At 35.3% G+C, this 72,089-nt stretch overlaps 4 protein-coding genes and 1 pseudogene across 4 annotated transcripts in view; 3 read left to right on the forward strand and 2 right to left on the reverse strand.

Annotated features, from left to right (window-relative positions):
* Positions 1 to 13,312: 13,312 nt before the first annotated feature.
* Positions 13,313 to 15,092, reverse strand: LOC128244833 (multiple epidermal growth factor-like domains protein 11). The gene is made up of 3 exons (XM_052962926.1): positions 14,982 to 15,092; positions 14,174 to 14,362; positions 13,313 to 13,503 (listed from the first exon to the last, which is right to left on the reverse strand). Exons 1-3 carry the CDS (start codon positions 15,034 to 15,036, stop codon positions 13,490 to 13,492), a joined length of 258 nt encoding a protein of 85 aa, XP_052818886.1. The 5' UTR covers positions 15,037 to 15,092; the 3' UTR covers positions 13,313 to 13,489.
* A 12,003-nt stretch (positions 15,093 to 27,095) lies between these two features.
* LOC128244230 (bifunctional 3'-5' exonuclease/ATP-dependent helicase WRN-like) lies at positions 27,096 to 33,941 on the forward strand. The gene is made up of 5 exons (XM_052962247.1): positions 27,096 to 27,108; positions 28,753 to 29,135; positions 29,750 to 29,897; positions 30,269 to 30,526; positions 33,510 to 33,941. Exons 1-4 carry the CDS (start codon positions 27,096 to 27,098, stop codon positions 30,520 to 30,522), a joined length of 798 nt encoding a protein of 265 aa, XP_052818207.1. The 3' UTR covers positions 30,523 to 30,526; positions 33,510 to 33,941.
* Positions 33,279 to 36,699, reverse strand: LOC128244231 (uncharacterized; annotated as a pseudogene).
* A 31,010-nt stretch (positions 36,700 to 67,709) lies between these two features.
* LOC128244233 (heavy metal-binding protein HIP-like) lies at positions 67,710 to 70,829 on the forward strand. Its single transcript, XM_052962248.1, has 3 exons — positions 67,710 to 68,043; positions 68,993 to 69,373; positions 70,744 to 70,829. The coding sequence occupies exons 1-3, from the start codon at positions 67,710 to 67,712 to the stop codon at positions 70,827 to 70,829; spliced, it is 801 nt and encodes a 266-aa protein (XP_052818208.1).
* Positions 70,830 to 71,627: 798 nt separating this feature from the next.
* LOC128244234 (uncharacterized) overlaps positions 71,628 to 72,089 on the forward strand; it is a 717-nt gene continuing 255 nt past the window's right edge. The window contains exon 1 of the mRNA XM_052962249.1: positions 71,628 to 72,089. This exon is cut by the window's right edge and continues 255 nt beyond it. Within this exon, the coding sequence (XP_052818209.1) occupies positions 71,628 to 72,089 (462 nt within the window).

Raw genomic sequence — 72,089 nt, forward strand, 5'->3', positions numbered from 1 at the left:
TGTCTTAACCCTTTTGCTGTCTTTGTTAGCTTAACAAAATGATACACACCGCAAGCAGTTTATCAATGTAAAAGCATAATGTTATGTTAACCTGTTATATTGAACATTTTATTAAAATATCTTAATGTCATAAAACTTTCAAAAAAGAGTAAATTAGTTAATTGCAAAAGACACCAAAAAAGGTTTGAAATACAGAATGCATCGAGCCGGGATCCCCGAAATTTGCAGGTAAGACCGGACCCACAACACCATATAGACAGGTTATTGAAGAAGGTTTTATGAAATATATAAGCGATTAAAACAATTTGTAAATTTGGGAGAGTTTGTAAGTTTTTAAGCAAAAGTGTTTACATTCAGCACATTTGTGTAAGAAAGAGATCTCCCTTGTCAAAATGAACATATAACGAGATTTTACCGGAAAGAAAAATTGTTACTCGACTTTTACCAAAAAACAAAAAAATACGTAGTTACCGGAAGTATCATCAACAACATCGATTTTGGACAAACACTATCGATTGTCGCCGACATAGCGTTGTCAGCGACGATTAATCGATTGTTCTCGATAATCGTTTCATCACTATTCTAAAACGTTTGTTTTTTAATTTATCTTTGGAATACCTAAACTATTTTATTAGCTTAATGTTTAGACAACATGTTCATATTTTTACATGTACATATGTACCTGTGACATATTTTTATATGAACTTATGTACATGATTTATGTATATGAGTGTATGCTCACTTATAATGCATTTAGATTTTTTACGGTGGGGGTTTCTGTTGGTTGACAATGAGAGTTCTGTAATTTCTTTCAGGCAGGAATATGACTGAATATCACAAAGTCAACAACAGATTACAGACAATGCGAATGTCCGTCGGACAGTCGGACATGTCCGGTATATTTCCATTTTGACCGACGAAACTTTTGTTTTGGTCGGTCACAATGTCCGGTGAAAAATTAAAGTCAGCACCGTTTAATTTTCGGAAAATTTACTTTCAGTTTCTAAATAAATGTTCAGAGTTATTTTTAACTATTATATCATAATTATTCAGCGTGTTAATCCGTGTATCACTATTTGTAAACCCCGTTTCGACATGTTTCCGTAAAAGCCGATAAAACGCGTAAGGTTCCGATTTCAGCTCGTACTCTAATACTTTTATTTTACGGAAATGTTCGGAAATTACAAAATTCGAAGTGGTTCCCGGCAATCGTTTTAATTTAGATATGATGATTAATATACCGAGCTGACTTTCTTTCCGCTCTGTTTAACTTTGCCAATAACAAAAAATCTACTTTCGTTTTTGCATAAATGTTGTGCCTGAGTTTGATTTGTAGTACAATTCGTTACATTTTATAACCGTGCTGTATCTTTAATTTAAAGATGAATTAAAAGAGTAAGATCTAGCTGTTCCATGGGTAGACGAACCAGATATGAGTTTTTTTGGGGAGGCAAGGGAAGAAAAAAATTATGACATAAGATCCGAATATTGATTTTTTTTTACATGATATTTAGCTTTTTTTTGTAATTTATTATAGAACTGTAAGACAAATATAACCAAAGAGATCTAAACCTGTTATAACGGGGATTTTCAAAACTTATTTAAAAAAGAGGCTTAAAATCAAGGTTTAGGCTGATGTAACCGAATACTGTTTGTAACATTGTGACAGGTAAAAATTTGTTGCGACAGGTAAACTTAAGGTGTTTACCTGTCGCAATGTCCTGTGAAGAAGAAAAAGTTTTCGCGCTGTCTGAGATTATGGAGAATTCTAGCTTGCATTTATTACTATGTTGGATCCTTTAGAGCGGATATGACAGCCATGTCCGTCGGCTTCGTGTTCATTTTTCTTTACATATTTTAGTTTAAAAGTACACTATTTTTAAACACTGCATTCTGAGCTATTATCATAAGTAAAATGCATAAATTCATTTGAAAGAATACATTTTATAAATAAGTCCAACTGAGCTTTATTATTTTTTACAAGAATAAGGTTGATTTCTAAGCATTTTAATAGCTATCAAAATGTATAGTTACATGACATTATGTTTATTTTCTTCCAAACTGGACGGTAAACTATCATGAATTCTCTTTAAAATTGATCAATAGACATCATAGAAAATATGTAAAATAATTGCACCAGCTGGTCTTATATTTAACTATTTTTTATAAATTTAATAAAACTTCTGTATAGTTTCAAACATCGAACAATCTGCTGTGTTCCCAAAAGTCACATGATCAATCTAAATGTTTTTTTCCATTTCTTTCAATATTGTTTTCGTTTGAACTTTATCTTTTCGTTAATTGATGTTTATTTTACCAGAAACTTTTGTGTTTATTTCTTAATCTCTGATAATGCGATAATGTTTCAAATATAGAAAGAATATTTACATGTTGTTCTTTGTAGCCCTTGAAGTTCGGGGATGGGCGTAATGAAACACAAAATTTTAATTGACGGTAAAAAATCTTTAAAATTTGGATTAAAGTCCCGTAGTGCACCATCATTTTACTATGTTAATGGTTAAAGCTTTTATAAAAGTGAGTATTACACAGCTAATACTTTAATCACATCAATATAACAAACATCAATGTTGACTGATAAGCTTTCAACTTCTAATTAAATAATGCTTTGACGCAAAAATTAATTACTGATAACAAGGTTGTAACCGTGTATTTAAAAGCAGAAAGCGCAAACATATTTATTAAATGTTGAGTTAATGCAAAAAATATTACTGTGGTCTATTGTAAGGTAGAAACATATTTTATGCTCATTTCTTTCAATTTAAACTCGGTATCCTTCAAAACCATTGTTCTCGACATTTATTCGTTCTTTTGTGAATATTAAAACAGTATTATTAATTATGATAAAACTTATTTGGGAGTAAGAGTGCATCTTCAAAAATATGCCGTGGAATTGTAATGGACTTGATGATTTCTGTGTCAGTAAGTTAAACAAAACATGCCATGTCAAAGTACAGAACCTGTTTCAATACATACCTTTACTTATACCAAATCTGTCTGCTACGCTCCGATAACACCCCATATTGCCCAACATCCAAAGCAATTGATCTTTCCCTGGTCATTTCTGGGGCAACAGTTTTACACAGCTCCTTAAATATTGATAAAACACAGAGAATATACATGTTTATTATACTGTTAGGTCAGTAGAAACAATTCATCAACAAAATGTCTGTAAATGTTTGATTTCCCAATCTGATGCTGGTGAAGATGAACTTTAAGGAAGACGGACAAATGAGTTTTGTACAAACACCATTATGCAAACTATAACATTCACAGTAATCCCTGTGTTCACCATAATTATAAGGACATTCAGTTAGAGTCTGTATGCTATAATTGGTATCTAAGCACTTATTGCGAACCATCTTCATTGCTTTAAAGAGGTCCAAAGCTGTAAATGTGTGACATTTGTAGGTAAATTTAAATACCAGTTCTCTACTGTTCACATCCAGTGCCTCAAAAGTTGACCGATGAATCGAAAGTGGGACTGAAATTCCACATCAGAATACATTGACACTATGTCTGAACATAACCTTCAACTCGAACCGGAACAAGACTGCTACACGTCAGCATCAAGGGAGTATCTGTGGTTAAGAGAATTTTAATTACACCAGGACAAAAGATATATTTCTGGGGTGATTATCTTTGATATTGTATATAAATATGCGTTTTATTATAAAATGAATGTTGAATTTAACTGTATAATAATCTTAAATTAAAAGAAAATCCAATTCAACTGCATTTCTCTGTTTCTTTTGAATTTTGAAGAAATATGTATCAGGCGATAGGACTTTTATAGGTAAAATAATAATTACCAAAATATGAGCGGGGTATAATTGATCATACTAAAACATGAAAATACGTATAAAATATACGTAACACGTAACATAACTATCAACTTACATGAAAAATCAGACATTGACTGTCTTGCAACAGTAGTATTCCTTTCTACATGCTCAAGTACATTGTCGTGCAGATAATTCTCGCAGGATGTCAAGAACGCTATCTAAGTCCGCCATATTGAAACCGATAGTGACAAACAAGGCAGTCTATACACAAGTAAGCAGTGCGAGCGGTTCTCAGCTCTTGTTTGCGATAACTGAACGCACGGCAGTAAAAGGCACTCGGAATTCCATAGTTTCAAGTCCACCGACAACAGTCGGGCAACAAATGTAGCTAAAGTTCGGGATAGATCGTTTTTGTATGGCTTGCGTAATGAAGGAATGAAAGAAGAATGTCCAAACAAAGAATTCACTGGTGAATGGATCGATAACAACCTAAACAAAGGAACTCGATGTCAGAATGGAGACAAATCAACGGTTAGAGGGAGGATGGGAAGTACGAGGCACAGGTGGACAAGCAAGGATTAAAGACAGGACATGACAGAGCATAAACTGCAAAAAAAACAGATTAAGATAGAGGAAGGGGTAGAGTGGGAAGAGGATGAGGTAGAGGTGAAAGAGGTCGAGGTAGAGCGGGAAGAGGTCGAGTAACAGGCAGAAGAGGACGAGGTAGAGAAGTTACATCATATTCTGATAATTAAGATATACTTCCAGATGAAGCGCAAGAAACATATGAAGATGGAGGATGTGGTAGAGTGGGAAGAGGACGAGGTAGAGAGGGAAGAGGTCGAGTAAGAAGGGGACGAGGACGGGGTAAAGAAGTGACAGGTTCTGATAATGAAGTTATACTTTCAGAGGGGAAAGGGGTAGAGGGGAAGAGATCGAGTTAGATGGGAAAGAGGACAAGGTAGAGAAGTTACACTAAGTTCTGATAATGAAGATATACTGCCAGATGAAGCGAACGAAACAGATGAAGATAGAGGACAGGGTAGATGGGGAACATGACGAGGGGGGAGAGGACGAGTTAGAGTAGTGACAACAAGTTGTAATAATGAAGAATTATCTAGTACGGGTTCATCTGACACTGGCTCTGACAAGGATTCATCTTACACAGGTTCTAACGTCTAAGAATCATCTGGCAGCGGTTCTGACAATGATAAATCATCCGACTTGAGTTTTGACAATGAGGTGCTAGAAACAGACGGAGAGGATCTTTCACCAGTTGTGCCAAGGTATGTTTATTCATAATTCTGTTCATAATACTTTTATTTTTTTTCGCTCGTCGCTAGATATTTCTTTTGCTTAAGCCACATAGTCTTTCCATTCGATTGTAGAATTGTAAACTTTCTGTCGTCTATGTTATTCCTTGTATACTATCCGTCGACGTAGCTCTGAGACTATAATGATATTTTAAGTAAACATTAATTTAAGTTTCCAGGGAGCCACACGATAACATATAAAGTGAATTGGTCTTATGGGACAACAATGAAACAAAATAGTAAGACAGCAAATAAATGACTTTTACAGTATTGGTAGCCATCGAGAAGTAAAGATGTATTCTTATTCTCTGTTTAATTGTAGTCAGACATCCTGTTTGCAGAATCTTACTGATGGTTTTAACTTCCACAGCCTCGACGTTTCCAACTCATCGTTGGACATCTCTTTCATCATGCAGAATATATGGTAATTTAAAAGTTGTACAAATGACAAGCATTTAATTATATTTAAATGAAATGAAATGGTATGACAGGTCCCCTTGGTCCTGATGAGGAGAAGACAGTGTCCCTCGGTCAAGATGATGTTACTTAAGTGTCCCTCGGTCTAGATGATGGTACTTGATGGGGCTACATTGTACCTTGATCCAGGTGATGGGACAACAGTGCCCCTTGGTCCAGACGATGGGACTTCAGTGCCCCTTGGTCCAGATGATGGGGCTACATTGTACCTTGATCCAGATGATGGGGCTACATTGTACCTTGATCCAGGTGATGGGACTACAGTGCCCCTTGGTCCAGACGATGGGACTTCAGTGCCCCTTGGTCAGAGAGAAAATTATAATGGAAATATCTTTCAACGTGTTAATAATCATGTAGTATTTTCGTTTTTTACGAATTTATAATTTATGTTTTAACTGTAATTTTGTTACTTGTTTTCATTGTAAAAATCACAAAGTTCTCTTAGACACTTCCTTTCGAATTCATTTTATGCCTATGTCATTATTGTTGTAATTAAGGTTGTGCAGTGTTGCATTCTCTACCGGCGCTTCCTATTTTTTGAATAAAAGCAAAACATGTTTTATATACCAATAGTTTTGTTTTCACAATGTTTTTGCAATTAATTGAACAAGTTATGTTCTTAATAGGACTCCTGAAAACCGTGTTTGAATCTCAAGAAGAATTATTTGTCAAGTTTTAAAATGTTTTCAATATTGTCAACATCTTGGATGTGATTTGGACTTACTCAAATTGTTCGTATTGCCGATGCCTTTCTAGTTCTAGTATTTTCGTGTGTAAATGAAGAACAGACAGAATTTAAGTTTAATTCAAAACACAATTGAGGCACAACATCGCTCACCAATTCTCATGGCACTTATATATTTAATGAATACATATTTCTGAAATTACTTACTCCCAGGTTTCATTTTATAATGAAAAAGCAGTTTGTTCGCATTTGAGTTTGACTTATTTTTATGAATAACCATGTAAATGATGGATATGCACTAATAAAATGGATTCAGTTATGTAAGATAACAATCGTTTGTTTGATGCATTTAAATTAAATATATGAACTTGTGCTTTGTCAATGGGAAATTAATACTTTAAGAATAATTTAGTTTTAAAATATGTTGAAGTTTGGCTAACTGTTCAATGTCGTCGGATGTTGTGAATTAGCCTGCATGCCAAGTGTGAACAAAGAAATGACAAGTCGATGCTGCATTCTTCCTCGAGCTTTTGTAAACTCTGGTTTGTTTTCATGGTTTCATCTTTTGTAACATATGACAGAATTGATATGGATTTCATTCAAAATGTTAAAGAAGTAACACAGTGTTTAAGAATTAAATAACAACTGCTTTCATTTACCATGAAAATTTTACATCTTAGATTAATTAAGTATGTAGCAATTACAACTAGAAACTGTTAATTAGAAAAGTCATATAAAGGTTTGGATTTAGATACTTTGATAAGATGTTCCATTTACGTTTTACTCTAATCGGGATTGTTGTGAGATGTGCGAGGTTGTGCACACAAACTGGTTTAAATCTCCAGTAAATTTACATTTTACTGACCGTTCCAAGGCGGTACCTAACAATCCTTGATAAACACGCCACGTGTAGTAATGATGTACTGTATTGTTTGTGGAGTTTTGTGTTGTACCATGTTTCTGGTTGGTGATTGTTTGTTTGTGTGGTCTGTCTTTGGCGTTTACCCTGTACCATTAAACGGGGTTTATGTTTAAACTTCCGGCTATTGATCTCATTTCTGTAGTTTTTCATATTAAAAGTTTCAAACTAAGCCGATATTAATTGTTTTACCACTTTTATTAATTAATCTCTGTATTTATATGGAGGATTGGAAGCTTACAATCGTGCTGTCTACTTTTGCGTCCTTGTAGAAGTGTTCTCCAAATATCCTTCTGGATAATGTATACCTATATCCTATTCACTGAAGGTATTATTAATATATGATTGTAATTTGGCATGGATAAATTATCTTCTTTTAGCTCAAGAAGGATGAGATGAAATAATATTATGTAGGCATGAGGACTGCAGGCGTTTTCGCCCTTTGCAATTGGACTTGGGATATTTTTAAACGATAAATGCGATATCGCCTTTTGCTGGACTTGCACCTACCACATTGCAGGCATGTTGTAACGGTTGTGATAAAGCAAGCAATTGACACGAAAGCTGCCATTATAACTCATTAATTGAGGTCTAAATTACTCACCCAAGTCAAAAACACAGTGACTCCGTCTACAAGTATAGGATAGATCACGAGTAGCCGTTTGATATCGAATTTATCAGCGAGCGTAGCGAGTTGATAATCCATATCAAACGGCTACTCGTGATCTATCCGACTTAGACAACAGAAAGTGTACTGCTTGTTTCTCAGTCCGATACCATACATTTGTATGATAAAAATGTCAGGAAAGCACAGGAAACAAACATTTCTGTAGTATTAAGAACGTCCTTGTAACACAAGTAGGTGAACAATTTGCACGAGATTTACCAGTTGAAATATGCGACAGAAAAACAGTTTTGTGTGAGATTTATCAAACACTTTTGCAGGCCTATGATTGGCCGGCTGGAGGTAGCTGTTGTCTAACTAAGAACACATGTTTATTCCGAATGCACTCTTTTTAAACATATCCAAACAGTATTGTTTTGTAATACATCTTCTGGGTGGTCGATAATTTTTTTTTTACTTTGGCAACGGCTCAATTAAAACTACTAAGCAATTATCAATCATACATGGCAGTAAATCCTACACAAGGAATTTTCCATACAAAGTTTGCAGACAGCATAGGTAAATATTGACTGCTAAAAACAATTTTTTATCGTAAACATTCCTGGACGTATAAGCTACAATGGATCTGCTTTCGTCCAAAATATATTGAACATATACTTCTATGCTCACAACGCGGGCGCTGAAGACGCTCAATAGGAGCCCTGCTACGAACTGTCGACGCACTACCGCAGAAGTTTCAGATAGCTCTCTTACAAGAAGCTCATTATAACCTTAAGACTTAAGATATGTATATTAATGCAAAGGGAATTAACAAAACCGCAGAAATAGTATAGGGCGGTACTGGACTGCACGGGAAGTTGCTCCAAGTAGCTTACCACGATTCCGGGTGCGATGGACAAAACCAATCGTTGCTTTATATACTATTCTTTCAGTTGAATATTTAATTCAGTTTGTTCAACTGCTTACTACTCTTTATTATACGTAAATATTTTCAGCAAATTTGAAGAACAATATATGAATGCAAAGGTATTTATTGTTTAATAGCTTTCTTATTAAAATTGGAACACAAACGTGTGTATTATCTATTATTATTATTATAAGTAGTATTACTATTATTTATAGTTATTATCATTATTATTATTAATATCAACAATTACGTCGACCTTCAACGGAACATAAAGTCATTTACTTTGCAATTACGTGTTGTTTTCATTGTGAGGTTTAATGACGCAAAATGTAGCCCAAAACTTCCCCAAAAAGTTTATTTTACATTTCCAAAATTTTAAAGTGACACTCTTATTCAAAATCAATACATACATATATGTATAGCAAACATAAACTTTTACTGATTAACCTTAAACTACTTACTAAATAAGGCATTTATGGAAAATATGAATTACTGATAATAAGATATCAACTGTGTATTTGATAGCAGAAAGCGCAAAAATATTAAATGATTGGTGAATGCTAAAAGATTAACTGTGTCCTATTTTAGTCTCATAAGGTAGACATACTGTGTTTTATGCTCATTTCTTTCAAATTAAACTTGATATTTCCTTAATAAGAACTATTGATTTTTAAATTATTTATCCTTTTTGGAATATTAAAACAATATAATTAATTGTCGTATATTTTATTTGGGAGCAAGAGTGCATCTTTAACATTTGGCTATAACATAAAAAAATCGCCATAGGGACCGCCGTCGGCTAAAACACTTATTTTGCCATTGAAGACAGCAAGGATTCGAAATGCTAGTAATTCAATTCGTTCTTACTTTTGTGTGCAAATATCAAAATAACAAGAGATGTTAGTGAAACATTTATGCCCCCTTGGGAGCCAAATTGTTAGTAGGATTTGGACACTTAAATAAAATATGGACAATCAGAAAACCTTTTTTCAGCTTACAGTCACACTGACCTTGACCTTTGACCCACTGACCTCAAAATCAATAGGGTTCATCTGCTGGTCATGCCCAATAAGCCTACCTAGTATGAGGTCCCTGGGTCAAAGCGTTCTCAAGTTATTGATCGGAAACCGTTTTTCATGTTAAGGTCACACTGACCTTGACCTTTGACCCACTGACCTCAAAATCAATAGGGTTCATCTGCTGGTCATGACCAATACACCTACCAAGTATGAGGTTCCTGGGTCAAAGCGTTCTCAAGTTATTGATCGGAAACCGTTTTTCATGTAAAGGTCACACTGACCTTGACCTTTGACCCACTGACCTCAAAATCAATAGGGTTCATCTGCTGGTGATGACCAATACACATACCAAGTATGAGGTCCCTCGGTCAAAGCGTTCTCAAGTTATTGATCGGAAACCATTTGGTATTCCGACCGACCGACAGACAGACCGACCGACCGACATGTGCAAAACAATATACCCCACTTTTTTCAAAAGGGGGCATAAAAACATTGTTTTTCGATGAAGTTTAAATATTTTATGACGCGTGAGTGAAATAAAAGAAATGATTGCGCATTATAAGGTAGCGGTGTTTTGCACAACCTTCATTGGAAAGGCGATTTTTAAGTAATTATTAAAAGCACGCCTTACACTTTATACTGACCAATTTTCAGTACATTTAAAAAGTATTCAATATTTGGTTGAACTGCGAACCCTACTACGTTAAATACCTTGTTTACTTTAACTCGTTCAAAAGAGTTTGGAAAAAGTTAAATTTACGTCACTAAAACTAGTGATTGACAAGCTCCTAGTAAAATCCTGTCAATATCTTCACGGTTACTGATAAAGTAAGTGAATTAAGAAACACTTTCTGAATGGTCAACTGCGATTGGGGTCAATTGGGAAGTATCAAAACATTTATCCGGAGCTTGTTAGTTAGTAAGTGAATTACAAAGTGTTGAGTCAAGTCATTCAAAATAAACAAATAAACAATACTTAAACAAAACTTCATGTAATCAACACTTTAAACATAATTTAGTGTCTTAAATCACCCTACTTTATAAAACATGAACACAAGTTCAACACTTTCAAAGTAATTTTATGTCCAAATCACCACTTCATACAACATCGTTACTCAATAATTGCTACATTCTCCTTTTTGGCATCAGTTTCTGACAATTCTGTTACAGGAACATAGACCTTCTGCTTCCGTTCTCCATCCTTCTCCATAAAGGCACTCGACTCCTTGTTCATTTCTCTGTATTTCCACTTGATTCAAGCCCATGACTGTGGTATTCCGAAGAAAGAAAAACGTAGTGACTTGTTGACTTCCGTTACCAAAAGTGTTTTAATTAACCCTATTGTTCATGATGCAAAAAGGTTAAGCTTAAAAATAAATATTCTCTATTTTACAACACATGTGTAAATATCTTTGCAAGCTGCGCCATGGTATGTAACAATGATAAAAGGAATAAAAAATTTCACTTCCGTTACCATCGCTTAAGAATAGCTTTAATAGGTTAGTTGAATTATTATTCTACTGTTATGCTATAACATGAGTTTAACATTTTATAATAAAGTATTAAACACATTTAAAAAGTATTAAACACATAAATATTAAAAATTCTTGGTTAGGCTGTTCATAAGCACCAAGAAAATATTGCAAGTATCAAAAATAACTTCCGTTACTGTGAGTTTTTATCTGAACTAATAGTAATGTCTGAATTAGTGAACACTTTAAGCCGAATTGAATTACCCTGGCATATTATACGTACATCAATAATTAAGCAGTTTATCAAATACCCATCCAGATATACTACAATGCGTGTTTAAAAATAGACCAATAAAAAGCAATACTTATGTGAAAGGTGCCCTTTTCTTAACTTTGACGGACTTTGTTTACCACATTTCAAAAAGGCGGGTTCAAACTTCAAGGCAGGCGGTTAATTATTAAGTTTTTTTCGTTAAAATTTTCAATTAAAGGTAAAAATCGTGGAAAAGTATCGAAGTTCATGGCCATGGAAGTTAAACAAAATCTCACTTTAATGTCAATGGTTTATGATTAAATTTTTTGTTATTTTTCATATGAATTTTATGATTACTGGACTTGACCCTGTATTTTTGTATCGTATATTTGAGAACACAATAACCCCGTCATCTATAATCCGATGTTCACTAAGCTTGTACCGGGATACGATAGCATTGAGATCTAGGCTACTTTATTTGGCAATACTTGAGTGAAAAACTAAAGAAACAAACTCAGTAGCCTAAAGTTTAAACATAAACCCCTGTGTAATGGCATAGGGTAAAGTAGGAATCATTATCAAGAACTGTAAGGTACCGCCGTGGAACGGTCAGTAAAATGTAAATTTACTGAGGGTTTAAAGAAGCTGACGTGCCTAAACCTCACTTTGACGCAAAAGGTTAATCTTATCAAAGACAAAATATGCATTAACTTGAGGAAACTTAATAAAACACAAATAATAATAAACTAATAGGTTAAACCCAAATACTTCAATGATTAGAGATCCCAACTCTATCTGCAGACGGAGGAATTTAATTCAGAGTACCTAATGCAAAATCTTTCCAAAAATACGATGCATTTATAGTTTGAAAATATGAGAATCACACACAGTCTTCTTAGAAAAAAATGGTTGAAGACTGTGAGATCACAGAACAAATCAAGTAAACACTATTCAAAATAAAAACGACATGTATAAGCTAACATTTACTTCCAAATGGTTACCTTTATAAAATATTTGGAGAAAAAGACGTGCACATGTCGGAACATTTCAAGCCACCCAATGATTAGTTTAAATAAAATTCTAGCAAATCATTCAGTTTATCTGCCCAATTATCTGATGGAAACATTTTAATTTAACCAAATTTCTTTAAAACTTCGCCATTAAAATCGGGATTAGCAATACTACTAGCAATCTGCGGTTTAAGACTACTATTGTACTTTGATATGATATTATAATGACCATTAACAAATTTTGAGAAAATTGGGTAAAATAGTCAGAATTTGCATAATGGTGCTTGCCATATGAACATTCTACTGAATTGTAATATGTTTTGCTGTCCTTTATTTCTATGCTTTAAATGTGGCTCAAAATGGCACTTGCTATAAACTTCAATTGCTTATAAATAAATGATGACCTTAATAATGAAAATGACCAAATTCGGCTTTTCTTTTTTTATATTTTATTGACATCTTGTAAAGTAGTAGTAATAGTAGTAGTAGTAAGTAGTAGTAGTTGAAGTAATGGTAGTAGTAGCAATAGCAGCAGCAGTAGTAGTAGTTGTAGTATGACGTCATTGCACTGACAGAGGCGATAACAACATATTCCACCATTTATACTCAATATATTAGGCTTTTGGAACTAACGGTGTCAGCTGCCTATAAAAAAGACGAGTACTCGTTAAAACGCCCTGAGCCGTAAGCCCCGAAACAGACCCATCGGTCAACTCTGCTACCAAGCGTTTTCCAGGTTTTATTAAATTGCATATACCATAAAAACTTCTATGTTGTTACATATTTATTCATTCAAACATCACGGGGAACATATATAAAAGCAAAGGAGTACTAGTCTATACCTATATTTTACTTTTATTTCTTATATTGTAAGCCAGATAAACTCCAACATGTTGACAATGAATCAAACCAAGTTAGCGTCATTTGTTTCCCTCTAGTTTAAAGATATTTTCGTCAGGGAAAATACAGCGTGCTAATGTCATTCACCATGTCCTCTGATCAGATGTTATTTTGACTTCTCTGCAACAGAAAATAAAACTAAAAATAAAACTATATACCATCAATTTGATAAACAATTGATAAACAATAGATTAAAAAAATAGCTGGCTAGCCACAGCTACTAAACGCAAGCTCCACCACTTATCGTTGGTGCAATAAAAGAGCTTTCGACACTTCCGTGATGCAGTTTTTACTTGTATTTGCTTTTACACACGTGGGCACACTTGATTAGTATTTTTGTTTTAAATGGACATACATGTATTACAAAAATCGCACCGTCGCTGCACCACAAAAGTTTAAAAAGCTCATTATTTTTCGCACCACTATAAAGTGGTGAACCTAGCATTTAGTAGAAGTGTAAGGCATGCATTTTTTCAATTTGACAATTACCATTCTAGATGTCAGTCGAGTGCGTGATTCGAAAAGAAAATGATGATAGTGTAGGAGTCGAGATATTTGGTGCTCGAAATTCTGTACATTTTCTTTGTCTCTCAGAGACACCAGTAATTTCTTTACAGCAAACGGATCCAGTATGATTCATATCAGTTCATAAATTAGCTTTGCAGTCGAGACAAACATTTAAAATCGCTGTCAAATGAAAAAAAAAACAACAACTCCAGAATGATCAATATAAGATAAAGATCGGCTTCACCTTAAGTATAAGGCTAAACATTTATTTAAGTAAGTAAACCTTGGCAGCATTTGCCTGACCATCCGTCAGTACACTGGCACTGTGAGTTATCGAATGTGCCGCCATTGTAGCAGAGTGCGTTGCATGTCGCTGTTTCCTTCCCACTCATTCCCCACCAGGAAAAACAGTGTCGTGTCTTCGTTCCTCCGCCACAGGAAGAAGAACATACGCTCCAGGCACTGCAACCATCTGTGTAAACATAGTATTAACTACATATTAACTACTATAACTGCGTTTTAAGTATGTTTTATTATAAGCTGACATGGTCAGAACAGAACAGCCCTGCCTTTAGTTAAGGTGTTTATGTATAACTTATGCGGGTTGGTTCCACGCTTGCAGTGTAGGCGTTTCAATGAATCAAAACTACAAAAAAATATTTCCCGTACATATAGCTAACGTGAGCGACTTTTAGCCTTAACTGACCTCGGGGCAGATTTAGGTGCCGTATTGGCGTGTTGGTGAAGAAAATTGCAGACCAACTCGTCTTCTCCATCAATTGCTCTTTTGTTTTGACAAAAAATAAAAACTTGTATAGGATTGTATTCGATTAAAGTTATAAAGTCGCAAAAACTTAAGCAATAATAATAACATTGACATTCAATATATAATTATGTAAACCAAAACGTAGTAAACGCAGACCGTATCATCAGGGTTAATAAGAACGATTTCATATTTAAGACAGTACAATACAACGAAGGATCCTTCCAGGAAAGATTTTAAGATGACGATTTTGAATTCATATCAACCAAAAACCAAAAAAGACGTTTAAACGAAAAAAGTATACACAGATAATATAAAGCATGCTTACCTGTGCTGCACACACACATTATCACACAAACAAACGCAATCAGGAAGAGTTTCATCCTTGTGAACAATTTACACTGAATGTTTTCCGTACATCTGTCTCTTATTATGTATTTGAAACCTTTTCTCTTCCTTATAATGCAATTTTCTTTTGATTATGTTCAACAAAAGGTATTTTCGCATTTTATTTATCAAAGGCATTTGCGCAGTTTTTGTTATATCGTCCTTATAATTTATTTTTAAAGTAAACGTTTTAAATGTCATTGCGGTATTTAACCAGTATAGCAAAGTTCGTCAGTGTTTGACGCTGAAATTATTATTATTGGTAACATAAGGTTAACTGATGTAAGTTAGCAAATGATATCGTCGTAACTTGTGGGTTCTATGTTATATATTTCTTAGTAAAACAAGACATTACTAGGTGTCTGACTCCTGTTTTGACCTGTTGAAGCTATTGCAGGTTGTGTAAAAGTACACACATGCAAGCGTTATGACTGGTTTTGTTCAGGAGTGTCGGCATTGTAAGGCAGGTACCGGAACGACATCGCGATGGCGACCAAATGTTTTGAATATCAATGTCCTACAATATACAAGTATTGCACTTCAGTGAGTTCACTATGGTGATTTATCGACCTGATTAAGGGATACCGACCAAGAGCATAGCCCAAAACTGTGTTTTCAGTCAAGTGTACCATTCGTCTAACTATTTAAGCTTTTTTTCATTGAATTTGTGCTTGTGCACTTACATGGACACTATGCATTCGATTTGTTTAAGTTTAAACAACTTTTGTGTCTGGCGAGGAAGTTTTATGAAGTTTATGTTGGATGCAGAATAAGCGTGGGTTCACAAAGGTGTAATTAAGACCCGAGCTGTCAGACATGTTAATATTCATAACAAAAGGCAAGTTGTTACCCAATAAGAACGAACCGCGTATTTGTTATGTAAAATTACCTACCGATACACTTGTATAATTTTCTAGCAATATCAAATATTTGGCTTGAGATGTTGACTGTGCTCCTACTTTGTTTAATTACAATAACAACTTCGTCGATGAGAAGCGCCAGAAAAGAACATCCAAAAGAGATTTGTCTCCGGTTAAGGCTTTGTGGTTATTTTAAAATAATTTGGAGCTTAAAATGTCATGTTTATTAAAGTGTCATGTCTATTTACAATTAAGAGGGTTGTTCCTAAAGTTCGTGGACAAGTGGCATAATGTTATTAAATCAACAGCAATTTTAATAAGATCTATATCATTTTAAATATAAATTCCAATCAAAAGGAAACATCGAACAGTGTATCAACATATAAACATTTCTGAAATAAATTTATTTAAAAAAATATATATAGTCGGTACGGAGCACTTTGTTGTCTCAATGCGAAACAAAAGCGCTCACATTTAACGCAATTGAACGAGAATTTGGCGCCAAATTATGTCAATGTGTTTTGTTAACAATATTTTCAACACATATAGGCTGTAAGCGCGCTCAGCCATAATCATGAATACGACGTTAAGGACGCAACAACGTTCCGTTATTGAACATTGTGCTACAACAGGAATGACACCAACAGCAACCCAGAAGTAAATGGAGTGTGGTTTTGCGAAATGTTGAAGAAATCTTGTGTTTAAATGGCATAAGTCTTTCAGAGACGTTGAAATCAAACAGGCCGGCCATCTAGGAATGAATGCGACATAGTAAACCACTAGTAAATTTACTTTTTACTGACCGTTCCAAGGTGGTGCCTAACAATCGTTGATAAACATACCTTTTTTAAATTTAATATGTGCATTGTGTTGTTTGTGGAGTTGAATAGTGTTGTTGTTCCATGTTTGGTTTTGTTAGTGTTTTATGTCTTAGGCATTTACCCTGTGCCATTAAACGGGGTTTATGTTGGCTACTGAGCTTGTTTCTGTAGGTGTTTTTTTCACATAAGTATTGGACTCTGTGCCAGATTCAAGAACCTTCATGTGAAAAGGGTGATAACTTAATAAGTCCTTAACATTAAACATTGAAATGCTTTCCTTGTTTATAATGTTAATCATTTTCTGACAATCACTACGCATTGTCTTGTCCATAGCAATGCCACCACAGCCTGCCCCGAGATACGTAGCATAGGGGATAAGATGGCCAGTTTTCAACACCTCAACCGGACTCTCAACGATCTCCTGAAGTACCGGTTCTCGAATACCGGTATTAGTCGTTAGGTTGATATATCGTATCGAAAGTTTGCGTATCGTCAAATTTTGATTTCTTTATTTCGTTTGTATCTTTTTTTACGCGCGCTGCCATTTAGGTTTTCCCAAATAGTGTGCCGTATCGATGCCGTCTAGTACGGTACTGCTGGCGGTTTCGTCACGCAACAGGTTCGTATACTACAAATAAAAGTTTATGATGTGCGTCAGCTTCAGAATTTTATACAAAAAATCTTAAAACTACAACACTGTTGACGCATTTTTTCCCCAACTTTTAGTCCCTATGCATCGGTTTTGATTCATTAACTCAATATGTCCAACTTTACCTTAAATGTAAAGTATAGAAGTATAGAAGCAATTTAACAAAAGGCGAAGGGGCCGAATGAAAATTATGTTCGAAAAGTGTGGCCAACAAGGGTGGCAATGCCAAATATCTGTATTTATATATCTTTAATATGCTTTTCTTCCACGTGTATCTAGGAATTGCCACCAAATTACGTCAACATATTATAGCTTACTACAAACTAATATACCATTGTCTGTCTGACGTAGTTTTCGACTTGATTACACAGTCTTGGATACAACATGGCGTCATCAGACTATGAGCCCGAGCAGTGAAGTTTCACGTTGGATTGGAAAAGACACTGATACAAACTATAAAAATGTTGGCCGTGGCGAAAATGAAGAGATCTGTTTGTCGTTCATTAGAATTCGACTTGCATCAACGTTTAAGAGGAGGCTGCGATTCCATAAAAGGGAATAATGGAAGAGGACGGAAGAAGACGAGGGGCATAACGTTACTGGGGTCGTTGAAGAACGTCGTTTGACAATCCGTGATGTGGCAAGCGCCGTCGGGGCGGGGTACGGAAGTGTTCAAAGGATTTAAATGGACAATTTTGGCATGCGAAAAGTTTGTGCGAGATGGGTCCCGCGATAAGTACGTGATTACAACAAACTCAAAGCTGTTATACCAGCTGTAAGGAGCGCATTGCAATGCCTTTCAAATGTTATTGCGGTACATCATGCAAGGAAAGCAGAATTGTCTGTAACAGTACCCTGCAGGCCAAAATAATTCATGTCATCCATCTAAATACGGCTTTTAATGACGGAGCAGGATGATGATATACTTCTACAATGCGAAGGGTATTATGCTTGCACCGATTAGTCTTGAATTAAACTGGATTTTAATTCAACTCAAAAAAGTTCAAAGCAATTAATGTACAGGTCATACTAAGCTGCTATCCTGATTACAAAAATACAATAAAACAATGACATTCCAAAAATAACGTTCAATTTGTGAGAGAGTAGCTTTAAACATTTAATGTTGAATGATAAAAGACAAGCAAATGTTAAACTATTTTTTAAAAAAATATGATAATTATTATTATCACTCATCAAACTATTTTCTTCATTTTCATTGTTATGTGAAGGCAAAGCTATGAGCATTCGCTTGTCAGTGATTTCAGTTATATATATAGTCAGGGGTAAGTATCTCGAAGCTCTCGTTAGCATAACGACTATTGTAAACCTTTCGTAAGGGTTTACACCGTTATCTCGAAGCGCTCGTTATTAACGAATAATCGTTAACTTGCCCATTATTTAACGACTGCCTGGAGGGTGTCGTAGAGCTCTCGTTACCATCATTATGTAACAAAATCAAGCACGCTTTTCATCACGTTTCCTTAAACAAACGCAGGAAAAGGTGTTGTCACATAAATATAACAAAAGCTAAATGTAAGCTGTCACTATTTAATATCGTGGTTGGAATTTTAATCCTTGAGGTAAATTAATAACATTGAACCATTTATTAATTTATGCTGATGATGAAGACGACGACGATGATGATGATGATAACTATTATTGTTTCGGTCGCAGATAACATCAAACTCCTTACTTAATACTTTATGGTTAAATCAGTTATATTAGAATTTCTTCTCTTATCAGATGGCACTTGTATTTCTGGGAGGTGACGGTAACAGAAGGCGCCATAATATTCCAAGGGTATTTAGAGATAGAATGAATCCCCTCGACGTAACGAACGATCATGAAATTATTAAGAAATATCGGTTGGACAGAGATGCAATTCTTGAAATATGTGCACAAACTCAACAACATCTAGTAAGGCCAACAAGTCGCAGTCAGTCACTTCCGGTTTCCCTGCAGGTACTTGTTGCATTGCGATATTACGCTACCGGAAGTTTCCAGTCAGTACTCGCGGATGGTCATGGGATATCTATTCACTCGGTTTCAAGAAGCATTCACGCGGTATCTAAAGCCCTAACGAGACAAGTGCATCGGCAAATAAAATTTCCAACTACACGCGCAGAACTTACAAGAACGAAGCAACTATTTCATGATATAAGCGGCTTTCCCAATGTAATTGGTGCCATTGATGGCACGTATGTACCAATAGTGTCTCCGACTGAAGATGAACATTTGTATGTGACTAGAAAGGGATTTCATGCAATAAATGTTCAGGGTTTATGTAGTGCTGACAATCTATTCATAAATATAGTTGTTCGTTGGCCAGGGTCAACACATGACTCTTTCATATGGAATAACTGTGAATGTGTACGTATGATCAAAGAATTGGATTTACAGAATACATGGCTTTTTGGCGATAGTGCGTACCCGTTGAGGAAATACCTCCTAACACCATTACCTACTGCAAACACAGAGGCTGAACGAAGATATAACGTCGCTCACAAACGTACAGGGTGTGTGATTGAACGTACTTTCGGGATTTGGAAAATGAGATTCCGATGTCTCCACAAGTCCGGTGGGTACATGACGTACACGCCAGTCAAGTGTGCCAAGATTATTACTGCGGTGGCGGTTTTTCACAACACGTTGAATATATACATATAATTTTAGTCTGTCGTCATTACGTATACATGTATAACTCTTCATCACATTAAACACGTATATATGTTTCTGTCCTTTATGTTAGCAGTATACTTACATTCTTTTACTGTCGCTATATTCTGAACAATGTCCCAGCGTTACCTAGCCCCGGATACTGTCCCGGAAGTTGAGAAGCAGTTTGGTCAGAATATCTCCTTTGACTAAGTAAAGTGTTCAAAATGTCTGACTCAACTTGAAGTCGTTGCTGCTCGATCTGCAGTCGCTGCTGTTCAATATCCAGTCGTTTTTGCTTCAATTTCTAGTCTGGCTGTTTCAATATTAAGTTTTCCCTCTCAATTGAAATGACATATCATTTTCATAAGAACTTGCAACTGATTCAGCAGCAGCAAGTTTTCTTTTTAAGGGGAACCGTTTTCATTGGTTTAGAAGCACACTCAATATTGTCTATACAGTTTGGGACTTCCCTGCAAACTAAGTCCATGCCGCTGGACGACGGTCCGGATGCTGTAGGGAATCCATGTTCCCGCTTAACATTGTCATATGGGGATGAATCGCACTCGCCTTCGCCCCCGGAAAAGTCTTCTTCAGTAACATGAGCCGTATCTATTCCCCCTTTAAATCCACTAACGGCAGTCTTTCCTAGAATGGAAACTACGAGTTCCTCTATTTCAGTCAATGGTTTCGTATCCGGCTGCCCGCTACCAGTCTTATTGAGTGATTGCTTACGTTTTGCTGCCTTTCCTTTGGTAACACTAGACCAGTCATTCCATTTTTTTCTAAGATCATCCGCAGTTCGTACAGTCTGTGAGACAGCGTTTATACGTCTCATCATTTCTGACCATGTCTTTTCCTTTTTTCATTGACAATACATCACTGAATTTATCAAAGAGAATATTTTTATGTTTATTTACCTCTTGTGCTAACAATTGTAATTCGTCTGTTGAATACCTCGGTTTTCGTTGTTTTGACTCAGCCATTTTCCTGCATAAACACAAAAAAAGCGGAAAACGATTACACAGGTCAATCGTTAATAACTAACGAGTGAGGAACGAACGATTGCCTAAATAGCACTTTCGAGATACCCACGCAAGTCTCTCGTAAACCAACCTTACAACAGTCGTTAATGCATTCGTTAACGCTTAACTGAAGATAGTGTCGAGATACTCACCCCTTGTTTGTCAAAAGCGAATGGTAAATTTGGGACTTTATTCTGTAAATGACGATCATTGTGACATTCCCAAATATCTAACTGATTGATTTTCCAAAGCAAAGTGCTGCTTAAGTATATGCAACTATTGATTTCTCAGTTTTGTTTGCATCAAGTGGACGAATAAGTGGTTTCAGCAATTTAGCTTCATTATCTTTTTGAATGTTTGCAGTCTCGTGTTTACCAGGCTTACCTCTTTGATTTATAAGATCTTGTTTGTTCCTCTAAGGACATATATTGGGACAAGGTTTGCTCTAACTTAAGAATGATAAATTATGCATTCTGTTAGATATTTTGACAACCTTGAATGACTGTAAATAAATGTTGTTATTTTTGAGAACAACACTAATTCGTTCATCATCTCCACTACTAATGGCATCTTTCATCTGTTGCAACACCATGGCTCTCGTCAATATTAACTTACATTTGTTCCGGTCATCATTCTTATGTTTAGCTATTAAGTAGTCAAACTACCATAGCGTTACAATTTTATAGAAGCTTCATTACCGTTACCGACAGGTGCCAATGAGATGTTCTGAGAATAGAGTCGGTCAATCGTTTTCGCGTATGTTTAGGGTTACCCAAAGTTAAATACTTAGTATCAATGAAATACCTTTGGTAAACTATTATCCTAGCTCGCCTCCCTGCTTTTTTTGCATGCAGGTAAATAATTGTATCTACTTCCTCGTGCGAACAATTTCTCTATGGGTATGTATTTTTACCACTGCCAACATGTTTGCGTTTCTTTGACAAAACCAGTTAGCCACTATTTGTTTTAACGCTACCAACGATGCTGTCTTCAAGATAGAAAAGTACTTATGCCTTATTTTCGTCAAGTCTGAAAAATGCCTGCCAATTTCCTTGAATTCTGGAGTCTGGAAGTACATGTTTTGTTTCGCCTTTCCCTCTTTTCCCGTGTGTATGACTTCAGACTGTTTTCAATGTATTTATCCCACACAACATCGACTCTGTCAACAACATGCAGTTGCTTTTCAATATGAGGATTTATAATATTGTCCGCATAGTCTTAAAAATATTCATAACATGTTTGTTACAGCCCATGTTCATACAAGATGCAAAAGATTCGCTGTTAGTACTTAGTTGCCTCTGTAGAAGAAAATGCACTTTGCATTGATAATTGTATAGTACATGCGAAGACTTAATGAGCATGAGGGGGTCATTCTATTATTTTTTAAAAACATCTAGGCAAGTAGGAATACGTTATGTATAATAGAAGATGTACCCAAATCCACAGTTTTAAGTTTTTACTAACACGCCCCGTGCAGACAGTATATTCAACAACGAGAAAATGGCAACTTCCAGATAAAATTTCATAACTTTTTATTGGACAACAAGATAAAAATATCATTTCCGTAATTTAATTTAGAATCTAAATTACACCAATACTATTATTACAGTTGATTGCAAAGAATAGATTTTAGGTAAAATCTTTTCTACTGAATTCAATTTTATGATATAAAATATATCCTTAATATTTTTAAATCACTAAAATTTGCAATAGTTTTGAAGAATGGTCATTTTTTTTAAAAAACGTTTACAAAATGTGTCTTTAATTAAAAACAAGTGCGATGAAATGGTCCAAATCAGAACCAATTGTTAAAACTAATTTGAAAGTAGCAAAATGACATATAAGGTGTGAATAATATTCCTAAATGATACTAACAACACTCATAAAACGTCATGTTACGGAACTGATAATGCGTAATGGGAATGATAGGCATATTACGGAGTTGATAAACACATAAATTTTCAATGTAAAATCACCAAAAACTATTTCATTTATCTAACAAATCAAAAATATATACCTTTTAGTGTATTATATGCAATACGTGGATAAATTTTTAAAACATAACTGTATTTGACAATTTTTGTTACGGAAATGACAAAACACAATAAACATATGAACTGGAACGCAGTTATAACTATTCTCTAAGAACCATCATGAATATAAAACACAAAGAACATATTTCATCTTTTCATAAGTCTAGAATGTCTTCGATTTGGTGCCAAACGTCGTCATTTAAAAATGCCGCCCAGGCACACTCTCGGGAGCACCGTCCAATAATGACCACAGTCATTTATTCATAAGTCCAGAATGTCTTCAATTTGGTCCCAAACATCATGATTTATTTTACAATGCCGCCCAGTCACCCTTACAGGAGCACCGTCCAGTATCGTGACAACTTTGTCTTTGTGGTACCACAGAGTGTCGTCGAGTAACGGCCAGAAAAACCTGTTCTTTCCAATCTTGTGCATAACCTGAGAAAAAAATGGAATATTATAAACCAACATGTCTTCGAAGAGTGACTGCTGAGTAGCGATTACACAAAGAACAACTAGTATGTAATAGTTTTAAATACCATAACAAGAAAGGATGCATACCTTAACTTCAAGATCTTCCTCGTCAACATCTAAAACTTCTCCAGGATAAGGCAGCCCGTCGTACTCTACAACGATGTATTGGCCAATGAGATGCTGATCTACAGTTAGCACTGGTTTCAGAAGTCCTGGCGCAGCCTGTGTAAATGAGTAAATTGTATTGCGATAACATTTTAAATGAGAAACATAAGATTGCGTCAAAAAATAAAGCATTTTAATATTGTTACCAATGCGTAGAACATGCTTATTTTTTCGGCGGAGTTGTCCGGTGTGCCTTTATCCCCTGACGCGTCGACAGAAGCAACTTCCGGTATATCCACATTGACCACAAAATCGGTAGATGAGGCATTGGCCATCGTCTCGTTTCTGAGTATGTTGTCAGAGGTTGTGTCTATATTTGTTTCAGCAGAAACACCGGTGCCATGTGATTGAGAATCTGGTGATCTTTTCTATAAGAGTCCATGCATTAATGTCTTACGGTGAAACGGTAATAAACAAGCATACATTTGTTGAAACAATTTAATACTCAACGACCATGAAATAACATATTTTTGACGTATTAATCTGCGTTGACTATTTAAGTTAGTTTTATTCTGATTTATAATTACATGTATAATAATTGATTGTGAAGTTATTATGAAACAACATACATCTGTATTTTTTTCTATGAATGAACATTGAACATTCACACGTGAATTAATAAGAAATACAGACCCAAACCAACAAAGGTAACGCCTAAGAATGGTTACTCAAATATTTTAGTTAAACTTATACATGTACTACATTAACGACAGCTAATAAACATACCTGGTGGATTCTCATTGTCTGGGGAACTGCTTTGATTTCCGCCGCCATAGGAAGTGCTTTGTCAATTTGAATGATGTCTGATTCTGTAACCACGAATACATGAATACTTGAGCCATTCAAGGCACATTTTAAGTCTTCTGCACATTTCACATCATGTCCTGTTAGCACGAAACTATCTGCAGTGCGCTTGACGGTCGCCCCAATTCCATCGGTTGCTCCCTTGCCGTGCCCCGCTTCCAGATAGTTCCAAGTACCGTACTTATATCCCAGGTCAAAAATCTTGAAGCTAAACATAAACATGTTTGTCTTGTTACGATATTGGGTTGTTGGTCCATCTGACAAGAAATGAATTACATTTTTCTCATGTTCCATAGTTTTCAGGAAATCAAAAACTGGCTGAAGGTGGCCCCAAATACCGGCTGGGCTATGCATAAGACAATCAGACACAGTTGCAAATGGATAAATCTTTTCTTTGGAGTAGATTATACCATTGTGGACACTGACTTGCCTCTGTGACGCTCCAAAATGCATGCTTTGAATTTCGGAATCAAGCTTACAATTATAGTTTTCACTGAAGTCCATGTGGATTAGAAGTTCATTTGTAGCCATATTCTCTTTCAGCGATGTGATGGAATGGTACTGGTGGCGAATGTTGTAAATATGCCTTGCTGCTCGTTCAACCTCCTTTTCAATGTCAGTAACTAACGTTTCAAGTGAACCACACTCTGTTTCCCTCACCACTCTTACATGTGTTGCTACACGTCTGCTTTTCCACATTTTCCATTGTACTTGTTTTCCCAAATCTACATTTGTATCTATTGGAACTGTTTTATTCTTGCAAATTAGGCATGACCTGTACATGCAGTTTTTGTTGTCTAGACTTTTATTGCAAGTAACTGTCTTGACGATGTCATTTATGTGTTTAGAGTTAATAAGTTTATTTGAATGGGCAGTTTCTAGCTTGTATGTCAGGTTTTCATGAAGCTTGCATTGGCATGTATCTCTGTCTCTTGAGGTCGGTGGTTTGATCCAAAAGGGGCGAAGTTTACAGAATAAACTGTATGATATTTGCCTATTTCCCATTTCTGAGTTGTACTTGCTGTGCAAATTCTTAATATCATCATTCAAGAGTCTTATTTGTTTCTTTTCTCCCTTTCTTGTAATTGTTGCCTTTTTGTCTGCTTTGATCCTGGAGTTGTCATCTCTTTCAAAGAACGAATGTACGGCTTTTCTAGCCCTAGTTGCTTTAATGTGGATCTGTTGTCTTCTTGGTTTTCTTTTCATTTGGTGTGTTGTAACGCCAATCATTTTTCTTGCATAATCAGCTAATCTGTACCTCCTTATGAGGCCAGTAGCACAAACAAGACTTGCTATATTTCTCTTTTCTGTATGTGTCTTAGTCATTTTGTACCTTTTCCTCAAACGATTGACTATAACTGAATACAGCAATACTGCTTTTCTTATATTATGACCTTTGATTACAGCCTCTTCTTCTTTCTGTCTCTTATCTTCTTTACTATTCTTTTGCCTTTGGAATCTTTTCTTGTGCTTTTCTTTCAATCTTTCTTCTTTCTTCAGAGCGATTCTAAGTTTAAAGATTTCTCTATATGCTTTAGATCGGTCTCTGCGAACCTTTTTTCTTCCCATTCTTCTGGCCGCCTGTACTTGATTATTTTCTGGGGAATGGGCTGGTGTTTCTGTGTTTTCTATTACTGTAAGTATCCGTTGTTTTCTGATGTAATACTTATTTGAGCTTTGTCTCCATTGTTTTCGTTTAGATCTTTGGTCCCTTTTAGACAATTCTGCTATTGGCTTCACAACTCCTCTCTTCTTCTTTTGCTCATATCTTTCTCTTTCTTTTCTCTTGTATGCCTCATGTTTACTCGGATCTTCTCTCTGTCGCTGTCTCCACCTAGCTACTCTCTCTGCATTACTCATTTTTGACTTTCCCTTTTTTCTTGCCATCGCCGATACTGCTTTGTTCTGAGGACAATCAGATCTTTAAGAAAGGATATTCTTTCGATCAATTCAACCACAGATTCGGCCCATTCAACAGTGCATTCGTGTCTTGGCTTTGGTACAAGTAACGAACTAAGTCTTCTTTGCCACGTCCCAAGGAGGTGATCTAATTGATCAATTTCTAAGCGCCTCTCTACAATTAAAATAATTTTAAATGTTAATATAATTATATTTTTATTATGATTATTGTTATTATTATTATAATTATTATTATTATTGTTGTTATTTATTATTATTATTATTATTATTATTATTATTATTATTATTATTATTATTATGCTGTTATTACAAGTATTATTATTGTTGTTGTTATAAGGTCTGCATTATTTTTTACATTCGTTAATATAGATTTAAATAATAGTTTTATAGTTATTATTATTATTATTATAATTATTATTTGGAAGATGGTAATCTTTTTCTTGAGTTTGACATTCAAATCTTTGAAAGATCTGGGCCGCCACTCATGTTTTGTTGTAATGTCATCTTAAATTGATATTACAACTTTTTGCCAATTGGTTATAGAGCTTATATTATTATTGTTGTTATTTTAAAAGTACTTTTTTAGATCTTTTAATATATTCATAAGATCTAATATAGTCTATCTATGTATGGATGCCACTCATAGTACATGTTTGTTGCGGGTAGGTTTTATATCCTAATACTTCTACCAATCATATATACTCAGATCGTTTGATTGTTTATAATCAGTTTAAGTTTAAAATAATATTTAGCTTCTATTTTGTCAAAATCAATTGTCAACTCGTAAGGGCTTGTTGAATTAACATCCCCGTAATGATGTTCTCATCTCCGTAACGATGTTCTCAGCTCCGTAACGATATTCTGCGTTACGGAAATGAAGATTACGGAGGTGATAATAATTTAGTTACTTCCCTTTTACTGAGCAAACAAAACAAAAACAGTCAAGATTTCTCTTATAATATTTATTAGATACACATAAACAAACTCATACTCGTAGGTGTTTAAAATTATTCAAAAACGTTATAGATATAAACAGCGTACGGAACTGAAAGAAATAAAGTATACTCAAAGAAAGCTTACCTTTAACGGAGAGTTCTGCATTGGCCATGACAGTTCATCTCAAAATGCAGCTCACGTTTAAATATTTCGCGCCACAAGCATTTTGTATGACGTCATCGAGTAATTGCGTAAGCATGGGTTATAAATTTTCCCGCCTTTTATTAATTATTGTAACGGAAATGATAGAAACAGGGGACAACCAAACGCAATGGATTTTTTTCAAACCTTTTGCATTTTATCATCTTTTTGTCTTCTCTTTTTCAGTATTATGTTATTCTGGTTCGTTAAAAACATTTTTAGAAACAAAATACTCGAACAAAATACTCGATCTTGGTATATATCTTCTTGTTTGGAATATCATATCCACATCGGGGGACATTTGCTTTAGCTGTCAACTCGGTAGGTAATTTATTCATGAAGACATCCATGTTTATTTCTTAAGGTATTTTTTGGTTTTATTCATTTCTTAGACTTATGTATAAGTATGAAAACGTGCAAAATAACACAAAAGATTTTTTATTACACAAAAGTATCAAATTTTATAGCAGGGACACGTGTTTTAAAAAAAATATAGAATGACCCGAGGAGTTCTGGTACCTTGTGAAGCTTTCAAAAACGAGTCAGGGGTATATGACAGTGCAACACCTGCTTTTCCATTTGGCATGTGCCCATCCACTGTTTTCCAACCAGTCGCCTAACTTTTACCTTTACGCGAGAAAAGATTACATTTATAGCTGTCAATGGTAAAACTTTTTTTACTAATGTTCAATTTGACACAGATATTAACTGGACATGCTCTGATGTCTGTGATGAACTTTGTTGGGTTTTTTCACTTGATAATTCATTAATTTAATTCGGAAATAAGTTTTATCCGCAAACAATAAGTAACCTTATGGGTGCTAATAATCAGGCCTTCCAGCAGCCACTTAGTCTGGTTCCCTGCTTACTGATATTCCATACAGTAAGTCAGGCAAAGGCCAATAATGGCGGCGCCCAGTGGACGCTATAAGGTTACCATTTATTTTACTTATGTTAATATAACAACGGCATTTGAACACTATTTATATGTAGAATATAATGGTACACTCGAGTTTCGGTGATCACTTGTCTGGAAAGAAATATTTTGACTTAAGTGAAGTTCACGTAATTGGGACGTTGTGTATTTTCGGATGATTGTCAAGTGGAAATGAATGCCTTATATGACTTCACCTTCTATTATTATCACTAATGATTAAAATGAGAATCAGCAACGGTGACAGAATCTGGGCAAAAACAAATAAAATCAAGCCTATTGATGAAAGACTGTCATATAGCTGGTGCAAGTCCGGCAAAAGACAACATTGTGCTAATTGTAAGGAAGCGTCCAAGTCCGAATGCTAAAGGAAATATAGCAAGCCCACCATATGACTTCATTTTTCAACGTGCCATCTCAGACCTTAACAATCAACTGGATAGTTATCCACTCACAGTTATTTATTGCAAGTCCATGCAGTGGATAGGATATGGATACGAAATGGCTCGACAACTTCTTGGAGACAACTTCTATGCAGGTGAAAAAACTCCACAGAATGCAAGAGTGGTGATGTTTCATTCATCTATGGAGAAGGGATCTATAATATTAAAATTAAATGTGTCTTGATAGTTGTATGATTAGTAAAGAGGTAAGGACAATCGCTATTCTTCATGGTGTCTAGTCACTGAATGTCTGGAGAGTAATGAGACTCGGACTCATAAACTAGTTAAATTAAATAAAAAGTAAAATTACTATGAAACACACTATATTCAAAATATCTAGCATTTCTTTAAATTGTTGCTTTATAATGAGCAATTTTATAGTGAAATTAAGAAGCAGATTTGAGTCTCGAGTCTCAGACACCAGATATTCGTGAATATTAACCAAAGTAAATATTGCCCAATCACTGGAAGGGAAATGTCAGTCTGTTCGATGTCACACTGTTAAGCAATTGTGAGGTCTTTTATATATATGCCGTATCAATCACACTAGAATACTGTACTCTTGTTCACCATTGTGCTTACTACAAATGTATTCAGTTTATAAAACTAAAATTAATACTATTTTAAGTATACGCTGATAATTAGAATAAAATACTTTTAATTAGACCCACAGTTTACTGCCAAGCCCACCTTCTCTTGTTGTCAAAACTTGGCAAGCAAGTGTATGTTAACATCATGACTATTTTTTATATAAAATCTTACATAAAATTCCTTCTTTATCTATTTCAGCTGAAAAAATCGATTCACTCAAGTTTGCAAAAACCAGAAGAAGATTGTTCAATCAGGCTCATTATTTCTTCAGTGGCACTAGGAATAGGAGCAGACTTAACACATGTCAAACGTGTTATACATGCAGGCCCACCGACTACTATGGAAAGTAAGATTCTGGTTAAAAATATCTTGAGTGAAATGTTTTATTGTTTTTGTAATTGATGTTCATTTTAATTTGTCAAACAATGTTATGAACATGACCATGTTAAGATACCTTAAGAATGGCAATGTGCCTCCAATAACACTTCCTTCACCGTTATGACGAAATTTGAATGTCAGTATGAGGGCAGACAAGAAGAAGTTGGACAAATTGTGTTAAAAAGTGTTACCAACAGGTTATTTATTGCATGAATCTCATGAAGAGAGCCGATTTAAACAGTAACATGTATATGTAGTCAAACATTGTAAAAAAATCACACATTATTAAAAAACTTGAATTTACATAATAAAACATAATAATGTTATTAAAAATTTCAGCCTATGTGCAGGAGATTGGAAGATCTGGGAGGGCCGGCACTTCTGCTCAAGCAATCCTCTATTATAATAATACTGATTTAGCTGTTCAACAAATGCGAAAGGAAATGAAGGACTACTGCCAGGGTGATACATGTCATAGAGAGCTAATCAATGAGTACTTTGGATTCAAGACAATCAATAAACCAACCGAGTGCTGCAGCAAGTGTCAACCTGAGCTGGGTCTGGAATGGGACTTCGATAATCTATCAATCTAATAAGGTATTTCTTTCTTTCAATGAAAATAACTAATTATTCAACAGAAAAATAATGTCCTTAAATGAGTCATTAACCAAATTCTATAAACTTGTACGTTGCTGAAACTTTTGGAAGTAAGTTGACTAACTTGAGACATCTTCTTAAATGTTATTTACAAAAGGAATACATTTGAAAAATGTAATGCTGGTGAAGATAAGTTGGTGGTTCTGATGTAAACATCTCACATCAAGGTTTAGGTTAAATCCAACCAATTTTAACTATCAAAAAATACAAAGTTTTAGGTCTGCAGACAGCTGCCTCACTAGTATACTTTACATTATGATTCCAACAAAGTATCTTAGATTCACTTTTGACAAGATATGCACAAATGAAATGGCTATCATGAATAACTATATTTGAATACCCTATTATGTTGAATCCAAGACATTAATACTTTTTCAAAATACACTGTAAATTGGTGTTAACATTCATTGTCAACCTACAGCTCATAGTAAAATTTCAGTTTGTTCTTTTCAATCCATTTAATGAAATCATCCATGTTCAGTTTGGCTTCAGGATGTTTTGGTCTTCTCTTTAAGGAATTTGCCTTTCGTCCTGCTGTTTTCAAAAATGGTCTGGTTACTCTGAGATCTTTCAAAATCTTCTTTTCATCTTCTATAGAGGAAAGCCTTTTGTGTTTCTGAGAGCGATTGATACATGATACATGATTGGTCCATTCCAAAGAAGGCATTGCTTCTTTTGGCCACAGAATTGTCTGTTACATTTGAACACATGGAACGCAAATGACCTTTGGTCAATCTCACTAAATGTTCCATTTGTAAGTCAGCCGGTATTATGGAATTCCCAGTGTTAACAAATAGACCATACACAACTTCATTGGCTTCTTGCTGACTAAGAAGAGCCAGCTGTTCGACTTAAAAACCTTAGAAGTTCCAGCGCATACTTGGATTTATTGTTATGGTCCTTCAAAATAAGCATGAGGCATTTCATCAACAACAGCAATCTTTCGCGATTAGGCTTTTTCACAATGTCAGCCAGTTCCATGAAAACTAGACCAACCTATATCACAACATTTCCATAGCTGTTGATATCATCTGTATTGTTGTCTTCAATATCATTCCTTGTCATGACACCCCTACTGACAGAACAGATGCTGGTGACGATGGGATCAATTTGACTGACTAGCCACAACCTGATTTCTTCCTTTGACATGTTTTGATGGTCAGGAAAGTTTTCTGGCACATATTCAGCGTCAGGGAGTCCAAAGTGTTCACAAGCTGCTTCAATGATGTATGCATTGATAACTGAAGTAGCCAACTCTCTGCAACTGTCGTAATGATTTTTTACATCATTTCCCTCTGCATCCTTTCTCATCAGGCCATCCTTAAAAAATTGAATGTTTGCTGTAACGCGACCGACTCACGAAATTACCGCGACTCAACTTTTTTTTTAGGCCCTCCAGGACGAAATTTTTTTTTCGCATCTCCGAGTGTACGGAAAATAATCTTTCCGCTCATTATATTTTCTTTCCGCTCATTATTTTCCTTCGGCTCATTTATATTACGTCATGCGGTTGACTTTTGTTTTTATCGACAAAATGGCCGACGAAGGCGAGCGTGTAACCTTTGCGGTTACAGTTATCGAGAAAAAGGGGCCTGAAACCATATTCCATGCTCGAAACTCCATTAGAAAATTCAGCACAAACGAGTCCTGGTTTGATGTCTTTTCCGCTTTAACTGAAAATGTCGCAATTGACCCTGAAATAGATGAACATTTTGAGAAAATTGCGTCGGTGCAGGTGTCCTCGAATCTGGAAAATCCTACACAATTCAGTCCAGATACTTACGATAAAATAAGTGTCTTATATGACTTTGACAAGACTCATATCATAGGTCAGCCCAAAATCCAGGTTTACAACACATTCATGGGTCATGATTTGTACATGATTTCTACAGCATTTTGGTCCCTCTTGCTGTTCTCAGTTACTGATAGGAGTATGGGAACTTTATAGAACTGGTAAACAACTCAGGATGACTGAGATTGCCCAGGAACATTGTGAGTAGATTTCTAAAAATGTTACTCAAACAAAGCCAATAAACAAAAATGATGCAATGCATTAGACTTTACTAACAGGAAACTTATTTTGGATGTTCATTATAAATACCAAATTTATGATTATAATGTTCTGTAACTATTTATATTGTAATCCTAAGAGTTTGTTGTACAACTATGTAGACACACTGATGAAGTATCTAAGTCTGTGTCCATGGGATCTGTCCAAATGAGGATGATGGAATGAGACATGTCTGATGATAGTCATCACACTGTACTACATGATAATGGATTAATGGATGAGGTCTGTCCAAAATGAAGTGTCAAGCAATCTGAAATGATAAGAAACTTATTTACTGAGTAATTTAAGGCACACAATGGGAAAAAAAAATCCCTACCTACCTACTCACTGTAAAAATGATGGGTAGCGTTACAGCAAACATACAATTTTTTAAGGATGGCCTCAGGCGTACTTTTTTGGCTATGTAGAGTAAAAGTCTCTGTATTTTCAGTGTCATACAACAGCTGATAAAAGACATTTAATACAGTCATCTGTAGGTGGAACAATTCAAACGTTATAGGTCCCAGAGTCTCAAAACGTTCTGTTGCAGTTGGTGCTGCAGCTCTTGAGTCGCTCACGGGTTAATTGGTCTCCTCCAATGTGAACTTTTGGTAAAGGCTTCTCAGCACTTTCATAAACTGCTTAACAAAGTTCTTGGTAGAAGTCTAGCACATCTATCACTTCTGCATACTTCTGTTCATTTTTATGTAATATAGGAAGGGGTATTACAGTATTTCTGCTTTTTAGCCCGTCAGGTACTTCCTGGATGGTCTGTTGGACTGCAGATTCAGCAAATTTTAACCATGGGAAGAATTCAACTAGAACCCTTGCAATGATGATTGAAAAATCATACATTATCCAATTCCATTCCAGGTCACTCAGAAGGAAGCTAGATGAGGGGATTTGCCGAAGGTCATGCTGGGGTTGTTCATGTTAAAGATCTGGAAATGATACATTCTGCAGAATTGCTGCTGATCCAAACCAGTGCTGCATGTGGCCCACTTTTCTAATACTCTTTCTTGCCTGATCTACACCCATATGAAAGTTGACATTGTCACCAAGGATGCGAAACTTTTTGCCATCTTTGATGGCATTGATGAGTTCCTCGTTAAAACTGCCTGAAATGGCTGACATTGCCCCTAGCATGCCCTGATGACTTAATGAAACACCAATGGGTTGAAGTCGATCATATAGACCTGAAAAGAGTAAAATTTCCATTCTTGAATACAAAATATGTTGTAACAATAGAGGTTAATATGCTGTTTTCAGAAGATTTTGAGTTTTATTATATAAAAGCTATTGATATCGAAGTTAAATATGTGTAAAACATTTTATACTGAATTAAATTGTCAATAAATGTTACTGTAATAATTTGATAGTTAAGTTTCTTACATACCGGTAATATTAATCTGAGATTACTTATGGAAAGAAACAGAGTGAAAAAAAAATGTTTGAAGCGGTAGGCAATCAGTAATTTTAACAGATTGGTAAACGTAAAGCATTAAAGTATGTCAATTTTTTTGTATTAAAGGTTGCCTGACTTTGCCTTTGATCTGTTGATCAAATTATTGGACATCTTATGTTAATAACAGTTTACTGCTTATAAAAGTTCTTGCATATGAATGATGGTCTGTGAGCCTTGTTCAGTCTATAAGTTCCAACCAAGGGCTACTTGATGGTTGAAGAATGATGACAAGACATCCATCCCCTACTCCATGTCACTTGTTTTGCGAGCTTGACATGTCAATATTTTTCATCAATGATGATATCTTACACACCCAGACAGAAAACTCTTATGACAAATGGAAATAAACAGACACATTTGTCATTAAGAATGTTTAAATCAGGTGATGTAAGCAGTGAAGAAATATATGGGTTCATTTCCAGCAAACTTTTTCTAAAATCCATAAACATCAGAACAGGAAATCTGAAACATAAAACAATGGAGTATTCTCCGTTTAACATATCAAACAAAAATCATGCAATAAACACTATAGTTAATACCCAGTGTTACAATTATATTTACTTGTTGCATTCATTTGAATTTCCCAGTTGAACCACTAGTCTTAATAAGTGGTATACATTCTTGTCATGTAAAATATAAACCTTACAAATATTTGATAATCTTTGAAAGTTGTGGTGAACAGATAAATGTGACAAAAGCTAAATCTATGCACATTGTTATTGCTAAAGGAAAGTTAACTGGGCATTCTATAACTAAATATTTAAAAAACAAGAACGAAGAACACTAACAGGAACTGAAACGTCAAAACAGACACGTTAAAAAATACAACCTTTTGGTGGGTCTGCTCATTGGCTAATACAATAGACACCATTTTCTGGACCGCAGAAAGCTCATGGTATCTTTGTTTCATCAGCATTCCATAAGCAGTGCCTATGACTGGTACAAGTGCTTCTGTTGCCTTGGTATTGCCAATTTTTCCTGACGGCAGGGACACAGCAAGCAAGACATCAGCATGAAATGCTGCTTCATCATGAGCTCATTAATGATTCCAAGCCAGTTAAAGTCAACAAGGCTTTTGTATTGATTACAATACAAAACACTTCCTTTCGAAGAACTCTCTCTAGCATCCATCTATTAGGCATATAGCATCAATGTCCAGACTTCATTTGCAAGTGGTGATGACAGTATAGCCCTAGCTATCTGACCTGAAGTTCCACTACCTGAAATCATGTTGATAACATTTAAAATGAAGCATTCAATAAGGACTTTAAGCTGTTGTATTTATAATTATATCAACTTGTACCTTTCGCAGATATTTATTATTCCTTATATATATAACTTGGTTATGAGCATATTGGCATTTTTAATACGGCAAGTTTTGTTTGCTCTAAGGAATTATTTTTATCTAGTTTTTGTTGATTTCAGAATCACAACTTCAAAATTATACTTCCCTTATAAGGAAAGCAATCATTATTCAAAAGAATTGTTTGATTCATTTTTGGTATACATACACATCTATTAGGCCAGCTTTCTCAATTGGTGTCAGCCCTGGGTGCTGTCGTAGGCGCTTCAAAGCAGTTTTATTTATCGCCTGTGCTGCATTGCTTGCACCTTCCTTAAAACAAACAAAAACAATATAATCCTTGGTTGTGTTCAGCTTCATTTTTTGTACTGTGGGGAATAAAAGCAAACCGATGGAAACCCACGGGTCCAGTTAGGCTCTCCCAAAATTTCAATCAATAAGATTTTACATTCATATCAGTTCACTATTTCTTTCACACCAGTGATAATAATATATTTTTCTATAAAAAACAAAAGGTTGAAAAATGGTTTAAGTACCAAGTAGGTGTAAACTTGATTATGTATCTAAAACAACACTATACTGTCAAAACATTGGAAACACCTGCAATTAAATACAAGAGCTGTCACAGAGACAGCGCGCTCGACTATTCCGCCGCTTTTCGGTGTATGGATTGAAAAGTTTTGGCGAAACATGCATGGATCACTGTTAGATTAGATTTCATTGCAATACATGATGTGCTGAGATATTTACATAAATTGAATTGAAAATATTTGAGGTGGTATGCAAACTTTAACGTAAATTCTAAGTCGAAAAAGGGGCATAATTTTGTCAAAATGCTTGATAGAGTTACCTCCTCCTGTGTACAGGTTGGGGCATGATGGTGAACAAGTGTGCAAAGTTTCGAAGCCAGATGTCAAAGGACTTTGAAAATATTAGAGGTGGTACGCAAACTTTAACGTAAATTCGATGCTGAAAAGGGGGGCATAATTTTGTCAAAATGCTCGATAGAGTTACCTCCTCCTGTGTACAGGGTAGGGGCATGTTGTTGAACAAGCTTGCAAAGTTTCAAAGCCATATTATGTCAATATTTGAGGTGGTACACAAACTCTAACATAAGTGGTTACGCCGACGCCGACACTCGGGTGAGAAGGATAGCTCTCCTTATTCTTCGAATAGTCGAGCTAAAAATGATACTTGATGACTAAGTCTATCATTTTGTTTGTGATAATGTGTAGGTTCTGCACATAGGATACCTTAAGTTCCTTTTTCGTCTCCAAAAAGACCCAGTCACCATGTTAATGACCATCAGCACTGAAGAAAAGAATCTATATATGAAGCATTCAAATATGCATTTTATAGGGCCAGAGTTTTTTATCATTAGATTATCGGGAGATTTTTCAAAAAGTTGGGTAAGGAGGAGGAAAAAAAATAAAAATAGAATGCATAAAATGTCCCGAAGGAGAAATAAATAAAAATAAAATGGATTTTTCTTCGATTTTTTTTAAATCTTCTTATATCATGAAGACAAAACACACCTTACTTGTGTCAGCTTTTTCATAGGCTGAACAAAGGGTGAAAGACCACCATACAGTTTCAAAAGCATAATTAAAGATCCTTTTAAAGACTAAAAATATTTACCTTAACACAGTTCAAGCGCTTATTGAAATTAATGCACCAGTCAATTGTAACCACGGCACCCCAGGTCCAGCCAACTCCGGGTAAAATCCTTGCCCTGCGGGAACAAACTGATGGTAAAATCCCTGCCAAATGCCCCCGCACCCCAGGGACCCTAGGTAAGGCCCATTCCCCGCTATATTTTGCGCGAAGACAAAACCACCGGATTCACCCGGCACTGCGGGGCCACCTGGGAGTTAAAAACACGGCCCATTTCCCCGGTATACCCCGGACCGTGGCGGGGGGCTGTGGTTACAATTGACTAGTGCATAATTGTTAAGTAGATATTTGTTCAAATGCATCTATGCATACATGTGATGCATATATTATCAACCCATAGATTTTATGAAACATGTCAGTGTAATAAAGAAGTTAAAATGGCCTGCCCATTTCTAACCTTTTGCCCACAATATAAGCATTTCCTTTTAATAGTGAAGTGATCAAACATTGAACAAAGTTTAAGACACGGAAAGGAGGTCAAATGTGTTTTTATGTCTTTAACATATAGCACCGTGACCATTTACCATAATGTGGTTTTCATATAGAAAATATTACCAAATAAAGTCTAAGCCTTGATGGATATACCTATTCACTTCATAGTTTGACAGGGCTTACGGAAGCATAGACAGTCAATTTCTGTGAACTACATTAATTTTATATACTTTACCAAAGAAAATTCGGGAGCATTAAAATAAACTTGACTAGTATAATATATTTCAAAATAACTGGTTAAAAACTGATTTTAGAATTGATCCTGAACAATACCATTCGAATTCCAGCTATTGGGATGCCCTTTGACACATGAGCAACTGATTAGTTTGACTTCTTGCACTGACTGCCAAATATTATCTTATGTTCCAATTTTTTCTGTCTTGCCAGAAACAAGTATATAATTTTAACATAACATCAGATCCACCACTGTTTTATGTTTGCAACATGTTTTTTTATTTTTTAAAACTTTTGATTTATATAACATGACTTTTATAAACAAATACCAAACAGCAACTCACAGATCTATACTCATTTGGGCAGAATTTTGTAAATCCAAGCCTTGTCATTTGATATTCAATGTTTTGGCAAATTGGGGCATTTTCTGTCACATTAAAATATTAACAATAAATCTCCAACTTTAATATTATCATATTTTTGTGCCCATTCTTTGCCAATTATTTGTTTGTCTATTGGTATACATGTATGTTTATTCATACTGTTTGTCAAAATAAAGAATGAATAAAATGTTTGAAATATTTTATTTGTTCATAACTTATTTAATACGACAAAAAGCTGACTGCATTTTGTTTTATTTCACATCATGATCACTCATAGAGCTAGACTGAGAGAAGTGTAGTGATATAGCCACAGGTGTTTGTCCGACTTTCTCATACCCAAGAGGGCATGTGTTTGAATCCCAAGTTGGAAAACAAAGTTCAAAGGTCAGTTGATGTATCCTGATTGCAGGCAAAGAGAAACACTCTATGATGGGCACCTGTAAAATAGAAGATACATAATCTTTACTATTATCCATAAAACGTGAAAGTTGTTTGTAAAATAAAAAAGAAATGGTCTGTCTTTTTTTCAAATACAGTTCGTGATAATATTTCTTGTAAAAGTTATCTTAAGAGATAAAAAAAAAACACTCCAGTACAAATTTGTTTTGTAAAAGCCATTCCTCAAATTCAAATGAAATGCCTGCACTGACAGTGATATTTTGTATTAATTATGATTACATATATCGGTAAAAAAACGGTTTGTTTGCAAGAAGCAGTAGCAAGTATTTTCTTATTTCATACTATGTTTGAATGGCAATTGCATGTGTTTTTGAAAGACTGGGTCCAATAACAATAAAAAAAAATATCTAATAATAATCCCTCTCCCCGATTACTGTTTACATAGTTTATGCAATATTTGGTTTACTCGTATGCTGAGATATACAGTCATACGGTTACCCATTGCTTTTCAGTGCTGCAACACTGCATCTCAGATGACTGAGCTTTTCTTTCAAAAGATTGCTGCAATGAAAAACTTAATAAATCATATCAATAATAAATAAACAAAGGCTATATTGTAATTGATAATAGGTCTACCTATTTATAATGACAAATGTCATTTGTATACTGGTTAGTATATAGAATTGTATATTAAAAAATATTTGAGTGTGTAAACTTAAATATCTTAAGGAAACGGTTCAAATAATATGCGCTAACTAAACTCTTTCTTAAATTTGTACTTCCGGGTTTTTCAATCGAAGAGAACAAAGAATTAACGAAAGTAATAGTACAGTACTGACAAGTATACCTTTTGGGATGTGATTATTTAACATGTTAACGCCATAATAATTATTTTACACAGAACAAGCGATAAGGAATGAATATAGTTGAATGGTATCGAAATGTGTCATAACCTGAAAACATTGCAATGTGACACAGGAAACAGCTGTTTAAACGGGTTAAACCTTGCCCTAGCAACCGTAGTCGACAAAAGGTTACCACCCACTATATTTATTAAAATAAATAGTAAATATCTTCTTTGATTATTCGAAAAGCGAAGCAGATCAAATCACACTATTTGCGATATTTTTTTTAGTATACTCACATCTACGGTTTGTTTACATTTTCGTCCGATTCTTCCTCCCTTTGAAGAGTAATTACGAACGAAGCGTTCATACGAAGTGTTCGTACGAAATAATGTACGTAAGCGTTAATAAAACAGTAGCAGAAATCTTCGTACGCAAGTTTGTACGAAGTGATCGTAGATTTCGGGTCTAGTTCGTACGAAGTTGTTAATAAAACTGGCCCTTAGTGTCTTCATGTAAAGCAATGATTTAGGTTTAACTTGAAGTTATCTTTAAAACCATTTTCGGCTGACTTTATTGTGTTTTTTGTGCAATGATGTATTAATTTTAGACTGAATGACGAAATATCTTGAAACCTAAAAGAGCTAGCTAGCATTGTTGCTCTGGCTTGACTTATCGTTTACAGGATTTTGATATCCTGTTGTTTTAAACTTGGAATTAATTTTTCAGTTTATGTTATTTGTTTGCCTTATTATTGTTCGGATAAGGTATTCTCATTCAATAAGTATTGATTAATGATTGGACAAGTGTGGGGTTATGGCCATACTAACTTGTTTAAGCCCAAGTACATTCAAGTTTCAGTCCCATCATTTAACTGAAAATAATTATATGATGAGGGTATGGTTCGTTTGCTGTAGTTGTGTATATATGTCATAATGCACCAGTCAATTGTAACCACGACCCCGTCCGGGGGAATAGCCGGGGAAATGGGTCGTGTTTTAACCTTTCAGGTGGCCTCGCAGTGCGAGTTGAATGCGGTGGTTTTGTCCTTTTGGTTCGGGGGAATTTTGCGAGGATTTTACCATCAGTTTGTTCCCACAGGGCGGGGATTTTACCAGGGGTTGGTTGGACCGAAAGTCGAAGTCACCGCTATTCCGGGGGCCGTGGTTACAATTGACTGGTGCATAAGATTGTGTGTGTTTTTTGTGTTTCTATTTGTGTACGTAATGTACATATGTTTGTGTCTATATTTCAATGTTGTTTGGGCCATTGCCTTATGTCACATAACGAGGACTATTCTTTCGTATTTTTCGACTATTGGGCTTGTCCCTGACTAGCCCCATAGTAAGGAAGCTGCACAATGACAGGATGCAAATGATCAAAAGGGTCTGCTGTATGGACACATGTACGCAGCGCATTCGCTTCGTAAGCCCATACACGCGTAAACTATTCACTTCCAAAATGGTATGCTCTGACTGAAACTAAACACTTTCGCTATGTGAACAAGGATATAATTTCAAACGATGTATCCTCACTGGTGAGTAGAATCGGGAAAGGAGAACATTTATGAAGGTTAGCATATTCCACAATGTAGAGAATTAAGTATCAATAAACATGTTTTTTTAAATTATCAAAATCATATTAGTTTGTTTATTAGTGTCATCTTAAAACTACTTAAATAAAACTAAAAATGTTCAAAACGTTAAGATCTTTGATGTAAAGACGTACAGTATGTATGATAGCACATTAAAATTACATTTAAATCAGCCATGCATTATGTTGATTGATTCTACCATAGATTACATCTTCTTTGCTTGGTCCATTGATGAAGTTTGCGGTATACTGCAATAGTCATTTGAATCAGATATAGATCATAGCATATAAAATTATGTCATCAGTCAGATTTAAGATTTTCTACCCACAAATACGAACATGTTTGGTGTATGGTAGCGCAATCTTATATTGGTATCATTTAGAAGAGTAAATTGGGTAGGGGAAAAGATGTAAGAGCTCACTATCTGAATCATTCTTTTTGCTCTTTAAAATATTGCAATAACTGCCAATTTAAGTTGAAATCAAGGGCAAATCTCTAACACGAAATTACAATGTCAATTATTTAGGAGAAGATGTCTGTTTAAATAAATATGTCACTAGCAAGTTACAACCTTGATTTTTTAAGAAGCCAACAGCGGTCAAAATTTAACATTAGGGTATATGGAGTAATGAGAAAGCTTTTTCGTGGGTTGAATACCTTCGGCAGGTTTTAGCATTCAAATTACTCTGATATCTACCTCTTTCAGCGTGTGTATTCCTTTTGTATATCTATCGATGGGGCCAAAACATTCATCTATTATTTTCACACAATATAATTTGTTATCTCATTGTTTAGGGACACTAGAAAACTAAAACTTCAGATTTTTTCTTTCTTTTCATTTAATGGATGAGGAAGTTGTGCTGGGATGAGAATGCACATGTTTTTGAAGTCATCAAGTTTCTGGAGCTTAAGTACTACAATATCTTTATGCTGTTTCTGTAGTACTTTCAGTCCTTGTTATAAGGCAAAATGTGTTTGACTTGTCCACCTCAATATTAGGAGTTACTGAAATTGTCTATGTTTGCTCTGTGAACAGTGAAATCTGTGGCATTTTTTTTCCCTACAGGACCCGTTTTCGTGTCAAGGTCACAATTTGATTGGCCGTATTGGCTTTCCGCGTTTGCACAGTACCAAACATTTTCTGACCAGTGAACACATTCCCGAATTTCTGTCCTGTTGGACATTTCACTCAGCGTTTGATGTAATTTGTTGAGATGTGCAGAAGCTAACATCATACGATGAATTTTATTTATTTACCATCTTAAAATACATCGAATTTCCTTTTATCGTACTTTACAACTTCCCTTTTAGATGATATATAGAAAGAAGATAATACCTTTTCAAATACACAATGAACATATTTTAAAATTGATATTTACTTGTTATTTGTATAATTATATGCAAACTTAATGGCAGGGCTGATACGATGTCACTAACCAAATATAGATATACCACTGTCAAAGTTGTTGAAAGCACTAGACAAATTAAATAACAAATAACAGAATCTTATGATTTTTACCTAAAATTCAGTTTATACAGGAAAATGTTAAACCACTCATGGCCCCAACAAATTGTGGTTTATAAATTTATTGACAGTTTACTGTTAAAACAATTTTTCCTGAATATTTTGATCTTTAGTGAGAAAACTGTTTTCATTATGGATTATAAAAGAAGTAATTAAGAAAAATAGAACCATTTATCAGCGGATATAAGGACCCCGATTAATAGCATTTGTTTGGCACCAATTATTTGATGACATGCTATGGGTCTATCGGGATAACCATGCATTGTTGGTCATGCCTTAAGATCATAAGATTTAGTTAACTAACAGTGTGTTTAGACTAATACAATGGACATGAGGCCACAAATATGAATAAGTATGAAAAAAGGATGAACAATCATATAATGCAGGTAAAATCATAATAGCACTATATTATAATACAATTTCCATAAAACACAATGAGAACTAATAAATATAATAGTTTTTGAAAATAACTTGCACTTACACCTAAATAGGTGTCAGTAGGAGTTATAATCACTGTTGTTATTATTATTATTCACTTTAAAAGTATGTATTTTATTATTTATAATTGAAGTAATTCTTCTTTTGGTTCCATGGGGAGCGGGGGAGACGTCGATCCAAGAGATCAGGGGTCCATCGGGATGTGGGGAGGCGAAGAGGGACATCAGTCCAAGAAGCGAACATCGGGATACATCTAAGTTGAAGAACTCCGGAGTGGAGGAGTACAGCGGAGAATAGAGACATGTCGACTGGAGATGTGGGTAAAAGTGATGTTACGATTTGCTGCTGGAATGCTGAAGGGAAGGTGCTGATGCGTAGGGCAATGTTTCTCACTGCTTAATGACTATAGTTCGTCTTTTTTTTAAGCGTCCCCGGCAGAGAGGTTAGTTCTGGGGAGAACAAGATGGCTGTATGCGTATAGGAGAACTTGACGGCTAATTGGTTGGATCCCTTCTTTCATTTCAATCGATGCCGCTGCCTACTTAATGGCCATTGCATTTTCTTTAGGACTACAGCATATCCAGGCTTTTGGTTGCCAATGAATGTAATGAGTAAGCGCACATTTTTTTCCTCTGGGACATGACTCCATTCGCGTTTGTCGGGAGGTATTAATGGTATATTTCCAATTAGGAGGTTTTGGGCCATCTGTTGTATTCCATCACAATGCCTGGTTAAGCTTGAATATACTTGAATGGAGTGTACTGAAGAGTTGCTGAACGGGACTTTAAGGAGTGGCTCTGGTGTTGTTGGCGTAGAAATAGGTCTAAATCCTATGGTAGATGGAATATATGCGGGTGTTGATGATGAAGCTGTGGATGTTGATACTGTTACAGGATTAGAGAGTCCGGATGGTGATGATGCAGTTGTTTTTGGTAGGTTTGATGATAACAGATGATGTACTTTTTGTCTTGTCTAGGAGACCCAATAGACAGCTTGGAAGGTGTCTGCAGGTTATAAACTGTGGGAACTGGTGAGCGTGGAACAAACTAAGGGGAAGGCGATCAGGACTGCTTTGGAAGAGCGCTCTTCAATATGAATTAAAAAGTGAGGGGAGACTGGTTGATAGAGCGTGTGGATGTTTGATGTAGGGAGAATGTTTTACTTGATGTAGACTTACGGGTTGAGAATGTGGATGATGGTTATGGGTCGATTCACGATGTTGTTGCTAGAGGATCATTCCTTTTTTACTCGGTAAAAAGGGCTCTATGAGAAAGTGTCATGAAGAAAGTGGGATGCTAGTATCTGACGTGGCGATAAAAGACCACGGGTGTAACGATATGATGTTTCTTGTTGTGTATACCATGGACAAACAAGTTCGCAGGACTAAAGTCCCGTATATTGGTGTAAATGGCTGGACATGATATTCATCGATGATAGGCTTTATTGCCTGCAAATCAAATTTGATAATATGCATTTACAATTTATAATTATAACGTTAATCTGGTTCCACTGCTGAAATTTGGTGAATAATAGCATTGCAATTTTTTAGACTGCCGCACAGTGTTTCCAGAGAACAAGCTGTTCTAGCCGTCTTGGGACGTACGTGTGATGAGAAACCTGTGCTGCGGAATTCGTATTTGTGTTTTGGTAACCGACAGCTGATTAAACTGGCAAGCAAATTTTATGGCATTGGTCGCATATTGCCTGTTAAGATGGAGATGTTTGAAATGTTCTCATGTTGTTTGTCACTAGTTAGGCCGTATTTGTTGACTGACTGGATATTTATGTGACTAGTGATCTGCATCCTATCTTTTCCTATGTATTCCTAGATGGAAAACATTGGATTTTTACCCATTGGAGTCAAATTGAAAAACATAGGATTTGTTAGGAGTTCCCAAGAATTCTTAGGTTTTCTAATCATTTTATATCTACCAAATTCTTAAGTAATCCAATGTTTTGCTGAGTGATTAGTGATAAAGCCTGTTCACCAGAATGCATGTGAACACACCGAGACAAATTTACAGACAACATGTCATGTTTTAAGTTGCACATGTCGTAGAAAACCATTTGATATCAAAAGGTACATTATTACTTTCTTGTTTAAAAATAAAAATGTCAACCACTTTTATGGAAAAAATTAGTCAACAAGAAAATAGAAAACACTTTCTTGTAAGCTCCAAATTTACGCAACCAATTTCATTTCATCATGAAATGTAGATTACTTTTCTTAATTAAGGATTAGTCATTTAAAACAAATATATTATAATACATTACAAAATCAGCTATTCTTTCATACCAACATAATTATGTTGTTGGTTACATTTCTAAAAGAACAAATACTCAATTGCATTATTTAATACATAACTGTTGGCGAAGGTCTTTAACACCATGATCAATCTAGAGTAAACTGAAAGTCCTTTTTCTGCCTGTGATACGCACAGAACAAGATAAAAGTACTCCTACTGTTTAACCGAAATGAACATTTTTTTATTATGTATTAAAATTATAAGTAATGCTCACATTTTACTGCTTTTATGCTGTATGAACGCAGTAGGGTAAGCAAGCAAATGACCCAAGATGCTTTAACATGCTTTATGAAATTCACTCACATGCCCTTCTACGCTCTTACAGCATAAACGCAAGTAAAACAGTTATCTCTCCTTAATTATATCATTATATTTTTCAAACATGTACTTTTAACCAATGTGCATGAAAACATGGATAAAAAATTCAAACTAACACAGTTTATAAAGTTATTGTATTTAAGAAACAATAAATATCACCTGTACATTAATGGTTCATAAAGGTCATTCTGGAGTTTAAATGCATAGTTATTAATGACTTAATTTTTGGCATCAGCGGGCTAGACTCACAGTTTTGTATTTACTGATAAAATTAGTTATACAGTTGTTATTTTTTATTCTAGACAGCGTATTAATTGATTCGCATTTGTCATTTTCCATGTATGGAGCTACTTTAGTCCATCAAATTAATATCCATGTCAGTGACGTCAAGCGTGTGCTTTTTGAGAATAACATGAACTATTCAAGAATGACAATTTGGACAAATCACGGCATGTTCATGAACTCCCACTTAGTTAACGAACTTGACAGTTAATGAACATGATTTTTTCAAAATGTCATTCATGTTATTCGCAACAGGATGATAATCATTACTACATGTCCATTTATAACAGTTTTAATTTTTTATGACACTTAACACAATTAGAAATGAGCCATTGAATTGCTCATTTCAGTCCTTGACATTTACATCTAGTCTCTGTAGACAGGTCCGTTTTCCTTATACACTTGATGAGGAAACGCATCTGCGAAAATATTTTTTGCAGTCATTCTTCTCGTGCTTGTTTTTGTTGAAGTGATCTTTTCTTAACTCTGGAAGCTTTTGTCTGAGACTTTGACATCCATCTTCCAACCTGAAAAATATTTCTTTTTTTATTTGTACTGCCAATAGTTTCCAATTTCTAACGGCGAGTTGGTTATCAAATCAGTGCAAATTAAGATTGCAATGTCACCGGTATATAAATTAATGATATATTATTTTATTTGTTCGAACCAAAGTGCTCAAATATATTAAGTCTGATTTTTTTTCAAGATTCTTAATAGTGTTTGTCCGTTATAAATAAAATCCACTCCACACATCCACAATATTGTTTTCAAAATCAATGTGCATTGAAAAATAGTCTACTCACTGATGGATTTGGCAATTTACAGCTTTGAATGGTTTTCTCCTTCACTGGTTGATTCTTTTGTGGACTGATGATTTCTTTGTTAGCTCCTTAAGGCCGGCTAAAATAGACGAAACATCATTTCAGACACTAAACTACTGGGGCATTTGACATAAAAAAAAGTGATAAGCAATGTCAACAGACTTTTTTGAATAAATGTGAAAGTTTTTTTTATCCAAAATATTAATTAATCTTTTATTGTAAAATTTCTTAACTCCTTACTACCCCAAAACATGTTGCCAATAATATATGTTTCACACCCCTAAAAGATCGTTCCTCAAAACTATATAAAACATTGACTTTTTAAACGTTTTAGTTTTTGACCTTCCCCACCCACGTTTGCATCGCTGCCGACCCTTTATGGCAATTGATTCTTTTTCTAGACAAAATTAGCTTACATACATTAAGAAACAAATATAATAGCTGTTAAAATATATAACAATGAAGTATTAGCTGTACGCGTAAGTCACAAACATTCATTTAACTGTGTTTCTACACAAACGTATTTCGTACGTTTGTCGCGAAAATGTATTACAACAAAACATATTTGCTCATTACTTCAAAATGTTGCTATGTTATTTTAAACAATAATGTTAGCGTAAAAGATCGTTATAAAAGTAATTGAATTACACCCCTTACTTCGCTTGAACTTACCTTAAATAAACGAAACAACACTTCAGTTTATTTGGCGCATTATTCCGACAAAAATAGCGGGAGTTCGAAATTACCTCCGCCAGTGAAGAGCGTTTCGTCTTAAATGCGTAACCGTTAGAATATATAGCTACGTTAGAATTTTTATTTTTTAGTAAATATTTGAGAGACAATCAATTACAAGCAAATCAATTGCATTTTTGCCCATTCTCAGAGATCATGGTCCATCTAATTTTATTTCTAATTAATAAAGACGTAAGCGAAACCGGAAGTTTCTGGACATTGCCTTGCGTCATTGTCAATGATTGTAGGGTCGTTTTAGTTTAGTGAACCTTGAAAGAAGGTACATTTAACTTGTTTGGCAACTAATTAACCAGTGTTTACCACAGGTGCTCGTCATATTGCCTGGATACAGGTATATATATTTTTTTTTTTAAATATTTTTTTGTCAAGATAGTGAATATATATCAGTTTAAAAAATATTCCACAATTTTTCATGGAAAAAGTTAGTAACATTTTTTTTAAACGACATATATTCACTATCTTGACCGAAATAATAAATAATAAAAAATATAAAAAATATATAAAAAATTATAAAAATATATAACTGTATCCAGGCAATGTGACAATCACCTGTGAGTGGAACAATCCATGGCACCTTACATGATACATATGATATATGTGGTGCTTTAATTAAAATAAATTTAATTTTAATGTTCATGTTATTTTGATATGGAATTTTCTTTAAGCATGTTATTTATTTTTTTATTTATAATCTTTGGGTTACGACTGGACCAATAGTGTTACTCTAAATGCAACAGTCAGTTGTAACCACAGCTACCTCAACTATCTGCCTGTTGCTGATGCATCTTATTATATTCTGCTGGTCGTCTCATCTTTTAAATGGTTAAACAGTTCATCACATTCATTTAATTTCGATGATTCAAGTTCAAGAAGTTAGGTTCATGAAAATACCTCATCAACTGATGTTTTGATGAATTCTGTGCAACAGGTGATAACAAAATACTACTCACAAATATTAATCAATACCATTGGTAAACATTAGACATTATATTGAAAAAAATCTGAAAAAGGAAACTGTTGAATTCTTATAGAGTAAGTTGTCCTATGTGCTCAATGTCATGATACTAAATTCCTAACTAATCCAAATGTTTGGATTTTCATTTTACAGAAAAATGGTTGCATTTCTAAGTAATGACAACTTTTTCCAATTCAGAAAAGCTAGGATAAGTTTGGATTATTATTCCAATCTTTTCCTTTCTTTTCCAATATCCAAAGAAGTCTTAAGAATTCTTTGGATTTGTTAGGATTGTCTATTCCAAAGAATTCCAATGTTTTGCAAATGAGAAAACATTGGTATTTGCTAAGAAATCATAGGAATTGTTAGGATTTGAAAAAACATTGAAATAATTTCTGCATGGGTAAGTACTCATAATGCGAGAAAAAGAATTTTGCATGAAAGACCAATAAATTGCTTTAAAAATATTTTTATAGAAAGTATTCAACACGTGATAGTTTAATATAATGGAAAGTTTGTCATAATATTATATTTACACCTCAACTTCCATTCCTTTAATGAACTGCCTTTCGCCAATTGCGTTCATCAATCGATGAACGCAACATCTTCGGATATGTTCGGATCGCAATTCGTCGCATAACATTATACATGAAAACTATTGATCTCGCTATTGTTTGTATTGTGTCAGCAGGCCCCGTAAAATATAAATCAACATTTTAGAACGTGCTAAGTTATTATATTTGATTTCAAGTGGTTGATCTTTTCCCGCGTTATTGTGACGTCATTTGAAACAGTAACAGTCGGGTCGTCCTATTTACAGAATGGGTAAGAAAGGATTACTGAAAGGTAATCCGAAATGAAATGAAGTATATTTTTAACGTTTTTTGAATAAAATAATGAACTATTGGTATAAATATAAGGAATGAATTGCGGGGTTGATGTCATTGGGATATGAACGCAATTGGGCTGGTCAAAGTACGCCCGCAGGTCATTCCTTAAATGGAACGTTTGTCACAAGTTTAATTTGTCACACAGTTTTTTTTTTATTTATCAAAGTGTCTTTCAGTGCAGATGCCAAAAGGTGGTTGAACTATTTTCAGCACACATTTATGTGGTTAAACCAAAATAAAATTACCATGAAGGCTCTTGTACAGCAAAGGAATTGTCAGAAAATTAAAATACCACATTTAAATAATGTTAAAGCAAAAACTATTGCAAAAATGTGTGTTCTTGGAACTTAAACGTCATAAAAAGTATCAAATTCTCGCTTCCCACATTTGTAAACAACAGGCTGGCCGAAGGTTTTCCTTTAATAACCTTTTTATTCCGTAACCTAGACGCATGAAATAAAAAGCCAAGTGAGGCATAGTAATTGTAGAGCCGAATGCGCGTTATATTTTTGAAATATATACTTTATACAAATTACCAGGCGAAAACAGGTTCCAAAAATCCTATTTTATCATGGTTTCGCCGCCATCTTGCATATCAAGCTCCAAATCCTCACTTAAACCCTTGCAGATTCGGACTACGTGTACCCCCCTGAATGATGTCGTCTATTTAATAGTACGCACTCGACCCACTGAGGACCACGGAAAACATTCTCGACAAGCCTTTCGAACGTACAAGGAGTATTTAATAGAAAGACAAAAAAATCATAACTGTAAATTGATACAATCCAATAGTTGTTGCGAAAGCAGTCTTCCGTGTCTTCAGGCTTAATGCCCACCTGCCAAAATCCAGAGTTAAGGTCCATGGAGCTCTATAAAACCTAGCACCTGACGAAGCGTCGATGCAGTCATTAGTGTTGGGGATAGGGTGAGCGTCTTTATGGTGACATTGTTCACCTTTCGATAGTCAACGCAGAACCTCGGCGACCCATCCCTCTTTATGACGAGGACAACAGGCGAAGACCAGGCACTGGCAGACAGCTAAATAACACCTCTCTTCAACATTTTCTCACCTTTCACGCGTTCAATTTGCCGCTTTGCGACAGGCATCAGACATGGGGGCTGGTGTATTGGTTCTGCGTCTCTTGTATTTATTGAATGCTGCACAATATCAGTATGACCGATATCTTCAGCGCTTTGGAAAATGTCGATTGATATTTAAAAAGGGTTTGGCTAAGTCATAATTTTGAGTGTCATTTAAGTGCTCCGAACTATGAGAGTATAGATCAGTACTGGTTGAGGGCACAAATCCGAACACTTTCTTAGTTTTTTTATCATTATTTTAGAGACTTGTTGTCGAAGTTATTTAAATTTTCGTATGAAACATCTTTGGTTAATATGACACAGTACATTTTCACATTTTTTTTATTTATTGCAAAAAAACACACCTTTAATCAACTTGATTACTTGCCAATTTACGCTATTCAGGGCACAAATATCGAACAATGGTGAAATTATTTGTTTAATTCTATACTGTAAAATAATAATAATACCAGATGTTATCTTAAAAAAAGAAATGGACATGCTGAGACATTGTTGTTTTCGTTTGAAGAATTTTCACGGCACACAAGTTTTAATCATTAGAAAATGTTTGTTACTAAACTGTATGTGAAGTAGTTGGTAATGGAATTATGCAATTTTCTTAAAAAATACTGTTAAAAGCTGCAGAGACGAGAGAGTGTGAGGGGCTTGGCCAGTTTGAGGGTTGCATCCGAATAATCGCAGAGGATTGACTCTGTCAAGGAAATACAAGCTCCTATGGCATTAACAGAGGCACTGACACCGACGAAATTCGCATGGCATTTTGCAGTTTATTTGTTTGAATAATTTATTATTACAAAGTTACGTCTGCTATATGGAAAACCCTTTGTTCTATAAATAAATGTAGAACCTGTTACTATTTATAGAAAGACATTTTACTGAAAAGCACACGAATAAGGCAAATTCCGAAAATATTAGCTCTTCAAGACTGCTCAGGCATAAAAAGAAACATTAGCACATACCAGTTATTCCTTTCACTTGTCGACAAAGCCCCCGTAATCACTATATTTTGCCAATTTGATAGAAACATGATATGATCACATGGTTTATGAAAACTATAAATCATTCTACTCCCATTGGTTGAATATGCCAATAGTAATGCAGTGAGCTCCATTTATTAACAATTGCAAATACAAACGCTATGAATAATATAACTGTATTCAATTACATTGTTGCCTACTTCCAATGGGAAACTATTTTGGGTCATATACCATCATTATATCCTTACATATAGTTACTTATGTATACAATATATTAAATGCACTTTCAAAAACAAGTCAATGGCAGGATTATCGATAGTCATTCAGTGTTGATTAACTTCTAACTTTTCTTTCTTGTTGGTAAATTTTCAAGAAAGGACAAATCGTACTTTAATCCAATGTTCTTTAACCCACGGTTGTTTGACACTTATTATAGAAATATTATGAATGCCGATTAGTTGGATTTGAGTGAACGTGGTCTAATGTTGGTCACTTTGAATTGTATTTAAAAGTTACATGTATATACACACATGATCAGCTAGTGTCGGTTCAATTTAGGACATCAGTTGTAAAACTATGTTTCAGTGTGGTAAACATCCAAAGATATATAAATATAGAAGAAATCTTTGGCGACGTGCAAATGAAAGACATTCTGAAATGGAGCATTATAATTGTGTTAAATTAAAATGTAAGTCACAATTTATAAAACGACGCTATCTGCAAAAAAATCTGTCACATCATATGGAGTAATAGAAGGAGGCACGGGTGTTAACTCTGAATGCTAAACGTGGTGACGTCGTTGACGTGCGGACGACATTATTATGGATTTAATTGCGGAAGAAGCTAGTCCACGTGACCCTTACGCTGTTCAGACGTCAGACATTTTGGAAGTTTAGATGTATCGAAAGATCTTGGTGCTCTTAAAGATTTTGATATTCCTAGTCCATTGTCGTTTAACATTGAGCTCTTAGACCCATGTATAGAGTTGTCAAATGCCATTTCTGTTCAACCACTGAAACAACTGCCGCCGAAAGAGCCCCTGGACGAAATGTGTTTGAGATCTGGATCTATTTATCCGTTACAGTGCCAGGTTGTCTTCAAATGACGTATCAGGAGTCACAGGGTGACTCTTAAGCTACGGAACGACTTCTCGAGATATCGAACATCTCGAGCTATCAAATCAAGGGAGAAGCTGCGATACTGGAAGTTCACACGACGGCACAGGAATTCATGTGTGGTTACCATCTAGTGCTATTAGTTATGTATTGCATACTAAAATATTCATATTAACATTATCCTTTGTTTCTTGGGTTGTCGTAAAGAACGCGAATTTCCTATATAAAACGAATTATAGTATATGCTTAATGGTTATTTTTGCATTATCGTAAGACACTAAAATCATTCTGATATGTTTCATCTATAATAATTATGTATGTGATATAGCTTACTTTCCTGCCCACAACCATTTAACCGTCGAAATCTCTGTACTTTGTATCTCCGTCTGTAATGGACGGAGATATCCATTTAACCGTCGAAATCTCTGTACTTTGTATCTCCGTCTGTAATGGACGGAGATGTCTCCGTCTGAACGGAGATCATTGTTTTAAGCACGTGTACTTTTCGCAGGGTTCTGAGCGGAGATAGATAGACTATACATAGCAAGGTTGAGTTGTTGTAACTTGGATATGAAAATTTATTAATGAATAAAATATAAATTGTGAACAAAGTAACAAAAACTTGAAATTAAAATTACTTAAAGATTATTCTTTTTTCTTTAATTTACTTTAAATAGTAATTTGGAAAGAACATAAATACAAGCTTTCATTTTAAAAGAAACAAATGGCAGTCTTTGCCGCTAAAAGAGCCCCGCCTTCGTTTTATTATCGGAGTTTGATAAGGTGATTAGTTTCACCAAACACTTCGACAAACCTGTTCCCATAATAATGTTTTGATAGTGATCCGTCAGACGGCCGTTTTGTGAAAAGGTTTGTCGAAGTGTTTTAAGTAACTTAACTCTCAAACTCTGGTATAAGACCGAAGGCGGGGCTATGTAATTGGAATGTTATCTTTGTTTAAAGTCTTCATTCGAAGCAAAATATTGCCTTCCGACGTATCATTTATGACGTAATTAATAACGTGGCATACACACACTGAATGGAGACAGACGACAGCACAGCGGGAACATTTGATGAGTTGGGTAAAACAACAATAGTTGTACATCAAGATGGTCAAAATAGACATTCAAGTGAAGCTTAGCAGAAGCAGCTCAACTCACTGTATTAGATTCTGTCAGTCAATATCTGAAATGTGTGTGATATGAGTTGTCAATTGTGTATATCAAAATATTATATGGTTATACAATTATATGACTGTTGACATTCTAACACAATTTTCAGTTTTTCAATAGAATTTGTTCATTTTGTAATGATTAAGGTTAAATGAAATACACTTCAACACGCCATGCGAATTTCTTCCATGGAGTACGTGGAAAGGCCTTAAGGATGTTTGTATTTGAAATTTAAGTAGGCTAATCATCTTTTAATAAGATATAAACATGTGCTAGTGCAATTTTATATTAAAATCGAATTATTTTTTATGTTAAATTTTTATCGATAAACTATCATATATCTTTTGAATCGATTTCATTTTTGACATTTTTGTCCGTGATAATGATAACCAAGAATATACCGTATGTATTTTCATGGTACCATTCATGGTCTTCAAAGCGACTGGAATAAGCGTCTCTTGTGAAAGAATATCCTCCTCGGTTACAGAGTTTCAGTGCAACTTCGGAGCATAGCAGCCTATCATATAAATACTGGGTGTCCGTAATATCTTGTCCGTCTGATACTGCACGGTCAGCTTCTCGTTTTACAACTGCCCCTTTACCGTCAGGCGCCTTCTTTCCGTGACCAGCCTCGAGAAATGACCAGTTTATTGAAAGAAATCCAGCACTAAATGGGAGTGTGGACAGCATGTAAAATTGCCCTTACATCAATACTATGTTGTTAAAGGCGTCATGGCTAAATGTGTCGTTGTCAATTGTGGGTTCAATTTCAAAAGTTGCTATTTCATCAGGGATGGCCTCAGGTGTTACTAAAATGTCAGAGTAATTCACTACTTTTTCTGCGCTTGTCCAAATTTGAGATGATTGGAGTCACTGTGTCTGTAGAGGCTTTCCTTTTTGTTATCTTATCAATTTTTTTTTTCATTAGCTATTTTCTGGTTTAGTTCTTTAATTTGAGTTAGCTCTTGGTTTATAACTATTCTTCTGTCTACTGCAGCCAGCAGGGAGGTCATGAGAGAAGTTTGTTCATTATTGTTGCAGTGTATTTCTTTTGTTGCCAGTTTCGGAATTTTGGTGAACGTTGTGGGGTCTACCTCATTATGGCCTGCGGTCTTTTCTGTTTCTGGGATTACGCTTTTGGATTTTGATGAATGCACTATTTCTGTGGAGATTTTGTTTTGTTGTTGGTTGTTTAACGTCTTAAGTTGTACTGTTTTGTGTTTATCACCTTTGTCATCGTGATTTTCTTTACCTTTGTTTTCTTCATCTTCAGTGAAATTAAAATCTAGCTCTATGTTTTCGAAAGTGTTCAGGTCCCACATTTTATCAAAATAGTCACCCTCACTATCTTCTGATAGGTATAAATCGTCATGAAGTTGTGCCAGCATGCTTACATTGGGAGATTTTGTTTTTTCATGGGGTTTTGGTTTTTGCCTCCGTTTTTGAACCTTTTGTTTGGGGTTTGGTTTTGTTGTTCGAATTATGCTCTTTAAGGGGAAGTTTAGTCATAGCATCTGATTTTGATTCTTTGTTTTAGCTTTTGTTTGGATTTCCATCTTTGAATAACATCAAATTTAAGCATGTGAAGTATTTTGTCCTTGAAGATATGCACAATAATATGTGAAAGTGATTGTATAATTTTTTTCTCTTTCAGCAAACTGAAAAACGGGCTTGCCAAATTAATGGAGATACATTCGTGGATTCTGAGTCTGGAGCTGATTCATCAACAAATTCTATGGTAAAAGGTAACAACCTGGGATCATGGGTGTAGCAACACGTCAATCAACATTTATTTATTTTTATACTACAGATAAAAAAAACAGCACAACATCGATACAATAATACATGGTACACTAGTACAACAGTTTTTCTTCTTTGGCCTAGTTATAAACTAGTATCAGTTGTTGTTGTTCTTGGACTAGGCTTGAAGTCAGTTAGCATAATCATCACCCCGATAGTGTTTTAGTTTGTCGTGATGAACAACAAGTCTAGGAGAACTCTGTTTCAATTGAATACCATATAGAACATCTCCCTTTTTCTTTGGCACGATGTATGGTCCTGTCCCGTTGTTTTGGAGCTTTCTCATAATTTGTTTTCATGTTCACCGCTGAATTCCCTAAATTCTTTCGTGCTATGTCATGTATCTTAGTTATAGTGTCTTCTAGTTCAAGAACATATGTTGTTGTAAAATGTGATTTTTCATCTACATGTTTCCCCAGGGCAAGGTCGATAGGCAAATTCATCTCCCGACCAAACATCATCAGTGACGGGGTGAAACGAGTGCTGCTGTGTAGACTTGAGTTGTAGGCCATCACAAGTAAAGGTAAATGGGTACACCAGTCACGCTGGTCCTTCTGTACAAATGCTGATAACATGTTCTGTACCACCCGGTTGATTCTTTCGACTAGGCCATCTGAACTTGGGCGTCAAACTGTTGTTCGTGTTTTATGTATTCCTAAAAGGTCACACATTTTTTGGAAAAGTTCTGACTCAAAGTTTGATCCTCTATCTGAGAATAATTCTAGGGGAGTACAAAAAATACTGATGAATTTGTCGATCAATTTCTGTGCCACATATTTGGCATCTATTTGTTTCAGTGGTATGGCTTGTATCCATTGGGAAAATAGTCACAAACCACTAGTATGTACCTTTTTTGTCGGTTCGAGACAGGGTACGGGCCCTTGATATCAATGGCTATTCTTTCCATAACTTGACCTCCTTGATATAATTGCAATGGGCCTTTGGCTTTTCTTTGGGGTTGTTTTCTGCAAGCACATGTGTCGCAAGTCATACACGATTTTTCAATATCTCTACTCATCCCATACCAATGAAATCTAGCTTTTATTCGGTGATAGGACTTTTTGTATCCTAAATGTCCAGCTGACTGTGAACTATGAAGTTGTTCGAAAACACATTTTCTTAGACTTTCTGGGACCACAATCAACCTTATCAAAACATGGTTTTCATTGGGAACTTTTTGAAGGAGTTTCTCATGTTCTATTTCTAGTAAGTCAAAGTTGTGCCAGTAATGTTTGATGTTTTGCCCTTTCTTAGAAATATCCTGCCATTCTGGTTTGTTTCCACTCTCTACCCAGGAAATTACATTCCTCAATATGTCAGCTTTCATTTGTTCTTCAGCCATGTTCTCTAGTCTTTCCACTGCGGATAATTCCTGCTCTTCATTTGTTTGGAAATTAGGTTGGGTTGTGATTGTGCGTACCAGTGCAGTGCATTTTTCCTGGTATTTCCTCTCTATTCTCTCACAGTGTTGGTAGTCTGTTTCTTTGCATGATCTCCTTGACAAGGCATCACAATTGTTATGCACCCTACCGGCTCTGTGTTCAATGATGAAGTTGTAGTTGGCTAGCACTTCTAGCCAGCTAGCTAACTGACCCTCGCAATTTCTGAAGTTCATGATCCATTTTAAACTACCATGGTCAGTGCGGATTGTGAAAATGATGGTAATTCTTGATGGCCAATATTATTGCACACAGCTCTTTTCGGGTGGTGCAATCATTTCTTTCTGTGTTGGAGAAGCATCGTGAAAAGTAGCTAATAACCTTCTCTTGTAGGTTAAACCTTTCATAACTTTTTCAATAAGCCTTTCAAAAACTGCTGGGCAAGTGGCCATACCAAACGGCATAACTTTCCACTGGTACGTTTCACCCCCTATGCTAAAGGCTGTTACTGGTCGGTCCTCCTTCGCTACTGAAATTTGATGGTACGCAGATCTGCAGTCCATCAAAGAGAAATACTTGTTCCATGACAAAGATTCAAGTGACTGATCTATCCTTGGCAGAGGATGAGCATCATATTTTACTTTGGCATTTACTTTCCTGAAATCAATACATAGTCTAAGAGACTTTTTGTCAGATTTTGGCACAACTACGACAGGTGACAGCCATGGGCTTTGCGAGGGCTCTATTAAATCTTTATCTAACAATTTTTTAATCTCCTGTTCGGCTAACTCCTTTTTCGCTTATGGTAATCGATATGCAGGGGTGCGTACAGGTTTATTGTCACCCGTGTCTATTGTAAATTCTACTAAATCAGTATGGCCCATGTCCTCATCTGAGGAGCAAAATACATCTTGGTATTCTACTAGTAAGTCAGTAACCTGTTTGGCTTCGGATTCTGTCATGTTTTGCGTACTTCTTTCTATTAACTCTGTGAGGTGATCAGGTGGGGAACAGGTTGTAGTTTTTAGTTTGTGCTTGGCACCAAATTCTCATCCATGTTTAGGCTTACTTTATTCACTGGTTGAATATTTATCTCCTTAAATTTCGAATCTGTCAAAGGATCTAATACAGCTATGATAGTGTCTTTTTTCAAGGTTACAGGAACAGACTCAAAATTGACTATCTGTAAGGGAATAAGACCGTTTTCAGGCTTGACAAGTGATTTGTCTAAGAAAGGGGTTGCATTTCTGTGACACCTAGAGTACCTAAAGTAAATGTGTCTAGAGTTCTTCCGGTTATAACCATTTCACTGTCAGGGGGTATTTTTATGTCTTCTGTTACAGCAATACGGCAGGGGCTTATGTGTAATTCATTTGTATGGCAAAAGAACTTCTCGTTATTCATTCTGAAGACTTGTCTACTAAGTATTATGTCACAGTTATGGGACAGCATGAAATCTCTACCAATGATGGATTCATTGGCTATTTCGGCAAGAAATAATGGGTATAAAATCTTCTGTTTTCCTATTTGTACATCCACTTCAATTTTTTCAGGAAACCTAGCTGTGTTTCCATGTTGAATTAAGGGCTTTTTGCTTTCTGGCCATGTATCGAAGATATTTTTGCGGAGAAGAGTAATGTTGGGTCCAGTGTCTATCAAAGCTTTTATGTTTTGGGACTGTATTTGTATTGGGAGAAATAACCCCTCATGTATTGATTTTCCAGATACGTCTCTTACTGAGTTTGGTCCCTGTTCCATGTGGGTGGCTGTGGTCTTTTTTTGGACCTCCAAGAAGACCTGTTGAAGTTTCCCGAACTGTTTTGGTTGTGACTTTGGTAATATGAGAAACATCTGTTGTTGTTTGATTTGAGTAGTAATTGCTATTTGGTATTGGTCCCTGTGACCTTTCATTGTAGTCATTTCTGGGGTAGTTGTTTCTCGGAGGACCCTGCCAAGTATTTGGCCTGTCCGGGTATCTAGGGTTGGTTCTGGTAACTTGCTCTTGGTTGTTTATTGGTTGGGAGTTCTGATTCTGTTGTGTAAAGTTATTCAGGGATTTGGTCAGTTGCTCTATTGTATTATTTAGAGTATTGAGGTTTTCCTCCCCTACTTTATTTTCAGTGGTAGGGTTTGTCAATGGGTATTGACGGGTACTGTTCGTGTTACAGTTTTGTGGATACTGGCCCTCAGAATTTCTCTGGTCATGTGTCCTAAGTCCAGCTGTTACTGGAATTGTCTCGTATCTTTGCTTGTCAGCTATTTTATAGGCCTCTAGTCTTGTTGCCATTTGCTCTGCTCGGGAAAGTGTTGTGGGGTCTGCTTCTCTCAGTTTCAATCTCATCTCTTGCTCTTTGAATGAATTAATGAAGTGGTCCTTGGCAATGGTCTCCAGAAACTCAATGTGTGCATTTGGATAAGCTAAGATTGTCATCTCTGGGTCAGGGGACGGGTTATGATATGGGGTGTTGGCCCTCTCTGGAGGTACGTACCAAAACTCGGATCCTTATTGACATTTAGTGACTCTGATGGGTTCTGCAACTGGGTAACTGGGCTTTGGTTAGGTTAGGGTGGAATGTTCGGGTCATCAAGGGAGGTAACACCGTCTCACATGTTTCGGTCACGTAAAGGTCTGATACTAAAAGGAGTAGTCTCCCTTTGATCAGAGCAACTGCTTAATCAAGGTTCATATTTCTGGTATCGTCAGGATCTTCCTCTCTACAATGGTCATTCATGGTATTACTCGACTGGAAGATGCAGGAATAATCATTACTTCATGAACAAGAGAAATATAAATAATATAGTCTTTTACATAATTCCTAATGGCTCAACCCACCATTAGCGTAACAAACATATGTTACCGGTTTTATTATAAAAAAAATAAAAAAATAAAATCGAAACTGTACAAAATCTGGATAAAATGCACATCATGTCATGGCTGTGCAGTAAAGAAACAATATACATATATATCTATTTTTTTATTTATTTTTTTGGCAGGTCAAATTGTCGGAATGCGGTCCAAGAATTAAGATCATAACTATCCGGATAAAGGTCCTTGTGTTAAAAGAATTAAATCACGTGGAGCGATCCCGTCACAAGTTTTTGGCCCGTTGTGACAAGATGGTCAATCCTACCGGCGGGGGGGGGGGGGATCAAAGACCGCACGACCCGCCTTCCGTTTTATGTAATTATATATTATAAATGAATAAAACAAATGTAGTTTCATTTTATTCTTCCGGTAAGGTATACATATAATAACAACATTTGCAGCGAGAAGTGGTTTGCTTCGGCGACAATCCATCCCGTCAGAGTTTTATTTTAAATCTGTACTACTTTAGGTATTTAAGAAACCATTCTCTTTCGTATATTGTTATGAATAATATACAGTGTCGGTTTTTCCGTATAGTGTATTGGGTAAACGTCGATTTTGTCATCAAGTTTTTAATATCTCAGTGAAATGATGACGTCATAGGAGAAAAGATTGAAAGCGCATGTAGAGATTCTTAGAATCGAAGTGCTCCGGGTGACATGGTTTATTGATAAATGAATATGGAGAAAGGTTTTTCAAACAATTTCTTCCGGATGCCATTTTGTGATCGCGTTACTAGTTATTATAATGATACATACGGAGCAGCTTTCGGAGACATTCAAAATTTAGGAATTCATGGAACAAAGTTTACTGTACGGATAACTAATTTGTGCTGGCAATTCGTTGGAATGTGATTATCTTCTACCATATTTTGGATATTTATGTTCAGTAGTGGTAAGATTACGTTCTAACGAACACTTCATCGCCGACGGTATTAAACGCAACTAATATCCGGAGCATCACGTCGAGTCGGAGAAAATTTAGATCCGGAGCTAGAGGTCTGTTCATATTTATTTTTCCTGATTTTAAGGTGATATGTAGTTTTAATTTTGAATTTACTTTGTGATCCCACTTCTGACACCAGTTGTTCCCTTGCTTGCGCACGAAATGCGGATCTCTACCGGGCCTTTGTCTTGTACCTGCGGGTACTTGCGCGTACTTTCGCATACTTGCGCCCCTGAAACGTGTCGATCGCCCGAGGAACGTCCGTGAATCGTCCCTCGCCGTGGTTCATTGGTCGGGATTCAATCGGCTTAAAAATGGGGACGATTGGAGGCGATTAAGGACGACAATCTGGTCGATCAAAAAATAAATAATCGCGGATAATCTGGTACAGATCGGGCCGATTGGAAAAAAAAAACAATCCTTGGTGAAATGGGGCATTAAGCTTATATAACAGGCAAGATTACAATGAACTCGTAAAGTCATATATAATGAAGAACTATTGACTTTTAGTAAGGACATAAAATTTATCAACCTGGAAGAGTGATATCGACCAAGCGCATAGGACATTTTAGGATACATTGTATGCGAAATTGTAGACATTCCGTGATTTCGTGGTTTGACGTTCTTGGGGTTTACCTATTAGTTTATTATTATTTGTTGTTGTTTTTTTATTAAAGATGCACTATTACTCTCAAATAAGATTTAACACATGTAATACAATTGTTTTAATATACCAAAAAGGATGAATGAATGTCGAAAACAAGGGTCCTTATGAATGATACCGAGTATAATTTGAAAGAAATGTGCAGAAAACACGCTATTGCTACCTTATGAAACGATAGTTGATCGCAGTAAATCTTTTAACATTCACCAATTATTTAATATTTTTGCGTTTTCAGCTATTAAATACACGATTATAAAATTGTTATCAGTAATTAATATTTTCCATCAATGTATTATTTAGTTAAATAGTTCAAGGCTTATCACTCAAGTGTATGTTTGTTATACATGTGTATGAATTTATTTTGAATAAGAGTATCACTTTAAGTTTTCTCAAGTTAATGCATACTTTGATAACATTTACCTTTTGCGTTTTTACTTAATTCAGGAGTGATGCTGTGAACGTAAACTGGTTTTAACCCCCAGTAAACTTATTTTACTGACCGTTCCAAAGCGGTACCTAACAATCCTTGATAAACTCACCTAGTTTGTATATACTATATATGCACTGTGTTGCTTGTTTTCTGGTTTTGTGCAGATGTTCCGTGTTTCTTGTTTGTGATTTTTTGTTAATGTATTCTGTGTGTTTGGCGTTTACCCTGTGCCATTAAAGGACGTTTATGTTTCAACTTTTGGCTGAGCTTGGTTCTGTGCTTTTCATATAAATATTGATAAAAGGCTTTTGATTAAATCTTTTCTACAAAGTAAAATTAGCATTTATTTTCAAATGACACTTTTAGAAGCTACATCTTTAGCTACTGCATATGCCATGTTTTCCGAACATTATAAACGGTCGATGATATTTCACCTTCAGGAAATTAGGCGAATTTTCCGAGCAGAAGTCAAGTCTTTTCTGAACAGGACTGCATTTATGGGCATTTGGAAGGTTATGGCTTTGTCTTCTGTTCTTGGATGTATGCCTTATTCAGTATAACCAAACCTTGGTCATGGTGTTTGTCAGATGACGATGAACATGCATGTTTTTCCCAGACAAAAGAGGTGGTGTCACACATCAGTTATAATGTGGACAAGTAACAGGGAAGACATGCTTCCAAATTGGGTACCTAACCACTTTGTTCTTTTATTGCCTCTTAAAAAGCCTCAACCCGATATCCATATTGATGGCCATGATGACAGTATGAATGATTCCTTCCATAAATTGACAGATTTTGATCTGGTTTCATACCTGGTCAATTCATTAAGGTAAGAATCCTTTTTACAAAAACACAGGGGTCATCGTGCCAATTACAACTGCATTGTCTTTCCTTGTGGCAAGTTCAATATTTTTCAATATATAAAGTAAATATACATGGATGGTAATAAAACTGTATCAGTTTTAGTTTTAGCTTCCAACATAGTATAGATTGGTCATGTCTGTAATTTTGTGCAAATAACACCCAAAATAAAGATGGCCATCAAACAAAGCGGTGCATGTATACTAGTATATAAAAATCAAGAGCAACATCTTGAGCAAGTAGGAGTCTATGAGATGAATTTCATTTGTGAAATTATGGTTCCAAACATTCAATGGTTACAAAGATAAGAAAGTGTACTGGTATACTAATAAAAAGTATTTCTTCTTTATTACATAAGGTCAAGTATATCAATATATAAGTAATGTGGGGGGCAATAATATGTTTGATTTTTTTAATGAAAAGTATTTGAAAAAAATTGTCCACAGGTGCAAAGTCCAGACTCTGCTAGGAAAGAGTCCAGTGCAAAAGCTAGGAATTTTCTAAGGGCTCGTAAGGATCTACGAATAAAGATGTGGCTCAGTTTTATGTTAGATGTTGTGCGGCCTCTCAGTGAAGTTTCAAATGTTGTTCAATCAAAAAACAGTACCGTATTTGATGTTTGGGTTGAGTTGGAAGCAGCAAACCAGAACTTATGTAAACCCAAAAACAGGTAAAAATGCATGTTAGTACTTTAAATTAAATCTTAGTTTATAAAAGTGACAAGTTCATTGTCGGTTTGTGTATGTTATCCTGATTGTTTGCTTTTTTCCCATGTAATCCAATAACTTTTATTGTGTAGTTGCTAGTCATCATTTATTGCATACTAACCTGTTTACTTACTCTTAACTGCTTCATTATTTGTGTTTGTAACCATGCTTTGCTAACCACTAACCCCCTGCTTAAGTGATGGCCCAAGTTTTAGACAATGCATAAAAGAAATGTCTGCATGTAAAGAAATTACCCTGGGCAGGCAACAGGTCAGAGTCTCTTATAGTTGCCATAAACACCAGATTCCACTCTGATTGGCACTTATTTAAATCAGTGCAATTCTTAACTTCAGACAGTGGCCTGAAGTTGATGATGAATGTGTGTGAATATTTTCATGAAAATCAATAAATTTTCTTTATATCAGTTTTGCAATTATTCATACTAATAAAGTAAAGAGGTAAAATACATCATTGTACAGAAGATATTTTATGCACTATTAAAGGTTTTGGAGAAGAGGCTATCACTGAGCTGATTTCGACTACAGGTGAAGCATTGAGGACCGCCAGCACAGACCTTGAGTCTATTGAGACTGAATGGACCAGACTCAAGACAAAGCTCTATTGATGGTTATCATATACAGCTCTCTTAATTAGTTGAAATTCAGAATGCAAATGCTTTGTTTATAAAATAAGAAAAATGACTAGAACATGCTGATTAGGTTCAATTTTTCTAAATAACTGTGAAATTGTTAATAATCATCAATGTTCAAGAAACTTAATCTTCATTCAATACAGTAAAGTGAAAATAAAGAAGCAGTCTTGAGCTGATGTTTGCGACACCAAAGGAGATGATTGCCCGAACCTGTTCAAACTCATTGATTACCTGCTGACTTTGCCATCATGCAGTGTTTAGCAGAGAGGCTTCTCTAGGTGAGCCAGATTTAAAATCAAATCAACAAATGATGATCCAATCTGTATTTCTTTTCACATGACATAATGTTTTGTTAAACTTTTGTGACCTTCCTTTAAGCATAAAATTCATCAAAAATGATTGGCGCTCATGACTGTGCGACCAGAACTTGTCAGATCTCATCATGGTATTTAGAGAATCCCCTTCAATCAAAGAGTTCGATCCTTCAGAAGCTGTCAACCTTTGGTATACAAAGGGGGACAGAGCAAGAAGACCGAACTGCATTAAAGACATAATGGTAATTACAAATATCGAAGAGGTAATGTGCAAACGAGGTACATGTACATACCATGTGTTGATGTTTTGAATGATTTTAATATTTAAACAAATTTCAGAACTGTACAGAGGGTGAGAAATCTGGAGGTGGTAGCGACAGTGAGGTAGAGGAGCTTGGTGTAGAAAGCCATCAAGAAGTTCCCGCAGATGAGCCTCAACCATATATAGATGGAGATTGAGGATCTCAGCGACGTCTTTGAATTGCAAAAGAAGCAATACCAGTTATTTTGTGATTCAATGAACTAATAAAAAGTACACAATTTCAATCAATTGGGGGGGGGGGGGCTTGCAGAACCAGTAGTTCGAGGGACTACTGTGTGAAAAAAGTAAGTGTCTAACCCTGAATATATGTGGAACGACCGGAAACGCCTTTATAATTATCGTTAATTTGGTTTTTATAATGATCGTAAATTTACGATAATGGCAGATCCTAGAATCTATCTGAAACGCACCCTAGATGTGTTAATCAAAACTTATATTGAATTTATAGTACATAGAAATTTATTTGAGACATAATCGAGTCATTGTTATAATTTTGGGGTTTGCTTGTCAGAAACATTGTTTCGACTACGTACTTGACATTTTAAAACTTTATTTCATTTCATAAAGATGTTTTGCCAAACAGGTGGAAAGGAAAGGCAAGGAGATGCCAAATTTTGCGCAAACTGTTGGACCAAGTTTAACTATGTGCATAAGAAACCTTCTCTTGTTGTTCAAACGACCGGTATTGTTTATTCTATACATTTTACTTCCCACAAATCTCTGGAATTCTGACATGAACATATTAGACTCCTGCTAATGCTCAAGATGTACTCTTACCACCAACTCAAATGACCACATGTAATACACATGTTTCAATTTACCAAAAGGGTGAAACAGTATCAAACACAATGGTTCTTATGAAAGATATCGTGTTTAATTTGAAATGGTTTTGTGTGTGTTTGAATTTGTAGTTTGTAACCTTTAAACAGAAGATTGCTTTAACCCCTGTTTGCAATGATGATAATAAAGTTCTAAAATAAAGCCTTTTAAAAGGAAATTAATACCTACCCTACCCGTTTTTGAACAGGATGTAATCCTAACCAAATATTTTTGGCCTACGTTGTTAAAAGGTTGTTCACCAAAAATTTGTTTGTTATACATGTATGTGTATTGATCTTATATACAAGTGTCACTTTAAGGAGTCTATCATATTTCAGGAAAAATCAAAACACATCTATGGTTTTATCATATGATTTATGTACATTTTAGTATTTCGTTTGTTAGTAACTTTCATTTGATAAATTGATTTTAACTTAAAATGTCAATATTTAATTATCACAGGGTATTTTAAACTATTTGGTCAGGCTCAAAAAGGAGTCTTGTTAGAGTTAGGTTCTGTAAAATATTTGAACAATTTTCTTTAGATGAATTTCATAATATTTTGTTGCTAATTAACTGCTAAGGAAAGCCAAGAGAAAATGATATATTTTTATGAAACATTGACCCTTTGCACGCTACAAAAGCATACATACATGCCATATCGCCCAAGTGGGAAAAAATCCCCTGAAATTTCGATCCTTCCCCCGGTCTCCCAGCGGGAAATGAAAATCCCCCAGATTTGTTTTGATTTTTTTAAAGGAAGATCTTACAATGTTGAGGCAGTAATGACAAAGTGATACCACAGTTTGTGAGTGGAATTGAATGTAAACAAACAACTCCACATGGAGAAATGACTGTATAAAATACAATGAATATATTAAAAAAGACTAGATAAATGCCACAAAGAAACGTTTACAAGAAGTGATTAATTTATCTATTGTTTTTATCCAAGGCAAAGAAATATTACTATTTGGGAAATGGAAGAAATAAATAATACGTATTCCATTCTCTTATGTCTGAATGTCATCATATCAGATTTTTTTTTAAATTGAGTTTGGAGGTAGGTAAACCAATTAAATTGTTTCGAAAACATATGTTTCCTTTGACATATTTTTTTTCTGCAAGTGCATTACAGTACCCCAAATTATGGTGGCAATGTTAGAGCAGAACACTTGGTAAACAACGACTTGCACAGTGAAAGATGAATACGACCGTGTGTGTTTTTCCCCAATAAACAACAACGCCCTAGTGGCACCCCGGTTACAATAAGTTTAAACAAAATCTAGAATGCATTGAGTGCACAAGGTAATGTATACTATATGCCACACAGGCGTCAATAGGCTCTTATCTAAGGATGACAACGACAGTAGAGGAATACACCAAGTATGAAAACGGTTTGATTAAAGTCAACGCTACAAATGCGTCGTTAAAGATGTTTCTTTATATATCGACACTCAAATATGAGAATGTAAGATATGAAGCGTCTTAACGTCTTCAGTTAGATTTGCTTTAAAATGAATTCCAACAGACACTGCATGTGCAAGCTTCCAAACTCAAACTGAAAGCTATTTTTTATCCTTATCGTTTGTATCTCTTCCAATCGTGAATACAATTAAGCAAATGAAAAGCTGTAATTTATCTGAAAGCATCATACTGCCTGCATAAATACAATAAAATATACCAAAAGCGGGATAGTAACAGTAGTGGTTGTGCAGCAGTTGTATCGTTCTGCATTGACAGTTTAAACGCCGAAATATCACAGTAAGTCTCAATGATAGAGTTGTAACATCCTGGTATTAATGAAGCTGAGATGTAGTTTGAGGACTCATTATGGTTATATACGCGTGTAATCTTCGATCTTTTGTACTATTGTGGCAGCCCTACACGTAAAGTGCATTTATGTGTCGCCTGTATGCTGCCAAGGAACTGAACTTCCTAGTGGTAGTCTTAATCACTCTTGCCCATTTCAAACGTATGCGTGTCATCTTGTTCGGTAGAATTTGGCGTCTATTGTAAGTTCAATTTATTGGTGGCTTTTTCTCTGTAAGCATTGGTCTGATAACTACGATTTTTTATCAGACTTAAATAAATGATTGAGTTCAAAATATTTCGTCATTCAATTGTTAAAATACATACTCCTGCCTGTAGATTTGAAGTTTAATTGTGTGCCATTTGAAGATAGGTATAATTTGTAACATTCCTGTAGAATTGCAATTCAATTACAGCTTAATGGGTCAACTCTTATCTTTTCATAAGACATTCCATTCAAATAGTCAACTATATTTACTAATCATCGCTGAATTCGCATTTTCTGCATAACTGTCCACTAAAAATGTGGACTCGTGTCTTTCTCGTGTTATTGCTAGGTGTTTTACACCATATCCTTACCATAAATGGTGCGGAAATAACCGGAGATGTTCTTAGACAGATTAAAGATGAGTTAAGATATGAGCTTCAGGAAGAAATGACAAAAATGAAGAGGGACATAGAAAGTCTGAAAGAGAGAAACTCAGTGCTAGAACTGAAACTGTTATTGTGCTGTGGAAAAGAGGACTCTATAACATCGGTTCAACAAGAAGAAAACACAACGGACAAAGACCACAATGATCATGAAAACAGTAAAGAAAGTGAACCAACAGCCATCGAAGTAGAAGCAGTCGGAATGGGTTCGTTTTTTTTTATTTCATATTGTTGAAACCTTATAAGGAATTTGCTTTCAAAAACATTGCCAATTTTTGAGAAATGCGGTGTCTCGAAAACTTCAAAAGAGCGATAAAGAAGAAAAATAGTTTAATTGCACCAGCGAATAAATCAATTAACTAGTCCTTTTACTTCCTATTTATATGCGTTGAAAAATGCTTGATCTTTAAGGTGATGCTTTTTATATAATCAAATGACTTTTATTGCATGATTGTTTTATTGTAGTTTATCGTTAATCATCCAAAGCTAAATTGAAATAAGAATAAGCAAATAGTGCTGCTGCATTTTTAAACAACATTCGTTCTTATGATAAAAGGGTCAGCGTGTCTTTGCAAAGGGGTAAGGGGTCATCGAGCCATGTGTAACGAATACATGCACTCATACCTATATAACTATGAAACTACATAGATACAGAAAATCGATATCTAACATTCATTATTACATTAATAATTTATGATGGTGAGCATCATTGAAAATGACATTTTACCGAGTTATTCATTTAAACGATAACGGATTTTTACTTGTTTTATGAACTCCTTTTTGAAAATTAATTACTGCGGGAAAGTGGAGATCGTTCATTGAACCTGCCGATGACGGACAGTATTATTATCACAAGTAATTATTATTAAAAAACTTTAAAGATAAATCTTCTTTTCTGAGGAGGCAAAATAACTAAATTTCGGGGAAAGCCCAAACATAAAAAAATAAAAATACTCAAAAATTTTGAACAAGACATGAACTAAACGTTTGAATATAACTAGCCTAAGTTTCCGCCAGGACTGCACTGAGCTCATAAAGTATTTGAGGCCATCGATACCCTTATAAGCCTAAAGTTGGCAATAGCAACATAATTAAGCGTTTACACTAACTCTTGTCTAAATTATAACCATTTATTATTGTATCTTTTTGCTTCAGAAAGGATCACGAGAGGAATCAATCGGCGCGTTGCTGCGTCTGCAGTTGCATTTTCGGCATATTTGTCCCAACATGCACAGAACCTAGGCGAGCATCAAATCGTACCTTTCGACAGAACCGAGATCAACATTGGCGCAGCATTTGATACCCTCCTGCACGTGTTCACGTGCCCCGTAAATGGGGTTTACTACTTTCAGTCTACGGTTCTGTGCGTTTACCTTAATGTTGCTGTAGTAGAGACTGTTAAGGATGGGTCAAGTCTGTGCGTTAGTCTGGCTCATGGAGCAGTGGAAGTGCTCAGTGGGGGTGGAGATGATCAGGGCTCAAACGCAATTATCACTAATTGTAATAGAGGACAGAGAGTCTGGGTGCGGGTCTATGGTACACATACACATAAAATAGATGGAAATAACAGAGCAACTACTTTTACTGGATTTCTTATTCATGAAACATAATTCCAAACAGCGAAACAGATATGAAGGTAGCGGATGACGTGGAAATCTTGTTATTTAAATGTCAAATGTTCACTTCACCATTCTTACAATAATATATCTTCAATGCGTTTTTAGTTTGTCTACAAACAGTACAGCCATTTAAAGTAAGATAAAGATAATGAAAATGATATCGTTAATGATGATGAAAGCGATGCCAATGTAAATTATGATTATGATGTAGTATCGCTTCATTGCATGATTATTTTGTGATTCTTTTGATGCAATTAATACTCATCGTATTTCAGTGTTATTCCATTTTCAATGATGTACTAAAGTCATCCTGTAACTATAATTAGTAATAATTACTGAACTTACAACCCTTACCCTACAACTTCTTTTAACGCGAGTGTCCTGTTAGCGCAGTGGTTAGCGCACTCGCTTCTCACCAAGGCCACCTGGGTACGATTCCCGGCCTGGGCGCATGTGAGTTTGAGTAGCGGTCACCAAGCCGGAAAAGTGTGTTTTCTCTGGGTACTCCGGTTTCCCCCACAGCACAAGACCACTCTCTCGCGCAACATCGTGCCAACGAAAGTGATTAATATAAGTTGATATAGCTTGTTTCACAATCGTTGTAAAATTAAATAAGTTTAAACTAAACTAACGCGAGTGTTCAATTTATATCACAAGGATATTTGGTGAAGTAACTAGTTTGTATCATGTTGTCATGGATAACGTTCAATAACTAGGGTGCAAGTATGTTATATTAAAATATTAAAAAGAGGCTGGTTTATCAATAGTCGAGTATACTTTTACGCGATCAAAAATATGTTATAAAACCAAAAAACAATACATAATTTTGGGAAAGTATAGAATCTACTACCAGACACTCCAACATCAAAATGTGAACGAACTTTAAGATCACAGTTCTTATTAATATTGCGGTTTTAAAATATCTTATACTTCAAAAGTTTACCATTGCGCAAAGTAGGAAACGTATTAATTGCAGACTCTCTAGATTGTATGCTTAAAAAAACACTTTCTTTTTATTTTAGTGCAAATAGAAAAAAAAAGCATATACATTTTTGCTTCAATTATTTTAAAAATATGAAGTTGAACAAATGTAAGACACCAATTCACCTTCTTTAATAGCTTTTGTAACATTACACACTTTTTAAGTCTGAAATACATAAAAACTGAACTTCTGCTCAAATTACGTATACCATATTGTATTACTAGAATGTCTTACATGAGAAATGTGTATGTAAAATTGTGAAAGACCCCATTTTTTTCTCTACCCCGTTTTAAATATATCTATAGATCATTGGGCAGACAAAATTCACGATGGCGGGGGAGGATATGAGCAGGGCACAAAAGCAGTAATCACGTCATGGAATAAGGGATAGAGCTTATAGGTAAGAGTCGACATAACGGCTGCACATACAGCGGCGTACCTAGCGTTACGCAAATACTCGAGCGCGTAATACTGAAAAAATAACTGAAAAAAATAAACGTTTTAATTGCGAAATTTGATGTAAAACCCCAACCCTTACCCGGGTAAGGCAAATAGTAACATGTAAAGCAATTGTTACAGTTCAGAACAAGAAGTAATGGTTGAAAAAAGGCCAAAATGTTTCATCTTTGTTTGAATTTTACATGTGTTTTCTGTCAAATATTACCTTCTTTTAAAGCACAAAATGTCATGAAATATACGCGAAATTGCACCGTCATAAAAAAATTCAAGGGGGAGGATGCTCCCGGACCCTCCTACAAACTGGTTGAGAGTATATGCTAAATGTCTCTAGGTACGTCCCTGACATATAATTGTTGGGAATGACTAAGCTCCTACATTCAGTGGATTTTTCTTTCATGAAATTTAACAGTGAAACTGAGATAAAGGTCGTATCTTTTCATTTTACCAATAACGAGTGATAACTTTATCCATGTATTTCCTCTGTCCAAGAAACCTACGTGTGGTAAAGATGATCATGAGTTTTATAGTTTTTGTAGTGTATTATTCGCTCGTTCTTTAGTGCAAAGGTTTTATGAACAGTAATCAATGAAGTTTTATTAGTGCATCTATGTGAAAAAATAACAAAAACACTTTAAATTAAACTGTCTACCCAGAGCCTAAACCAAAGGGGTACAACCCACTGAGTGGTGCATTGGAGGGAGCTGATATTGCTTACACCCAGAAGGGATGGATGAATAACATAGCATTTGGAAAATTCATCGATCACTTTGACAAGTTCTCCGGACCAGAGCGGCCTATCGTCTTACTTTTTGACAGTGTGAGTAGTCACATTGACCCAGACATATTTCTAAGTGCAAAGGCAAAAGGCATCGAGTTATATAGGATTGTGCCAAATGCTACCCACTTGATGCAGCCCTTAGATAAGGGTGTTTTTGGGCCAATGAAAACAAAATGGCATGGTGTGTGCAGAAAATACACCCGAGAAAATCCAGGCAAATCAATTGGAAAGGAAAATTTTGCACAGAAACTTACAGAAGCATACTTACAGTTTTACAAACCTTTAACTGTAATTAATGCATTTAAGGCATCAGGCATCTACCCTGTAGATAGCACTGTGATCACCAGTGATATGTTAAAGCCGTCATTGACTTTCAGTGACAGTGCGTCTGCAGCAACACCTGAGAGTACCTCA

The sequence above is a fragment of the Mya arenaria genome, chromosome 8 (assembly GCF_026914265.1).
Source record: "Mya arenaria isolate MELC-2E11 chromosome 8, ASM2691426v1".
NCBI lineage: Eukaryota > Metazoa > Mollusca > Bivalvia > Myida > Myidae > Mya > Mya arenaria.

Coding starts and splice junctions, on each gene's coding strand:
- LOC128244230 (XM_052962247.1), top strand. Junction 29,136..29,749: donor CTATAATATTAAAATTAAAT/GTGTCTTGATAG, acceptor TATCTATTTCAG/CTGAAAAAATCGATTCACTC. Junction 29,898..30,268: donor CCCACCGACTACTATGGAAA/GTAAGATTCTGG, acceptor TAAAAATTTCAG/CCTATGTGCAGGAGATTGGA.
- LOC128244833 (XM_052962926.1), bottom strand. CDS start 15,036: ATGAAACTCTTCCTGATTGCGTTTGTTTGTGTGATAATGTGTGTGTGC. Junction 14,363..14,981: donor AATGTGTGTGTGCAGCACAG/GTAAGCATGCTT, acceptor ATGTTTACACAG/ATGGTTGCAGTGCCTGGAGC.
- LOC128244233 (XM_052962248.1), top strand. CDS start 67,710: ATGTGGACTCGTGTCTTTCTCGTGTTATTGCTAGGTGTTTTACACCAT. Junction 68,044..68,992: donor AGTAGAAGCAGTCGGAATGG/GTTCGTTTTTTT, acceptor TTTTTGCTTCAG/AAAGGATCACGAGAGGAATC. Junction 69,374..70,743: donor AGTCTGGGTGCGGGTCTATG/GTACACATACAC, acceptor ATATATCTATAG/ATCATTGGGCAGACAAAATT.